Source organism: Dipodomys merriami, unplaced genomic scaffold (assembly GCF_024711535.1).
Source record: "Dipodomys merriami isolate MVZ:Mamm:240054 unplaced genomic scaffold, mDipMer1.0.p SCAF_411, whole genome shotgun sequence".
In the NCBI taxonomy this organism is placed as follows: domain Eukaryota; kingdom Metazoa; phylum Chordata; class Mammalia; order Rodentia; family Heteromyidae; genus Dipodomys; species Dipodomys merriami.
Window position 1 is genome coordinate 758,339 of NW_027205727.1, and position 72,089 is coordinate 830,427.

General features: G+C 40.1%; 1 protein-coding gene across 1 annotated transcript; it reads left to right on the forward strand.

Annotated features, from left to right (window-relative positions):
- The first annotated feature begins 40,867 nt into the window (after positions 1–40,867).
- On the forward strand, positions 40,868–58,905 carry LOC138807127 (zinc finger protein 25-like). Its single transcript, XM_069992691.1, has 6 exons — positions 40,868–40,924; positions 47,262–47,393; positions 55,648–55,774; positions 56,338–56,427; positions 57,542–57,642; positions 57,730–58,905. The coding sequence occupies exons 1-6, from the start codon at positions 40,868–40,870 to the stop codon at positions 58,903–58,905; spliced, it is 1,683 nt and encodes a 560-aa protein (XP_069848792.1).
- The last annotated feature ends 13,184 nt before the right edge of the window (positions 58,906–72,089 follow it).

A 72,089-nucleotide genomic window follows, 5' to 3' on the forward strand; every position in this document is an offset into this window, starting at 1 on the left:
GATAGAATTTCATGGAGTTTTGTGCCCAGGCTGGCTTTGAACTGTGATCCCCAGCAACCTGAGTAGCAGCAGCAAGGATTACAGGTATGAGCCAACAGCACCCAGCTCATATTTGTAAAGAAGGATGAGGTAGTGATTATCTTCTATCGTAAAGCTTGCCTCTGGGCATAAATAGTTTGTGTACTACTTGTTGTTGTTATTGTTGTTGTCAAGTCAGAGGTGGGGATGGAACTCAGGACCTTGTACTTGTCAGGACAGGCTTCTCCAAGAGCTAAATCCCCAGCCCCACCTCATATTTTTTATTGTTTTTTTCCCCTCACAATTGGTGCTCTACCAGATGAGCCCCATCTCTATTTCTGTTTTATGTTTTTGATTTTTTTTCTTGTTAATTGGAGGTAAGAGTGTCAGACTTGCCTGCTCAGGCTGGCTTTGAACTGCAATCCTCTCCTCTCAACCTCAGGAAGTAGAATGGTGGGTTTCCAGAGGCTGGGAAAAGGCATGGATGGGTGCTGCTAATTAATAGGTACCCAATTTCAGTTTGGGATACTGAGAAAGTTCTAGAAGTTGATATCAGTGAGGTTGCTTGAAATGTGATTGTACTTAAAGCCACTGAAGTGTATACGTATACTTGGTTCGTATAGCATGTTTTATGCTATACTTGTTTTCACACAATGAGAGAAGAATTAACATTGCAGCCAGAGAGGGGCTGGACAAGAAAGGTTGGCAGGAGGTGTAAAGTTCACTCATTCGGTTTCTCACCACCAAATATCTGTTGTTGGACCATTTGTGCTGGGCCTGTGCCAAGTTGGAACAAAGGCAGTGGGTGGTTGCTTGGAACTGGTCCTCTATTACCTGAGCCACACTTACACTTCTGGCTTTTTGCAGGTTAATTGGAGATTAATCTCTCAGATTTAGCTGCCATGGCTGGCTTTGAACTTAATATAATATCTTAAACTCATGAGTGGAACCTGCTCTTTTTTGTGTGTGTGTATCAGTTGTGGGGCTTGAACTCTGGGCTTTGGCGCTGTCCCTGCACTCTTCAGCTCAAGGCTGAGTGCTCTACTGCTTGAGACACAGCGGCACTTCCAGTTTTTCTAGTGGTTTATTGGAGATAAGAGTCTCAAGGACTTTTCTACCTGGGCTGGCTTTGAACCACAATCTTCAGATCTCAGCCTCCTGAGTAGCTAGAATCACAGGTGGGATCCACCGGAACCCACCAAGATTTTTATCTCAAACTACTCAAAGACTGGAAGTGGAACTGTGGCTCAAGTGGTAAAGCACTAGCCTTTTTTTGTGGGGGGGAGGGGTCTGGTCCTGGGGCTTGGGCGCTGTCCCTCAGCTCTTCAGCTCAAGGCTAGCACTCTACCACTTGGGTCCCAGCGCCACTTCTGGCTTTTTTCTTCTTTGCTTATGTGGTGCTGAAGAATCGAACCCAGGGCCTCAAGCATGCAAGGCAAGTGCTGTACCACTGAACAACCTTCCCAGCCCCAAAGCACTAGCCTTGATTGAACACAAAGAGGCTCACGGACAGTGCTCAGGCTCTGAGTTCAAGCCTCAAGACTAGCGAAAAAATAAAACAAGAGACAGAAGTAGAAAAGATAGGGTTTTGTGTTAGCAATATAGTTTGTTGTTGCTGCGATAAAAAACTTGACAGAAATAACCTAAGGGAAAAAGAATTTATTTTGCTTCATGTCACAGATTTCAGGCAATCTTGGCAAAGCAGAACAACTCATGGTAGCCAGGGAGTTAGGGGAGGGGGTAAGAGTGGGAAAGAGAATGCCTGCATTGCAGTATTCTTTCCCCCAGCCCACTTTAATTTCATATGGAAAGCCTGCCTATGGAATGGTGCGACCTATATGCAGGAGAGATTCAGTTAATCTGATATCCAGCCCAACCCCCCCCACACCCCCCCCACACAAAGGTGTGTTTTACTCATCAGCCTGATGCATCTAAACCAATCGATCTCAATTAAGTTCATCCTCAAGATTTAACCATCACAGATGTCAGCTTCATTTGCCTCCAGATTTACCTTACTTGTTCTCTCACAACTCACCTATAATTTGTCATTGTTGGGTTTTGTTTTCTTTTGTTGGTTATGGGGCTTGAACTCTTGGCCTGAGCTCTGTCCCTGAGCTCTTCAGCTTAAGGCTAGCACTCTACCACCTGAGCCACAGTGCCACTTCGAGTTTTCTGAGTGGTTTATTGGAGATAGGAGTCTCACAGACTTTCCTGCCTGGGCTGGCTTTGAACTATGATCCTCAGATCTCAGCCTCCTGAGTAGCTAGGATTACAGGCATGAGCCACAAGCACCCAGCTTCATTGTTGGGTTTTTTTAAGCACTCTTAAACTACTGTGTGTGTGTATATGTATGCACCTGCACGCATGTGTACACATGCTGATACTGTGGCTGGAACTCAGCCTCTGTGAGTGAGTTCTTCCTTACCTTTTGTATTCAAGATAAGGCTGATGCTACCACTTGAGCCATGTCTCCATTTTGTTTTTTTTAGGCCAGGTTCAAGTGGCTCACACTCTAATCCTAGCTACTCAAAAGGCTTGATATCTGATGTTGAGGTTCAAAGCCAGCCAGAGCAGGGCTTTTATCTCCAATTAGCAACTGTGATTTAAAGTGGTAGACCACTTGCCCTGAGGAATAGGAGTTCTGGTGGGTACAGCAACCAGGCCCTGAGTTCAAACTCCACACACAACAACAAAAAAAACTGAAAACTCTCATGAACTTTCTTGCCTGACCTGAGCTGACTTTGGAACGTGATCCTTAGATCTCAGGCTCCTGAATAGCTAGGATTACAGGTGTGTGTGAGCCACTGGCACCCAGCTTTTAGATTCTGAGATAATCGATGTTCCTAAAATTGCCAGAACTTTTTGCCTTGAATGGAGCCTGCAAGATGCAGAAGAGGGTCAAAACTGGGTGTAGAGTGGCTCTGCCCAATGGAAAGGGCAGAACTGATCATCTCTGCAAGCTGAGTGGCTTAGACAACAGTTGTTAACCCTCCCTTGGGGTCCACATCGGTCAGACTTTGGGGCCTTCCAGAGCAGCTCTGTAAGTCACGGGGGGGGGGGGGAAGTTGTATATAGAATTATTCAGTCAACTAATCCAGTAAACAGGATCAGCAGGACCTAGCTGGATTTATGGATTGCCAGAGGGCCTTTCACTGAAGGAGATGTGCTTGCTTGTGGCTCTTCTGCTCACCACTGGCCAAGCTTGAACTCAGTATCTGAACACTGTTCCTGGGCTCTTTGGCTCCAGACTGCTACTCTACCACTAGAGCCATAGCTCCATTTCTGGTTTTCTGGTGGTTAATTGAAGATAAGAGTCTTATGGAGGGCTAGGAAGGTGGCTCAGTGGTAGAGCGCTTGCCTTGCATGCTCGAGGCCCTGGGTTCGATTCCTCAGCACCACATAAGCAAAAATGGAAAAGCCGGAAGTGGCGCTGTGGCTCATAGTGGTAGAGCGCTAGCCTTGAGCTGAAGAGCTGAGGGACAGTGCCCAGGCACAGAGTTCAGGCCCCACGACCGGACCCAAAAAAAAAAAAAAAAAAAAAAAAAAAAAGAGTTTTATGGACTTTCCTGCCCAGGTTGTCTTTGAATTGTAATCTTCAGATCTCAGCTTGCTGGGTAGCTAGGATCACAGGTATGAGGTACCAGCTCCCAGCCATTTTTTTTTTTGAGCCCAAGTTTTTCTGTTTGTAGAATAGTGGTGTTCTGAGTACATTTGCAATATGTTTCTGTGTGTCTGTGTCTGTGTCTAATGGTCCTGGGGCTTGAACTCAGGGCCTGAGTACTCTCCCTAAGCTGTTTTTTTTGTTTGTTTGTTTTTGTTTTGTTTTGTTTATTTGCTCAAGTTTAATGCTCTACCACTTGAGTCTAAGCTCCATTGCTGGCCTTTTGGTAATTAGTTGAGTAGCTAAGAAACAGACCTAAGCCACCAATGAGAAAGGTACATTTTACCAAAACAAATATGCCCACATCCAAAACAAGAATACACATGTCATGTCAGGTGCCCATGGCTCATGTCTGTAATCGTAGCTACTGTGTGAGCCCTGTGACAGGCTCTACCTTTTAACAGCAGTCATTTTTCCTCACTTACTTACTGTCTCCAGAATTCTTTCATTAGCTGGGCACCAGTTGCTCATGCCTGTAATCCTCACTACTCAGGAGGTTGAGATCTGAGGATCACAGTTCAAAGCCCGCTTGGGCAGGAAAGTCCCTGTGAGACTCTGAGTTCCAATGACCCACTGTAAAACTGGAAGTGGAGCTTTTTGGCTCAAGTGGTAGAGTGCTAGCCTTGAGAACAAAAACTCATGGATAGCACCCAGATCAAGAGTTTAAGCCCCAGGACCAGAAAAAACATTCTTGCATTGTGCAGAAGTGACAGTACATACCACTAATCAATACTTAGAGGATTGAGTGTGATTAAGATTCCTTCCTAAGCCAGGGACCAGTGGTTCACGTCTATAATCCTAGCTACTCAGGGAGCTGAGATCTGATAATCAAGGTTTAAAGCCAGCCTGGGCAGGGAAGTCTGTGAGGCCCTTATCTCCAATTAACCACCTTTTGAAAAGCCAGAAATGGAGGTGTCACTCAAGTGGTAGATCACTAGCCGTAAACAAAAGATCAAGGAGGGGGCCCAGACCTTGAGTTCAAGCCCCAGAATTGGCACACATGCACAATTTTTTCCTATGGTCTCTCTGTTCTCTTTGGCCTCTGCATGCAGGCCATGAAGGATGGCTGGTGTAGATTCAGAACCACTGCTGCCTTGGTGGGTGCCAATGATGCCCATTGAGCAATGCCCTCTGACCCTTTTACCATTTCCATGGCTCTGCTCCTCAGCACTGAACACCTGTGGCTTTCTTTAGAGGAGAAAGCAAAATAGACGGATGACCAAATGGATTAGGGCAGCAGGAGGAGATTGTTCACTGCAACTCAAGGCTCTCCAAGTTCAGGCTTGCACAGAACCCCATATCACCCCGTTATCCTTTTCTTCTGCTGCTGATCCCCTGGAACATCGTACACCTTATGTATAATCATTTCATGGACTCCCTGGAAACCTTGAGGAAGCATCACTCCTTCATTGCTGTCTATTCTTCTCTGTCCACATACTGTCTTCACTGAGTATAAACCTCTTCCCCAGCATTCCTTTAGTCTCCATGGAAGTGCATTGAAGGGACATAGGCATGTAAATGAGAGTCACTGTCTGACAGATCTATCGAGTGTGTGTGTGTGTTATATGTGTGTGTGTGTGCATGTGTGTGTGTGTGTGTGTGTGTGATTCCTAGGGTTTGAACTCAAATCTGGATGATGCCCTTGAGCTTTTTGGCTCAAAACTCATCCTCTGCCACTTGAGCCACAGCTCCATATCCCGGTTTTTGGTAGTCGATTGTAGATAAGATTCCACTTGGTTTCCTTCCCAGGCTGTCTTTGAACCATGATCCTTAGATCTCAGCCTCCTGATTCAGCTAGGTTTACATGCATGAGCCACCAGTGCCTGTCCCTAAGCCTTTTTAATTTACCTTCCAGGTCACTGAAAGCCCAAAAGTTCTTCAGACAATCTGACAACTCTCCAGGAGTCATAACTGTCCTTGATTCTCTGCCCTGATGAGGGTGCTCTGAGTATTTGGATACAAGGAAATGTGCCATTTGACAATCATCATTGAAACATTATAACACAAAAAATATGTGTTGTATACCTTTTCCCTCTATAAATTCAGGTGAAAAATACTGAGTTACAATATTCGTGTTCTCCATGGTGTTTAAATATGTAAATGAATGTTAGAATACAAATGCTCAGTGGAGTCCTAGGATATCTTTGCATTAGTAGAATAATAGATCATACATCTCTAAGTGTGTTTGAGTAATAGCTAGTTTTAGTGAAGATGTGACTTTTTGATTATTCAATTATTTTTGTAGGAACATCAGTTTTTATGAATTCTGTATGTACATTAACAGAGAAATAAATTGCTTTTGTACTATCTGTTAGGGTATATTAGACTGTGCCAGAGAACCATGCAAACATCCAGGTACAAAGAACAAAGAAAGTTTTATTGACAGCAGTGGAACTGGCAAGACCTCACAAGTGAAGAGTGAGAAGAAGTACCGGCTATTGTTTGCGGTGACCTATATAACGAGGGGCTAGGAGGTGGAGACCCCAGTGTGGACATGGTGGACTAGGATTTATGGCTGCTGTCCAAATAGTAGATAAGGGGCTCTGCATCTGCCCAGACCTTAAGGTCACTCTAGGGAGTTCTTGCTGCCTTATATGGTGGTAACTACCTCAGAAGAGTACCATCTCAAGATAAAGGGGGCTTGGAGGGAGGCTGATTATTAACTGCCTTTCCTTAATGGGCCTAATGTTGACCAGGAAGGGAGCATGCCAATGTGGAAAGGGGAAGGAGCATGCTTAGCTATGGGAAATAATCTTACTGGGCTAAAAATATCTAGCAACTAATGGACTATGGATTTGTCTTTAGTGGAGAGTTTGATACTTTACTTGAGACATAAAAAATTCTTCTCCCATAAGAAGACCTTTCCTCCCATGTATAATATTTTGAGCAGGAAAATTTCAGTAAAATTACACAGGTTCTTTCCTGACTACCTCATTTGCCTTCTCTCCCAGCCATGCTTCTTGAATCTTCTGTTCATTGTCAACAGCAAGAAAGAATGAAAGACTCTCTGGTGAGTTGCATTTTATTTCTCATTTTGTATTACATTCCATCTTATGAACTTAAAGGTGTCCAAGATTTAAAAGCAGAAAAACAGACCCAGCTTCAGGAACATGTTCATAAATCACATAAAGATGGCTATTAGGTTTAGCATATTATAAAATCTGACATTCTATACAGAGGGTTACAGTTACATGAGTGGGATAATGAGTATACTTCCTCTTGAACATTGTTACCCCCTCCATTGTTTTCCCCCTACCATCCCCTCCCTCCCTCCCTACCCCAAGGTTTTTTTTTTTTTTTGATTGTGATTAAGTGATTACTTAATTTCCGGAAATTCACAGTATTGTGGAATAATGATGCTCATTTAAAGTCACAAGTTCATTCTAATTTTCCTGGAGCAAATTGTCTATCACAGTCTGTAATATATAACGGTGCTCACATGTTATATACCATAGATGTGATCAGCAGCATGGGGATATTTAGTAGTGGTTCAACCAGATGAGTGGGAGTTCTTTGTTTCTTAAGTCCTGTTAGTTTTGTCATATCACCTAACATTTTGGATTTAGCATCCACTTATCAGGGAGACCATGTACTGTTTGTCTCTTTGTTCTTGGCTTACCTCGCTCAACATGATTCCTTCTAGCTCCATCCATTTCCCTGCAAATGCCATTATTTTGTCATTTCTAATGGCTGCATAATAATATTCCATTGTGTATAGATACCACAATTTTTGGATCCATTCATCTGTGGTGGGGCATCTAGGTTGTTTCCATATCCTAGCTATTGCGAACAGTGCTGCTATAAACATGGAGGTGCACGTGTCCTTGTATATTGGTTCCTGTTGTTCAGGGTAGATGCCTAGAAGTGGTATGACTGGGTCGTAAGGGAGGTCAATCTTTAGCTTTCTAAGGACCCTCCAGACTGCTTTCCAAAGTGGTTGTATGAGTGTACATTCCCACCAGCAGTGTAATAGCGTTCCTCGTTCTCCACATCCCCTCCAGCATTTGTCGTTGGCTGATTTGTGGATGTGGGACATTCTGACTGGGGTAAGGTGGTATCTCAGGGTTGTCTTTATTTGCATTTCCTTCACCACCAGGGATGATGAACATTTCCTCATGTGTTTCTTTGCCATTTTTATTTCTTCATTTGAGAAGTCCCTCTTTAGTTCCCTTGCCCATTTAGTAATTGGTTTGTTGGGTTTGGGAGGGATTAGTTTCTTGAGTTCCCTGTATATACAGGATGTTAACCCCTTGTCTGATATATTGCTGGTAAATATTTTTTCCCAATTCGTTGGTTGTCTTTCTAGCTTGGTTGCGATAGCTTTATCTGTGCAGAAGCTTTTTATTTTAAGGTAGTCCCATTTGTCGAGTCTCTCTCCAATTTGTTGTGACCCTGGGACTCTGTTCAGGAAGTTCCTTCCTGTGCCTATTAGTTCAAGTGTCTCTCCTACACTGTCCTGCAGTAGTTTCAGAGATTCAGGTTTAATGTTAAGGTCTTTAATCCATTTTGAGTTGATGTTGGTGCGTGGTGATAGGCTGGGGTCCACTTTTAGTTTTCTGCATGTGGCTGCCCAGTTTTCCCAGCACCAGCGGTTGAAGAGGCTGTGTTTCTTCCATTGTATGTCTTTGGCTCCTTTGTCGAATATCAGCTGGCTGTAGGCCTGTGGATTTATTTCTGGATCTTCTATTCTGTTCCATTGGTCTTCGGGTCTGTTTTTGTGCCAGTACCATGCTGTCTTTGTTATTATAGCTCTGTGGTAGAGTTTGAAGTTCGGCATGGCTAGCCCTCCCGTATTGTCTTTATCCCCTAGAATTGTTTTGGCTATTCTAGGTCTTTTGTTGTTCCATATGAATTTTTGGAATTTGTTTTCTGTATTTCAGTGATGTACGTCATTGGGATTTTAATAGGAATTGCGTTGAATTTGTATATTAGTTTTGGAAGTATTACCATCTTTACTATATTAAGTCAGCCTATCCAGGAGCATGGGAGGTCTTTCTATTTCCTAGTGTCTTCTGCAATTTCTTTCTTTAACTTTTTATAGTTCTCATTAAATAGTTCTTTTACATCTTTGGTTAGGTTAATTCCTAAATATTTTATTTTTCGGGAGGTTATTGTGAATGGGGTTGCTCCCTTTATTTCCCTCTCTTCCTGTACATTATCAGTGTATAGGAAGGCAACTGATTTTTGTGGGTTTATTTTGTATCCTGCTATTTTGCCGAAGTGATTTATGATGTCTAAGAGTTTGGGGATGGAGTTTTTGGGATCGTGGAGGTATAGTATCATGTCGTCTGCAAAAAGGGATAGTTTAACTTCTTCTTTCCCTATGCGGATCCCTTTAATGTCTTTTTCTTGCCTTATTGCCCTGGCTAAGGGTTCTAGGACTATATTGAAAAGGAGTGGAGACAGTGGGCATCCTTGCCTTGTTCCTGATTTTAGGAGAATTGGTTGTAGCTTTTCCCCATTAAGTATAATATTGGCTATTGGTCTGTCATAAGTGGCTTTTATTGTTTTTAGAAATGTTCCTTCTATTCCTATTTTCTCCAGAGCTCTTAGCATGAATGAATGTTGAATTTTGTCAAAGGCCTTTTCTGCATCTGTGGCGATAATCATGTGATTCTTGACCTTGGCTCTGTTGATATGTTGGATTACATTTATTGCCTTACGTATGTTAAACCATCCCTGTGTCTCTGGGATGAAGCCTACCTGGTCATAGTGAATTATTTTTTTATGTGTTTCTGGATTCTGTTAGCTAGAATCTTGTTAAGGATCTTTGCATCTGTGTTCATCAAGGAGATTGGCCTGTAATTCTCCTTTTTGGTTGGGTCTTTGCCTGGTTTGGGGATGATGAGTTTGGGATAGCTCCCTCCTTCTCTGTTTCTCTGAAGAGCTTGAGGAGTATGGGTATTAGTTCTTGTTTAAAGGTCTTATAGAATTCTGCTGTGAATCCATCTGGACCTGGGCTTTTTGTTGTTGGAAGACTTTTGATAGCTTCCTGTATCTCATTATAGGATATTGGCTTATTTTATTGGTTAACTTCTTCCTTGCTCAGTTTGGGCAACTTGTATTTCTCTAAAAATGCATCCATTTCTGCCCGATTTTCTTCCTTTAGAGAGTATAGCTTTCGAAAGTAGTCTGTTAGAATTGTTTGGATATCTTGGGTACGTGTTGTGATGTTTCCCATGGCATCCCTAATCCTATTAATATGGGTTTCCTCTCTTCTTTTTTAAATTAATCTAGCCAATGGGCCATCAATTTTGTTTATTTTTTCAAAGAACCAGCTTTTTGTTTGGTTTATTTTGGTTATGGTTTTCTGATTTTCTAATTGGTTAATCTCTGCTTTTAATTTGTTTATCTGGCTTTGTCTAGTAGCTGTAGGTCCCATTTTTTCTTGTTTTTCTAGCTGTTTTAATTGCAACATGAGATTATTTACTTGGTCTGTCTCCATTCTCTTGATGTGGACACTGAGGGCAATAAATTTGCCCCTCAGGACTGCTTTTACTGTGTCCCACAAGTTTCCTTGTGAGGTGTTTTCATTTTCATTGAGTTGTAGGAAATGCTTTATTTCTTCTCTGATCTCTTCTGTTATCCAGGCATTGTTAAGGAGTATGCTGTTCAATTTCCATGTATTAGAGAAATTTCTGCGGTATGCTTTGTTATTGAGAGCTAGCTTGATTCCACTGTGGTCAGATAGGATACAGGGGATTATGTCGATCCCTTTGTATTTGTTTAAGTTCCTTGCATGAACTATGATATGGTCTATTTTGGAGAAAGTTCTGTGAGCTGCTGAGAAGAATGTGTACTGTGTTGTTTTAGGGTGAAATACTCGGGAGATGTCAGTTAATTCCGCTTGGAGTATGGCCTCTTTACTCCTTAAAATAAAGGTAAAGACATTTTCCCCATCTTAACTGTTACAAATTTTGAAATATTAATATAGGAAATGATTTATGAGAAATAAATTTCTTTTACCACAATGTATTGATTAAGAAAGTAATACTCTTCCTTACACCGTTTTTTTGTCATGGGGCATGAACTCCAGGCCTGGTGTTGTCCTTCAGCTCTTCAGCTCAATGCTAGCTCTCTATCATTTGAGCCACAGCACGACTCCCAGTTTTATCTGCTTATATGGTGCTGAAGAATCGAACCCAGAGCCTTATGCATGCAAGGCAAGCACACTACCACTGAGCTACTATAATCAAGAACTCTAATAACAACAGATGCTGGAGGGGATATGTACAGAAGGGAACACTACTGCATTGTTGTTGGGAGTGTAAACTTGTACAACCACTTTGGAAAACAGAATGGAGGCTCCTCAACAGACTTCACATAGAGCTCCCTTATGACTCAGCAATCCCATTTCTGGGCATTTACCCAAATGATCACAAACAAGACCATACTAAGGGTACCAGCACAACTATGTTTATTGCAGCATTGTTTACCATAGGTAAGATAAGGAACAAACACAAATGCCCCTCAGTAGATGAATGGATCAAGAAAATGTGGTATATATACATAATGGAATTCCATGCATTCATCGAAAAGAATGATATGGCTCCATTTGTTAGGAAATGGAAAGACTTGGAAAAATTATATTGAGTGAAGTATGCCAAGCCCAAAGAAACAGGTCCCGTGGTTCTGCTTATTTGCAATAACTAGTATATATCTGAGACAAGCAGAAACGGTCAATAAATTGATGTTAGGCAAAATGAACCCCAAGATAAGGACTCATATGTTTTTATTTATTGCTATTGTATCTAACATATATATATATATATATATATATATATATGATATTTCTTTATTGCTTTATATGTCCCTCCCCTATGGTATAACCCCTGTTTTTACTGTGTTTGATGTAGGTATAATTTGTGGAGGGAAGGTGGACCCATTCCAACAATGAGATGTACAAGATGTTATGTCGAAAAATGAACTTCCCAACTTTGGCTGGGGAGGGGGCCTGGAGGGGAATGATGGGAGGGGATGGTAACGGAAAACAAAGGAGGAGGCTACAATGCTTGGTAAGAAATGTACTCATTACATTGCCCATGTAATTGTAACCCCTCTGTAAACTGTCTTCACAACAACAAAAAAGAGTAACACTGACAGTTTATGATGGAAAATGTTTTTCTATATTTCAGGTTTTTCTTCTTTTTTATGTCAGAGGAATTATTTATACAAATTACTAAACTATTTACTGCTAGCTTTTTAACCTGTATAATTTAATATGTAGCATTCTTCATTTTTTCCCAAAAATTGTTTTGTTTGATCTTAGGGGAATAGATGCTTTGTATTGTTTTACTTTCTTAAAATAATTTATATATTGTGCTACTTTACTTCTCAAACATTAGGAGAACAGTATTTTCTAACTTTGGAGATTGTACCTTTTTTATACAAACCTTTGCTTACACCTGAGAATAAAGTTTTATAACCACATTTCTTCAGTTATAAGTTCTCACTGTGAATCAAGTATCTTTAGAAATTTTAAAATTTGTTTCCCTCCACCTTAGACAGAATCTCATCTGACTTTTAAACCCTCAGACTCATGAACTAAAGCCACATCAGATCACGACCTAGTTAATCATTCTCTCTAGACTGAAAGCTTGGGTTCTGTATACTGGCCTCTACCCTCCTTATCTTTATCAGAGGATAGCAGCCTTGGCATAGTCATTTGCTATACCTGCCTAGTCCTAGTTTCAAAGAAAAGTAAATCTCACTTTTCACATTTCTAATTTTGTTTTCTCAAAATAATTTCCACAAAGAGAAAGAATTGCTAACTTTACCTTTACTGCCCTACATAGTTTAGTGTGCATCTACATGCATTTTTGATTCACAAGTCTAACACAAAGATCACCTAGTTCTCTGCTACACATGGGGCTCAAGGGAATTAGGAATATTATTGGTCAGTACATAGCAAGACGAATTTACCAATTTGGTTCTGGATCCATGATCACTATGCAAGATGCTTTAACTCACCTGAGAAATTCTTGTCTGAGGCTTCTCTCATATATGGCTCTTCATCTTGCTCCAGCTTGACAATCAATTGAGGTTTAGGACCAGTGTGCCCTGTTAATAAGAGTGAAGACTTATTGCTCATGCTGTGTCACAATTGTTCTAAGATTTCAGATATCCTGTTAACAAGGTTGCTCCCCAATCTTCTTTCATTTCTCACTGTCTCCATGGTTGAATCTCCCCGAGGTTTGAATTAATTTTGCAGGTTGTGTGACTTGAATGCAATTCTTTTTCTCAAGGTTAGCATTCTATTAGTTTGAGTCCTAGCTCCACTTCCAGTGTAAGAGTGGTTATCTTGAGATAAGAGTCGCATGGAGACTTCACTGGCAGTTTTTGCTTCAAACTGAAAGCCTCACATTTCAGACTCCTAAGAATTACAGGCATGAACCACTGCATCTAGTACTAGGTTTGGATTATAAATACTCCCTCTAATCTAGTGATTTCCAGTTCTTACTTCCAATAATGATAAATAGGTATGTATGTATGTATGTATGTGTTTTCTAGATTGTATATCTACCCACAATAATCACTTCAAGTTTGGGAATACAGTCTTCTCTTTAGGGAAGACAGTTTGGAACTTTTGTCAAACTGCTGATTTGGATCCTTGAACAATGAAAATAAAATTGCCTCAGAATTTATATAATCTACCTGTATATAATCTACCTTCATTTGAAACAAATGACACTTCCCACAGACTGGAAACTTACATCCAAATAGCATTGAAAGTTCTATAAATATTCACATATCTACTAAAAACAAATCATTTTCCGCCCACCAGTGGTTCACACCTGTAATCCTAGTTACTCAGTAGGCTGAGATCTGAGGATTGCCATACAAAGCCAGCCCTAATAGGAAAGCTGTGAGATACTTATCTCCAATTTAACCACCAGAAAGCTTGAAGAGGCGCTGTTGCTCAAGTGATAGAGTGCTCACCTTGAACCGAAGAGCTGAGGCACTGTACCAATGCCCAGAGGTCAAGCCCCACTTAACTTTTCAAGTTAATGTGATATTTTTGGCTCACCTAAGGACACCAGCATGCTATAGGTTTCCAGCATCACCTCTCTATACAGGGTCCTCTGAGAAATATCCAATGCCTGCCACTCCTCCCAGCTGAATTCCACAGCCACATCATCAAATGACACCAGCTTCTGTAAGGGCACAGTCCATCAATCCCTGAGTCCTGAGAACACCAAAACTAGAATTTCATTCTTCTACATGTATGCTTTTGTATTACAGAATGTGGTTGGAACTTTCTGTGTTATTTATAAAATGAGAGAATATATAATCAAAGTAGAAATATTTGCCTCCATAGTAACTTGGTAATTACACATACAAAGTTTTTCTAATACATTAGAACCCATTTCTGGTTGCAGCAATGAAGACAAGAAAACAGTTCTAAGAAGCTAATAACCTAGCAAGACAACAATAAGTATAAGTAGGAGTCTGAAAGTGTGTGTTTAGCTTATTTTGGTAATATTTACTATATATCTGGGTAACAATGAAGTAAATAAATGTGTTTTCGGCATTTTCATATTCTGCCTCACTGACAATACTATTTAGAGTTTCTATTAAATAGTGCTCTCATAAACAGTCACAACATGGCCATTACATCATATGCAATACATAACACATTAGTAGATCTATGAAAAGCACAGCATCCAGGTAAATGTTAAAAGGAGTAAATTACTCAAAAAATAGTAAACGAATGATTTGGCTCTCATAAGATTTGACTTAGTTCTCACAATAAAACATCCGATGTTAACTATTTTTGTTATTAAATTTCTAGATATAAAAGTATGGTCATAGATAGCCATTTGTTTCTTCATATGTAAAAATGAACTGCCAGCATGAACGTTTGTGAACACTGACTACTTCCTACCACACCAAATACTTACTTATTACCATAAAATGTTTCTTAATCAGCTTTGCATTTTAATAGGCCTTAATTGAAGGATGGATGTAAATGGATAGAGGCTTAAGGAATGCTCAAGATGATCCCCAAAAATGTGAACTATGACCACCACAAGAAGGATAGAGAATAAAACTATGAATTGGGACATGATGTAAAAAATATAGTAGTTTTAAGAATTAGAATAAAATACAGCACTAATTTGTTGTACAGTGTCTAAAAGGAATACAGTCATTCTTGACAATATCAGAGGTGAATGATGACTAACACACAAAAAGAAATATATCTATAAAGTGTTTAAAGAAAATAGACTTCAATACACAATCCATGGGGCAAAGCGCCTCTTCTTACAATTAAGATTGAAGGTATTCCTAGGGAAAGATAATGCATTATTAACACATCTTCATTTTAAGTGCTATAAAAATTATTCTTCGGGGCTGGGAAGGTGACTGGCTCAGCGGTAGAGCGCTTGCCTTGCATGCCTGAGGCCCAGGGTTCGATTCCTCAGCACCACATGAGCAAAAAAGAAAAAAGCCAGAAGTGGCGCTGTGGCTCAAGTGGTAGAGCCCTAGCCTTGAGCTGAAGAGCTGATGGATAGGGCCCAGGGCCAGAGATCAGGCCCGTAAACGGGACCGAAAAAAAATTATTGTGCATGAAGAGAAAAATAAAAATTGCTAACATAGATCTACACAGAGGAGAAGATTATTAAAAAGGTAAATGTGTAGTTAAAGGAATGGTACATGTGTAGGTAAAAGAATGTATAGAAAACATTGTATGTAATTTCTCTTGTGAAAAGAAAACTTATAGTACCATATTCATAATTCATAAGGAATGCAAATTCAATATACAAACACATAGGTGTTTTAAAAACAAAGTTTGTGAATCCTGCATATGGATCAATTAATTTTGTACTTGCCTCGCAAATATGGGGGTCTGAGTTCAAAGAATTATTTCTACAAAAATTTAAAAGGAAAATAGAAAGGTTATACATAGGTTATAAATTCCATTCAATTCCATTGAAAAGTAACTATATTATGCTATATGCTACTACTATGATAATATTGTAAAGATTAATGTTCATAGTAAAAATGCAATCAGCAAGTTAATTTCCTTTGTGTTCCTAACAAAGAATCCCACAGGGTAGAAAGTTCTTTTTCTTGCAGTTCTACAGTATAACAATTTTCCTGCACATTTTACTTCTGCTGAAGCTCTATGCTTCAGCCTGAGAATGGCCTTTGTTCTTTACATGAAATGTCTGCTTATTTCTGTATGAAGAATATTAATAAGACTGTTTTTAAAAAATCTTGCAGTCCTTGCATATTTTGAGTTGCACAAATTCAATGGAACATAGAAACAAACTTTTGAAAAAGTAGGGCACCTGTATTAAGCATGCAGTCTTATTTTTATCCTATGAACAATGGAGTATAACAACTATTTACATCAGATTTAATTTGTAATTGGTATCAGAGGTAATTCACAGTGTTCAGGAGAATGCCTGCAGCTTATATGAGAGGTGATTTACAGTGAAGTTGAGGTGTGTGCAGGTTACATAGAAGCAAAATAAGAAATAAATATCAGATGAGACAAACAGATATTAAATAGCAAGATATCCATCAAAATAAGACCATATTTATATTGTAAAATATAGTAAATATATAAGGCACTGTCTGACATGAACAGAAGAAAGAAAACTTAATGAGCAATCCAAAGTCATGGACTAGAGAGAAAAAAAATAAAAAAAAATATACAAAGATACCATGAGCAAAAGTTAATGATGAAAAATACAAATAGTGATAATATGTAGGAAATAAGCATCAGCCCAAAATATATGACCACAGATATAGATCATTGATAATGACAGACAGATTATACATTATGATAGTAAAAATGTATGCTGAAAAGCAAAGGTACAAAGACATGTTTAAAAGACCATGCAGTTTTAATACTTTAATCTACCATTACTATTGTAGAACTAATACTCCTCTTACTAACTGATATAACAACCAGACAAAAAATCAGCACGAACACACACATGGATGCCATTATCTTAAACTTAAAAAAAAATACTATGGTGTTGCATTTATCAAGACACATATTCCAAGATTAATAGCAAATCGGAAGACAAATGGTGTAGAAAACAATATGAAAAATTAAAGTTATGTTATAAATACATGAAAATTAAAAGATATATTTATAGTATTCTATGAATGAAATAAACACAGGGAAATTACAATGGATCTCAAAGAAATGTATTCCATCATTGTGATTTATAGAATATTAAATATAGCCTCTTTCTTACTTCACCTTTGAAATAAAAACACATAGATTGGGGCTGGGAATATAGCTAAGTGTTAGAGTACTTGCCTGCCATGCATGAAGCTCTAGGTTCCATTCCTCAGCACTACATCAATAGAAAAATTAGGAAATGGCACTGTGGCTCAGGTGGTAAAGTTGTAGACTTGAGCAAATCAAGATCAGGAATGGTGCCCAGGACAGGCTCCAAATTCAAGCCCCAGGTTTGGCAAAAAAAAGTTTAAATAGATATGGTGTATTCACATGGATCTCTTCTGGAGAGTGGGGGAATCCAGAGAACTAGAAGGAAATGGGGTAAAAAGCGCATCTGTGGAGGTAATTAGGCACTGATGAAAGTAAGCTATACAAATCATGAGTCAAGATGGCAGGGAAACATTGGGAGAGAGTGACGGTATGGAAGACACAGCATGAAAGGAAATGTATTCAATACCTGGCCCAAGAAATGGTAGTCACTCTATACATCACCACTATAACAATAGATCAATTAAATTTGAAACAATTTCTTCATGGAGTTGTGTGAGCATAAAGTTAGTGAAGAAAATGTAGCACAGTTAGAAAAACAGCTACAATTATTAGAAATAAAGTACATCACTTAATTGAAACATGAAATACTGGAGCTTAGGTTGAACATTAATTTTAAATATGCTGTTAACAATAATCTAACTTTATTGTAGTATCCAATTAATTATTAATGATAAATATTCAAGTAAGTAAAAACAACACAAGTGCTTCTGGTTCAAGATGCTTATCCTACCCTAGCTATTAAGGAGGCTGGAAGCCAGAAAACTGGGTAGACAACTCAAATTAAGCAGCTAATCAACTAATTGGAGGAGGTGTGGCTCAAGAGATAGTGCCAAAAAAGAAATTAACGCACAACTTAGGAACTGGAAAAACCTACCATGCTCCCGGAATGGGAAGATCAACATTGTGAAAATGACAATACTTCCAAAGGCTATCTACAAATTCAATGCAATACTTATCAATAGTCCGAGTTCTTCAATGAAATATTAAAAACAAGCCAGAAATGTATATGGAACAATAAAAGACCCCAGATAGCAAAAACGATCCATACCAGAAAAAACAATGCTGGTAGAATATCACTACCAAATTTCAAACTGTACTACAAAGCCATAGTAATCAAAACAGATTGGTAATTGCACAAGAACAAACTTGAGGACCAATGGAATAGGACTGAAGTCCCAGAAATGTACACACAGACCTATATCCACCTAAACTTTGAGAAGGGAGCTCAAAATTAGAATCGAGGAAAGACAACTTCGTCAGTAAATGGTGGTGGCAAAGTTGGTTCATTACCTGTAGAAAACTAAAGCTAGATCTGTATATATAACCCTGCACCAGAATCAATTCCAAAATGATCAAAAACCTCACATTCAAAGCAAACACCCTAAACAACATTACAGAAAAGAATAGGAGAAACTCTAGTGGTACTTGGCACCAACCAAAATTTTCTTAATAGAGACCCAGAAACACAACCAATCAAAGAAAGGTTGGACAAATGGGATTGCATGAAACCGCAGAGCTTCTGCATGGCAAAGGACATTGCTAACAAGATCAATACAAAACCCACAGATTGGCAGAAGATCTTCACTAGGCATAAAATGAACATGGGTCTCATATCTAAAATATACTTAGAACTCAAGAAATTAAATCCCCAACAACAAATCCTCAGAGAAACAACTGCCCAATAAATAAGTGGGCTAAAGACTTAACAAGAATCTAATCTGAAGAGGAAATAAGAATGGCCAAAAGACATATTTAAAAAAAGGCTCAACTTATAAATATGTTAGAAACAATTACAAGAAAGAAAATACATTTGAATCCTTAATGGGGTTCATTTTTGCCTAAAATCAACTTATCTGACCGTTTCTGCTTGTTTCAGACATATACCAGTTATTGCAAATAAGGGAAACCATGGACCTGCAATTACAAGAAAGAAAATACATTTGAATCCTTAATGGGTTCATTTTTGCCTAAAATCAACTTATCTGACCGTTTCTGCTTGTTTCAGACATATACAAGTTATTGCAAATAAGGGAAACCATGGGACCTATGTTTCTTTGGGCCTTTCTTACTTCTCTTAGTATAATTTTTTCCAAGACTTTCCATTTCCTAACAAATGGAGCAATTTCATTCTAAAAAAAACACAAAAATCAAAAAAAGTCTCAACTTCTCTAGCCAAAAAGAAATGCAGATTAAGACAACCTTGAAATTCCACCTCACCCCAGATAGAATGGCTATAATCAAGAACACGAATAACAACAGATGCTGGAGGGGATGCAAACAGAAAAGGGAACCCTACTGCATTGTTGGTGGGAGTGTAAACTTGTTCAATCACTTTGGAAAGTAGTATGGAGGTTCCTCAAAAGACTCCACATAGTGCTCCCCTTTGACCCAGCAATCACACTTTAGGGTATTTACCCAAAGATCACAAACAAGGGTATACTAAAGCTACCAGCACACCTATGTTTATTGCAGCTTTATTTACCATAGCTAAGATATGGAACCAACCTTGATGCCCCTCAGTAGATGAGTGAATCAAGAAAATATGATATACATATCCATATATACATAATATGTATTTATACATATATGTGTATAGACACACACACACACACACACACACAATGCTTTTCTATGCCTCCATCAGAAATAATGACATCACCCCATTTATAAGGAAATGTTAAGACTTGGAGAAATGTGTAATAAGTGAAGTAAGCCAGGCCCAAAGAAACATAGGTCCCATGATCTCCCTTATTTGAAATAACTAGTACATGTCTAGGACAAGCAGAAATGGTCAAAAGCTATGTACATATGACCATATCAGATGATATGAAGTGAAATGAGCCCTAAACAGGAACTCAAGTGTTTTTTCTCTTTCTTGCTATTGTTTTTAATGTACTATGTGACTTTGTGTTCCTTTGGTATGTTCTTCCCCCACGGTATAACCCCTGTTTTCACTGTATGTTTTTGCGGTGCCTTGCATCTTGTATATACACTTTTCTAATTTGGGGATAGGACGGAAAAAAACAAAATGCTTAAATAGGGATACAGGCTGACTCATTGTAACAATGAGATGTACAAGACACTAGGTTGGGGGCTGGGAAGGTGGATCAGTGGTAGAGCGCTTGCTTTGCATGCATGAGGCCCAGGGTTCGATTCCTCAGCACCACATAAGCAAAAAGAAAAAAAGATGGAAGTGGCGCTGTGGCTCAAGTGGGAAGAGCTGAGGGACAACGCCCAGGTCCAGAATTCAGGCCCCACAGCTGGACCCCAAAACAAAAAAAAGACACTAGGTTGAAAACGAACTTTACCATTTGAGTGAGGGAGGGTGGGAGGGGTTGCAGAGGTTAGGAGGAAAGAAATGGTAGAGGAAAAACAAAGGAGCAGGTAACAATGCTCCATAGGAAATATAATCATGTAACTGTAACGCCTCTGTAAATTATTTTACAATGCAAAAAATTTTTTTTAAAAGACCAAGTAGTGCCAACAGTGAAGGAGGAAGCAGACAGGATGTGAAGCCTGTGAGTTCCTGTTCCAACACTAGCACAAGAAAGACAGTGGAGAATGAGGTAGGTGTGTCCCATTAGTGTTGAATTTAAACACCAAGCATGCAACACAGCAAACGTTCATCTCAGACATAAAGAGAAAAGGGGTAAGAAAAATTTCAATTCAAAGAACTATGTCAGCAAAGGAAAATTGATCAGTAAAACAAACAAGTTCCCAGATACAGCATTTGAAAAATGGTGAGAGACAGACGGAGAGAAGGGGGACTGAAAGAGATGAAGACACAGGGAGGAAAATATATAAAAAGTGAGAGAAAGAGAGAAATGATGAAAGCTTATGAGTAGGAAACAGAATGAAGAGAGTAAATAGAGAAAAAAAATATTGTGCCGGGCGCCGGTGGCTCATGCCTGTAATCCTAGCTACTCAGGAGGCTGAGATTTGAGAATCGCGGTTCAAAGCCAGCCCGGGCAGGAAAGACCGTGAGACTCCTATCTCCAATAAACCACCAGAAAACCGGAAGTGGTGCTGTAGCTCAAGTGGTAGAGTGCTCGCCTTGAGCTGAAAAGCTGAGGGACAGTGCCCAAGTCCAGAGTTCAAGCCCCATGACCCACAAAAAAAAAAGAAAAAAAAATCTTGTGACGACACGTTAGGAAAAATACAAAGGGCTTTCTAGGAAGACCACACACTATATCATCAAATATTATCAAGTTTTATGTAGTCAAAGACCAGGAAGCAGTCCAAGAAGTATGTATGGAGAGTAATTTAATTACATGTATCTTACTAAGTAATCTCTCACATTTGAAGGTGTGTGTGTGTGACCACACTATTTCAGAAACTCCAGTAAAACCTGTTTAACATAATTCAACATTAATCATAAGGAGGTGATCTCTGACAAGTTGTCAGCAAATGTCCACTTTACATGACAAGTGACTCCCTCAATGGCATTGAATCACCAAACAAGTGTGACTACTTTATCTCACCTCAGAAAACTCCAAGCAAGTCTGCCCTCAACTAAGACATTTTATAATCTACTCATTCTAAAAACCATCTTACTCTTGTTTAGGAACATGTTCTTGAAACTGAATATTTTTTTTCTGTTTTAAATCTTGGATAGACTTAGCTTCCTAAAATGGAATGTGAAAAAGGAGAAATAAAAAACAACTCACCAGAGATCCTCTCATTCTTTCTTCCTGTTGCCAATGAAGAGAAGATTCTGGACGCATGGCTTAGAGAAAAGGCAATTGACATAGTCAGGAAAGAACCTGTGTGATTATGCCTCAGATTTTCCTGCTCAAAACATTATACATGGAGTGAAAAAGCACAAAGCCTTCTTATGGGAGAAGAATCTTTGATGTCTCAAGTAGAGTATTAAATGCTCCACTGAAGATGACTCCACAGTCCATTAGTTGGTAGACAAACAGTATTCTAGGTTAATATACATACAGAATTCATAAAAACTAAGGTTCCTAAAAATGATTGAATAATTAAAACAAAAATCCACACCTTCAATACCACCAATTATTAATGAAATACATTGAGGGTTGTATGAATTATTTTTCTATTCATTAAAATGGATCCTAGGACTCCATTGAGCTTTTGCACTCTATCTTATTCATTTATACATTTAAACTCCATGGAGAGAATATAGGTTATAACTCAATACTTTTCCCCAAAATTATACAAGAAAATATATACAATACATATTACTTGTATTATAATATTTCAGTAATGGTTTTCAAATGGCACATTTCCCTGCATCCAAGTACTTGGAGAACCCTTGAGCAATAACTTGAAATTTGTCATTTAGCCTACTTTACTTAATCAGTAAAGATTATGTAAATACAGTTTTGAGAAGTCCCTAATGCTCACTTTCCTAAACAATCATATGAGAGATAAAGGGCTTACTAAAGATGTAACATGAAATGTTAAGCATAGGAGTGACAGAACATCACAGCTAAAGAACCAGAAGATTAAAATCTTATGTTGCACAAATAATACTAACACAAAGTTCTAAGCTGAGGACACCCCAAAATGCAGACTTATAAAAATAAAAAATAAATATCTATATGCTTTTTCTTATATTTAGTGCTTGGCTTTTACACAGGAAATGCTACTGTCCAGAGTTTTTATTTTTTTTTACACAACTACGTTGATTAGAAACTCAATATAAAATAACATAAATTTTACAGTGATATGTATGAAATATGAAAACCTACTCTGTAAACTTCAGTTGGGTCGTTTGTGCTAAGGAACAATATGAATCACTTAAAAGCAACATTTGCACATTCATTTTGGATTGTTCCACCTGACAAGAATGGTTTCTTACTTTTAAAAAGTAACAAAGAAATTTCTGTAGGCTAATTATCCATATTCAAATACTCAAAACCACAATTGTTATAGATTTCAGGGTGGGATATTTTCTTCTTGTTTTGGGATTTAGACTATCATCCTTTAAATTTCAAGTTTCTATTTCATATTATTTTATTACAAACATAATCTATATTTAAGAGTTTATTTTGTAACTGGGCTCTGGTGGCTCATAGTTGTAATCTTAGCTACTCAGAAGTCTGAGATCTGAGCACCACAGATTGAAGCCAGCTGGGGCAGGAAAGTCTAAGAGACACAGATCTCCAATAAACTACTAAAATACCTAGAAGTGGAGATATGGCTTAAGTGGTAGAACATTAGGCTGGAACAAAACAAGCTCAGGGTCAATGTCCAGTGCTTGAGCCCAAGAACCAGGTCTAGCACACAAAAAAGAGCATTTTATTGTATTGTATTTAAATTCTATTGAACAATTGTTTTGGAATACATATTTAGGCAGTCTCTCATTTTAAATGATGTAAAATAGGCTCAATAATCTAGTGGAGAAATTGTAAATTGTCAAGAACAGATAAAGTGGAAAACCTCCATGTTAGTAAAATTTTAAGCTAGGAAAATGCATAGGAACTGCAAAGGATAAAAAGGGATCAACGTGTTTCACTAACATATTTTAAATGAATGTTCAAGCTTCATTGACTTCAATTCCCATGAAGATTTTCTTAAGTGAAATAATACTTCTTTGAGCAGGTTGAGACAAAATGGAGAACACTACCTAAAACTTCATTATACGTTACATCTAAAAACCATACCACTTTGAGTAAGACACAGTACTTTAATTTCCTTTTGTAACACTCCATGACAAACACTTTCTTAACTGCAGGTAAAAACCAACGCTATAAGGCTACTATCAGTATATCCACAGGTGAGACATTTGAGAGATCCTGTACAAGAATTGATACTGTGAAGAGGCTGAATAAATGAGTAAGAACAGAGATAGATACTTTCAGTTGTGACAATAATTCCTAATCCACAAACCACAGCCCCATGTCCTTTCTGAGAACTAGGCTCTGACTGATTCCTCAGGCAAGTTCATTTCCCCTCCTACTAGTTACTGTTAACCTTCCAACAGCACCTAGTGATTGGGAGTGTTAGAGGAAAGAGTACCACCTGAGTCTTGTGCTCTAGTGAGTAGAACCAATCTTTGCTTAAGGCAAGGAAGCTGAAAACATTTTGCCCTTCCTTTACCTTTCTGCCTCTGCTCTGTAGGGCTTGTCAGAGTTGACAAGGTATCCTCCTTCAAACATTGCTAGGCTTCATTGTTTAACAGAAAGTAAAAAAAAAAAAAACAAAAAAAACCAAAAACAAAACAGGACCATCACACACTACTGTAATATCTCATGTAGACCTGTTCCTAGTAAAAAGGTCTTGTACAAACACGTGTGAACTAAAACCAGGAGTACTAAGAAAGCTAACAAGGAAGGAGAAGAGCAGAGACACCTGTAGGAGAAACAACACAGGAACCCAAAAAACAACTGCAATATAAATGGAGTCAAATCAGGCACACACCTCACAATTTTGCTACAATTGTTATCATGCTCATCTTACACCTGGGCAAATATAGTAAGGTCACATGTGTTAACAGCAGAATTTCACCATCATGGAAATATAAATGCACACTTTCTCCTATTCTGGAGAACCACCCAACTTGCTGTCAGAATGTTGCAAGCCAGTTTCTGGCACCTGGAGACACAAGAGCTGTGGCAGCACAAACTCTGGAGCCCTGAACAAATCATCAGCCTCATGCTGGAGGAACATGTGGAGGATCAATTTTGCCTTGTGTTTTGCATCCAGCTCACAGTTCCTACCTGTTATTGGTTCTGCAGCCTGAGATCCCTTCAAGTTACACCTCCCAAGCTCCACTGAAGAGAAAACTTCCAGCAGCAAGGCAACGGGAAAGAAACCAGAATTTGCAGGCTGGAACCACCCACAGTGGGTGGGGAGGCACATGCGCAGAAGGATCTTTGCCCTGCTTTTAAAAAAAGAATAAAAAACCTGCACTTTCAAAGTATCTGTGCTGCAACATAGACTACAATTCCCACAATGCATCGTGCCACTCTGAGACGAAGTAGGTTTCCACCAGTGCTATGTCCTTTGTCTTAGGACTGCAGGGATGCATGGGGATGTTTTCTCCTGCTTGCATGAGCATAGTTGAGTTTTTTTTTTTTTAATGAAAATGACAGTGTGTCTCCTGAAACATTGTTAGACTATCTGAGAAAAGGACAAGTATTGGAAGCATGAAATAAGTTGGCTTTTTAATTCTTAGATCTACTAATGTAATTGAGCTTATGAGACTTTTGTTTCTGTTCGTGTGTAACAGATAAGTTCTGTTGAATGTATATTATATCTGATTTCTTTATATTTTGGAATAGCTCCCTGTTCAATATAAAAAGGTATTCGCAGGCACTAAACTGATTCTTGGATCATTTTTCATGCTTTAATGTATACACTGCAATAAAGTAGCAGAATTGCTAGATATACAGCATAATCCTTGCACCAATTAAATTTTTTTAAAAAAATCTAACAATTTCCCAGAAATGTCCAAATTCCATGTTTGGAATCTTAAGTAGTTTTTGGCTGTTTCCAAATTTTTCCTTTCCTTTAAGGTTCTTTACTTTACTTTTCATTTCTTTTCTTTGATGTTCATTGTTACTCTTTTGGCTTGAACTCATGGTGTTCCCATGATCTTTTCTTTAACAATTTGTTCAGCTAAATAGTGAAAAGCATCCTGTGGGTGGGAGGAGTGGTCTTAGAACAGGCACCTCACCACCATTACTGTTCAAACTAATGGTGGTTTGGGGAGATCGGGGGGAATGTGGGTGAGGTGCAAGTGAAGTGAAGGATAGGTCTCTGTGAAGCTTGATGGCTTGGCCCAAACCAGTGTGTTTTTGTCTTTCCATTTGCACGCCCTATTTCAGTGTGAATTTCTCCCTCTTCTATGATCCTAAAAGTTCCTCTCAGTCACTCTAAGCTACCTCATATTGTCTTCCCAGGTGTTACCCATTAGACTTTGGAATAAATCTTTGTTATCCCAGGTCCTAAGTGTGGGAAGAGTCAGGGCCACTTCTAGAAACCAGGCTTGTGTCCTGACCTCTGGCATTTGCCACAGTCAGGAATAGTCAGGCATCATTTGGGACAACACAGTTCCTTTACTGATAATGCAGCATCACCAGAGATTTCTTAGCTCCCTAGGAACTCTTCTCAAAATAACTGTGTAGGCCTAATCTTTCCAGGCCCAGTGATACAACTATAGTCAAGCAACTTCTAAGCCTGAGTAGGGAGGATCATTCAAGCTCAGGAGTAACATAGAAAGATTGATTTTCAACGAAACACAAGTGTAGCAGTTCTTTACCAGATACCATCGGGGAGGGACATACACAGCAAAAAAGAAATCATCCTACAAATATGTTAGAAACAATAGCAATAAAGAAATATTTGAGACCCATATCTGATAAACCGATTAGAAAACAGGAAGTGGTACTATGGCTCGAGTGGTAGAGCACTAGCTTTGAGCTGAAGAGCTGAGAAACAGTGCCCAGGCCCAGAGTTCAAGCTTCACAACTGATAAACCTATCAGTTTGGGTCTGGCCCTTAACTTCTTGGTGTTCTATTATGAGATTCTGAACTCCCCAGAGAAAGCTTGCTTTCTTGCAAAGACAGGTTTTGATGAAGTCATTGCTGAACTTGATACATTAAGTGAAGAGGGGTTCAAAGACTGCACGCTAATATAGTAGTTACTGATAGAAAAGTTGACATTGTAGATATGATTACCAAGGAGATGAAGTGAAAGCAGGAGAAGGAGGTGAAAATTAAATGGCCTTCCAACTTTTGTCTGCCTCATTCTAAAATTTATACAGCAGACTAATTGACATCCATGCTGTCCCACAAATAGTTTGTTTATGATTTATGATGGGTTTATGTTGCTTCTATTTGAATTTCTATATTTCTCAGGGTTTTTTGTTGTTGTTTTGTAATATTAGGGGAATAGATATTGCCTGTTAACATTTAGTGATTTATCTGTTTTCATCTTCAATTGGCCAATATGAAGATGTAGAATTTTTTTTTTTGGGGTCCAGTCATGGCGCCTGAACTCTGGGCCTGGGCACTGTCCCTCAGCTCTTCAGCTCGAGGCTAGCGCTCTACCACTTGAGCCACAGCGCCACTTCTGGCTTTTTTCTTTTTTGCTTATGTGGTGCTGAGGAATCGAACCCAGGGCCTCAGGCATGCAAGGCAAGCGCTCTACCACTGAGCCACCTTCCCAGCCCGAAGATGTAGAATTTTTTACAAGTTGTAAATGTTTGGCATGTACTTTGGTACATGGTGACTTCACAAGGACCAGTGTGTGTTAAAACTGCTTCCATGTTGAAGTGAAGAAATCTTCCTACATATTGGTTTGTACTCGTGGGTAATAAAAGGGAAAATTGGTTCCAGGCACAGGTGTAGTTATTCTGGATATTCGAAAATTTTGGAGCACTAGCAGGGCTGTGGTACAGATATTCCATGGCTGTTGCCTTCTGGAATCATCTATTTCTGTGGAAGAGTCTATTTCAGTGTGCACACCTTAGACTACAGTACCAGAAGTATTATTTGAGACAAAGTTGTGTCCCAATTAACTCTGGATAAGGGCAGAAATGGTTCACATTCCATTATTTGTAATGTTACCTGCTGCTTGCTCTCATTATTTTTGCTACAGATTTTATTTGTATTTAACTGTTTTAGACAACCTACAAACAAAAATGTAAAAGTAAAGATGCAGTGAAAACGAACTGTTTGGTAATCATTATTACCGTTTTCTCTACAACTTTTCATGTAAATTATTCTTTTGGTTTTGATATGCCTCAAAAGAAATTGTACATTATTATAACTTTGTTCCTTACTCCCTTTTGGCAGCTAATGGGCTTTTACCAAGTTTAAAGGGCAAAATTTATCACAATAACAAAAATACTAATCTATCTACCAACTACCTCCTACAAACCCAAGTTTTTCCTTGGGGAGGGGAACATTGATTTGAAAAATAATGTTCCAGTTAAAATTTTGTATATAGCATTTTCTAAATTAGGAAGCCACAGCGTTTTTCACCCACTATGACAATGGTTAGTATTAACTGAAAATTCTGTGCATCTAAGTCAGTTTTGGTTTTTGAGAATTTTTTGATTCAGCTTGCCTTCGATTTTGGTAATTTTATTTGGCAGGCATGCAGGATTACCGTTGTTTTGTTTTTTTTTTGTTTTTTTTTTTTTTTAGCCTTCTGTCTTGTCACTAACCATTCCTCCTTGGTGGCCATGTACTTCGGGAAAGTTCACATGACTTTTCTGGTCTACTCACTCTCTAAGATCCCTTGCTTTCTTGCTTGCATCCCACAAACTATTAACCATCCTCTACTGCAGCACATCTCACCTTACTTAATGAGATTGTGTATCTCCTACAAACTCTATCCTGAATGCTCTGCCATTGTTTGTCTTTAAATCTTCTCTAAGTAATGATGGGTCTGAGTTCTATCAAATCTCACCCTACAGAATATTTCCTCAGAAAGTTACAGAAGACACCAAATAAAAGTGCCATTTTAAAAGACAAGTGGGGCTGAGAAGGTGGCTCAGTGATAGAGTGCTTGCCTTGCATGCACGAGGCCCTAGTTTCTATTCCTCAGCACCACATACACAGAAAAAGTCAGAAATGGTGCTGTGTTCAAGTGGTAGAGTGCTCGCCTCAAGCTGAAGAGCTGAGGGACAGCTCCCAGGCCCAGAGTTCAGGCCCCACGACCGAGAAAAAAAAAAGATATATTTTTTCTTTCAGAATGTAAGATCCTCCAGGCAGGGGCAATATTTTCTGTATGTTCTACTGTGTTCAGTACACTGTAAATGCTCAATAAATATTGATGATTGGAGGCAAAAAATATCTGCTTTCTTCATTGGAAATATCAACTATACCAATTACTATTCTTGTGTTTGATAATAGTTCTAAAATAAAAACTGCCATTCTTTCAAAGACAAACATATAGACACATATATGTATATAAGTACACATATAATGCTTTGGAGTAATCAGTAAGATTGTATTTCATTAATATGAAATATTAAATTAGTGTTATATATAAATCAATACAAACCCATCCAGTCATTGAATCCGTCCAGACTCCTTCATAAACCTGTAAACTTATCATATCTTTTGCACAAGCATTAGTCCTCCTGAGTAAGCTCAGGTCAGGAGAAGCCACAACAGGACACAAGATCCATATCAGGGCCTTAAAAATAGGCACACAAAAGAGGTGTGATCAGTTTTGAAAGAAGAGATATCAGTAAGATTATTAAATTATTTGGGATTGAAAGCCAAAGAAATGAAGATCTCTACAAAGAAGGGGACTAAATAGAAAAAGAAATATCTCTGAGTTCCATTCAGTCCAGTGTTCATGTACAAGTCTTCCAGGGGTGATGGGCCACAGTGTGATGCCCAGTAGCCCACGTGCTTAACTGCTCAAGGCAGGATGAGATGATGTCTAGGGGCTTGCATACAGGATGGCTACAGGTCACAGTAATAGGAGACAGAACCTTTATAAGAGGGGCCCTTTGTGTGTAATCCTAGTTACTTTGGAGGCTGAGATCTGAGGATCAGGGTTCAAAGCCAGCCCAGGCAAAAAGAAAAATCTATAACTTTTTTTTTTACTAGTCTTATGGCTTGAACTGAGCATCTGGGACCTATCCATGAGCTCTTTTGCTCAAAGGTAGCACTCTTTTGCCACAGCACCACTTCTAGATTTTTCTGTAAATAATTGGAGATAGGAAACTAACAGATTCTCCTGCCCAGGCTGGCTTTGAATTGACATCCTCAGATATCAGCCTCCTGAGTAGCTAGGATTAAAGGCCTGAGCAATTGACACCTAGCTCATACGAAACTCTTATCTCCAAGTAATCAGCAAAAAGCCAGAAGTGGAGGTGTGGTTCAATTGGTAGAGTGCTAGCCTTGAGCAGAAATATTAAGGGATAGCACCCTGGCTTGAGATCAAGCCCCAGGATCAACAGAAGGAATAGAAAAGAAATAATCTGAAAATCACAAGCCAGGAAGATGCAGGATATGGAGCAGAAGGAGTCTACTGTGTTTATGTAGCAGACAGACAAAGTGAGACCCAATGAGGCCAGAGGTCTGTGAAGCAGGTAAGACACTTGCCAAAGTGTCTCCTAGGATGGCAACATGCAGCATTTTGCATTTGTACCAGCAGGTGGCACTAAAACAACAAGGCTAAGCAGGCCTAGTTGGTTGGCTCTAAGTAATGAGCAGGTGATTTTGTATATTTGCTGGGTGTTGGGGGTGGAATGGGGTGAATTGAGGCCCTTCAGGATTCTCTTCCTTCATTCTTCCATTATCTTGTTCATCATTCCATTTTACAGATGAGGAAAGCTCTGAGCTGATTTTTTTAAATTAGTTATTTGCCTGATTTTTGCTAGCATTGGGGCTTTAACTCAGAGTCTGTCACTCTTACTTGGCTTTTCTTCTCAAGGCTGGCACTCTTCCCACTGGAGCCATATGTTCACTTCTGGGATTTTGCTGGTTCATGGGAGAAAAGAATCTCTCAAATATATCTGCTGGGGCTGGCTTTGAACTGAGATCTTCAGATCTCTGCCTCCCAAATAGCTAGAATTACAGTCGTAAGCCATCAGTGAGTTGTTTTAGAGATGATTTTTTAAAATAATATTTTTTCTTTTATTGTGAAAATACTCTACAGAGGGGTTACAATTACATGGGCAAGATAATGAGTACATTTCTTATAAAATAATATTTCTATGTTCATCCAATGTGTGTGTGTGTGTGTACACCCTCATGCACCCATACACACACACACAAACACACACACACACACACACACACACACACACACACACACACACACACACACACACACAGAAGCAGCGACATTGTCCAAGCCCAGTCAAAGGGCAGAACAATGTTCACACCAACCATTTATTGTCCAGTGGTCTTAGATTTTGGGTGAGGGGAAGGGAGTGTTCTGTTACTCCCTGCCTTTTGGGCTAGGCCTATTCCTTCCTGGTGACTACTTTGTTTCTCATCACAGACTCCCAAAACTCTCCTAGAGAGTTCAGGGCTGCCACCCTGAAGATCTCATGTCTTTCTGTCCAGCTGTAGGCTTTCTCATTATGGGAAGAACATGGGCTCCTTGGGCAGAGATCATAACTTAGTCACCTTTAGTGCCTTAACCTGAAACCTGCCACATCCCTAGATGGAGGCTGGACACACAGACTTCATTCCTTCATTCTGCAAGCCATTCCTTTGCCACACTGCACATGGCAGCATGCGTGATCTGGGAAGGGTCTCAGATCAGCTTCTCTGGACAAAAGCAGATAAATAGAAACAAACAGATATGGAAAAATAACACAGAAAGAAGGACTCTGGAGGCGGAGAACTAAGGATCTTGGTTCAAAGACAACTTGGGTAGGAAAAGTCCCTAGACTTACCTTCAAAGAACCAGCAAATATTCCAAAGTGGGGCTGTGGTTCAAGTGGCAGAATTCCAGCCTTGATCAAAAAAGCTAAGGGACAGTGACTAGGTTCTGAATTGAAGCCTCATTACCAGCGATAGATAGATAGATAGATATATAGATAGATAGATAGATAGATAGATAGATAGATAGATAGATAGATAGATAGATAGATAAACAGGATTTCTGCGTACTGGTATTTCATACCTGTAATCTTAGCTACTCAGGAGACTAGGAGTAAGGCAAGAATCATGGTGTGCAGCCAGACAAGGCAGGAAAGTCCATAAGACATTTATCTCCAATTAGATATCAAAAAGCTGAAAGCAGAGCTGTGCCTCAAGAGATACAGAGATAACCTTGAGTAGAAAAGCTGAGGGACAATGTGCAGGTCCTAAGTTCAATTCCCAGGATGAACATGCACACATGCACCTGTGCATACACATACACACAAGCACACACACACATACACACACACACACACACACACACACACACACACACAGGAAGATACGGTAGTATGACCATGGGCTGTGGGGTATAGAGGGGGTGGCTGACTGGGAGCCATGTTTTGGGTGTGGTGCTGTGGACAGAACTGGAGGAAGGGTCTCCTACAGGCCTAGGAATGGGGACTTCAGTAACAGGAAGAGCCAGCATCCAAATCTAAGGGAGAACAGCAAACGGGGAGGAGACAGAACTCTCTACACAGTTCTAGATTGTTCTGCAAGGTCCTAATGTGGTAGGCAGGTGAATGAATGTTCTCTTCATGGCCTTCATCACTCTGGCTGTTAGTGGACCCCCTGGGTGTGTATGCATACATACAGGTCCTGGGGCTTGAATTCAGAGCCTGGACATTGACCTTGAGCTGTTTATGCTCAAGGCTCGCATGCTACCTTTTGAGGAACATGTACTTCCAGCTTTTTAGTAATTAAAGGGAAATGAGTGTCTCATAGCTCATGCCTGTAATCCTAGCTACTTAGGGAGCTAAGATATGAGGATTGTGGTTCAAAGCTAGCCCAAACAGGAAATTCCATGAGACTCTTATCTATAATTAACCACCTGAAAACCAGAAGTGTTGCTGTGGCTCCCCTGGTAGAGTGCTAGCCTTGAGCAAAAGAGTTCAGGAACACCTAGGTCCTGAGTTCAAGCCTCAGTACTGACTCCCTCCTACCCCTGTAATAACTCAAAAAAAGAAGTCTCACAAACTTTCATGCTCAGGTTGGCTTTGAACAATGATCTTCAGATTTTAGCCTCCTGAGTAGCTAAGATTAGAGGTGTGAACCACCAGCCTCTACCTCACTTGACTTTTCACTCAAGACAGCTCTCTACCTCTTGAGACACAGCTCCACTTCCAGTTTTTGTTTTTTGTTTTTTTTTTTTTGAGTAACTGGACATAAGAGTCTGTTGGATTTTTCTTCCCAGGCTGACTTTAAACCATCATTCTCTGATCTCAGCCTCCTGAGTAGTGAGAATAACAGGTGTGAGCAATGAGCACCTGGCTACAGCTCTCTTCTTGGCCCTTTTTCAGTTCCACCAACCTCCCTAGCTTCCTGCCCTGGCTTTTCACTCCCTTGCTATCATTGGTGGTGATTGTCACTCCCTCCTATTTTGACTGAGTCACTCAGTCTCTGGTCCCAGGAATCTACTGCAATGCTATTATGATGACTAGGGCAAACATAAGGGAATAAGCCAGGGACAGACAGTATGGAATCTGAGCCTGCTGCCTCTTACATCTGCCAGCGTGTGAGTGATCTTGGGGCTTCTGATAAATGCCACTGCCCCCTTGGAGACCTCCAAGGAGTTAGATGAATGCCCACTCACTGCAGGCATGCCAAGTCCTGGGGTACAGGGCACTAAGGCTCTTCCTGTTCTCCACTGCCACCAGTGGGACTGTGAGAGGTCATGTCCCTCTTCTGAGCCTTCATTTCCTCCAAGTTCACAGACATTGTCCTTAAACCCTTGCATTCCAATCCCTTCTCCTTTCTCCTGGCTCTTTGCCAGAAGTCTCATACTTATGATTTTTGGGCTTTGCTTTTGGCTAAGCTGATCTGTCTGTTCCCAGCCTGGAAATCACACCATTATAATCATTCTTACTTGGTAGAGAAGAGAATGGCGACTAAAGGTTTGTGATGATGAGATGGGAAAATGGAGACCCAGTCTTTCCACCCCCCATTTTTATTTTTATTGTGAAAATACTGTACAGATGGGTTACAATTACATGGGTAAGATAATGAGTACATTTCTTATCAAGCATTGTAGCCTCCTCCTTTGTTTTCCCTTCCCATCCTCCCCCTACCACCCAATCCTCGCCCCCCCCCCCCCCGCCTGCACCAAAATTGTAATGTTCATTTTCAACATAACGACTTGTACATTTCACTGGAAACCCAGTCTTTGAATGAGGAGTTTGTTAAAGAATATTAAAAACAACCCAGGCAACGGTGGTTCCTGCCTGCCATTCAAGCAACTTAAGAGGCTAAGATCTAAAGACCATGGTTTGAAGTCAGCCTGGGCAAAAAAGCTTGTGAGAGTCTTACCGACAATTAACCAGTTTTAAAAAGTCAGAAGTGGAAGTGTGGCTTAAGTGGTAAACACCAGACTTGAGCAGAAAAGCTAAGCAAGAGAGCAAGCCCTACTATCATAGCACTTGTGCACGCATGTACACGTCATGCACACACACACAATCAATAAAATGTGTTTTTAAATAAACCAGCACTTCTAGACTGGTGAATCTATTCTTCTTTCAAAACCCTTGGCTTTGGCTTTGGCTTCATCAGTATGAGGTCCCAGAATGAATAGCACCAACATTGAAGCTCCCTAACAAAGCCAAATAAGGACACCTAGTAGGAAAAGTTTTTGTATCCCACCAGGAAGGTTGAAGACACAGAGGATGAATAAGCAGTTTGTTAAAATACATACATAAATAAAAAGGGACCTAGATATTGGTGGCTCATGCTCGTAATCCTAGCTACTTGTGGGGCAGAGATCTGAGGATCACTATTCCAAGCAAGTCTGGACAGGAATGTCTATGAGTTTGCTTGCTTGCTTTCCTTTTTATTTTTTGCCAGTCTTGGGCCTTAAATTCTAGGCCTGGGCACTGTCCCTAAACTTTTGCTCAAGGATTGCACTCAATCACTTGAGCCACAGTGCGACATCTGGCTCTTTCTGTGATTAACTGGAGATAAGAATCTCCCGAACTTTCCTGCCTTTACTGGCTTTAAACTCAGATTCTCAGATCTCTGCCTCCTGAGTAGCTAGGATTACAGGTGGGAGCCATCAGCATAGGCTGACTGTGAAACTCTTATCTCCAGTTAACCACCAAGAAAACTGAATGGGGGGGCTGTGGTTCAAGGGGTTGAGTGCTAGCATTAAGCAATAAAACTTCAAGGACAGGACCCAGACCTTGAGTTCAAGGCACAGGACCACACAAAAAATAATAAAGAGGGAAGTAGCAAGGGGTAGTGGGAGGAGAGACTTACCATTCATCAAATACAATAGTCTAGAAGCTGACAAGGAGCTGACCCAAGTCACAACCAATCATCTATTTGAGGAAGCACAGTGACAACCAAGTAAACAAACAAATATGTGAAGCAACCATAGCAAGATCAACAGTGCAGGTGAGAGGGCTTTAAAGGGGTCATTATGAGTCAAGTGCTGGTGGCTCACACCTGTTATCCCAACTACTCAGGAGGCTGAGATTTCAGGATCCTGTTTCAAAGCCAGCCCAGGCACTAAAGTCCATGAGACTTTTTTTTTTTTGGGGGGTCCGGTCGTGGGGCCTGAACTCTGGGCCTGGGTGCTGTCCCTCAGCTCTTCAGCTCAAGGCTAGCGCTCTACCACTTGAGCCACAGCGCCACTTCTGGCTTTTTTCTTTTTGCTTATGTGGTGCTGAGGAATCGAACCCAGGGCCTCAGGCAGGCAAGGCAAGTGCCCTACCACTGAGTCACTTTCTCAGCCCTCCATGAGACTTTTATCTTCAATAAACTACTCAAAAAAGCTGTGGCTCAAGTAGTAGAGCATTAGCCTTAAACTCCAGGACAGGGCTCAGGCCCTGAGTCAAGCCCCAGTCCTCAGACTTCAGCTTCCTGAGTAGATAGTAATACATATGTGAGCCACCACAGCAAGGCGACCTTTTGTTATATATTATCTCATTTAATGTCCATGACTACCCCAATAAGAGGGCTCAGTCTAAAAGTATCAGTTCTCATTTACTTTCAGTCAATGATCAGGTCTGTTTTTCCACTGAAAATAGTCTTGTCTCTGGGAGGAGGATAAAATCCCAAAAGCCCTTTCCCTTGTTTGGTGCATCCTATATTACAAAAGTGATGAAAGGGGCTGGGAAGGTGGCTCAGTGGTAGAGTGCTTGACTTGCATGCATAAGGCCCTGGGTTCGATTCCTCAGCACCACATAAGCAAAAAGAAAAAAGCCGGAAGTGGCGCTGTAGCTCAAGTGGTAGAGCGCTAGCCTTGAGCTGAAGAGCTGAGGGACAGCGCCCAGGCCCCACAACCAGACCCCCCCCCAAAAAAGTGATGAAAGGGCATGAGGTTAAAGCTGGGTTCTTAAAGTATTGTGGGAAGCCTGGCCTGGTTTGCAACTTTTATTAAAAAATGACTCCGGGAAGATAAAAACAAAACACACCTCAACTCCAATTTCCTTCAGAGTCCTCTAGGGAGCTAGTTGAAGAGAGGTGAAGGGGAGAGAGACTAATTAATTTCCTTCCTTTTATGACTTTGACTGCTACGCTCAAGCAGTAATTACTGAATACAATAGCTACAATGTACCTAGCTGGGGAAGGTCGTCAGTTTACTTTCCCAAGGTGGAGAAGTATATGAGCTAAAATTTCAGGTCTCAGCTTTACTTAGGCTGCTTGGCTCAGGGAAGAGGGGGACCTTTTCTGCAAATTCTTCTGTCCAGAAAGAGCTCTAGTTTATTCTCAATGAACAGTAGCAGGTGCTGCTAGAGATAAGAATGGAATAGAATAGATTGTGACCTAGGTGCTGACATCCTCCAGAGGGAAGCCCAAACTGAGACCTGCTCTGTAGAGAAATCAAAGAACTAGTGAAGAATGAATATTTTAGGTCAGCAGGCAAGGGAAGGGGTTGCTGAGGTAGAATTTCTGCTCCTGTTCCTGAGAAAATGGAGAGAACTACACAAAGGTTTATTTTTATGTGTGTGTGTGTGTGTGTGTGTGTGTGTGTGTGTGTGTGTGTGTATGCATGCCAGGGGGCTTGAACTCCAGGTCTCATGCCCTTGCTTAGCTTTTCCTGCAAGGCAGATCCTCTCCCACTTGAGCCAAACCTCCACTTTGAGGTTTTTTGCTAGTTTATTGGAGATAGGAGTCTGTCAGCTTTGTCTGCCCAGTCTGGCTTTTAACAAGTATCCTCAGATCTCAGCCTCCTGAGTAGCTAGGGTTATAAGCAGAAGCCTTCAAGTGTCCAGGTAACACAAAAGTTTAGAGAAGTTTCTAGAGGAGACCAGAGCAAATTTGCAAAGGCCCTACCTGATTTGTTAACTTCTTGGGTATTTATTTAATTAGGAAAAGAGCAAGATCAGCCTAACTAGGAGAAAAGCAAAAGGTGTAAATCGGTCATATCATATGGGCCTCGCAGGCTGTAAGGATTCTTGTGGATTGTTAATGTGAAGGAAAAGTACTGGTGAGTCCCTACAGTTCACCTGGGGTTCTAGCCGCTCCTCTGGCTACTCTGTTACAGCAGTGTGCCCAATACAAAAGAAGTATAATATTAGTCATCGCATCATTCACAGTAGTGGAAAAGTAGGAGCAACTCAAATGTCCATGGATGAATAAACAAAATGTGATCTATGCATCCAATGAAATACTATTCAGTCTTAAAAAGGAATGGCATTCGGACCCATGCTACATGAATGAATCTTTAAAATATTGTAAGTGAAATAAACCAGATATAAAAAATGACAATTTATGTTTCCACATCCATAGTTAAACAATAGTAAAAATAAATAAATAAAAGTCAAATTTGCTGGGTACCCATGGCTCACATTTATAATACTAGCTTCTCAGTGGGCTGAGAACTGAGGATGGAGGCTTGAAGCCAGGGTAGGCAGAAAAATCTCTGGGGCTCTTAACCCAATTATACCAAAAAGTCAGAAGTAGAGCTAGGACTCAACAGTAGAATATCAGCCTTGCGTAAAAAAAATTTAACTTCGAGTGGAGAATGAGTCGGTCAGTGCGGGTGAGAAAGAGCAAGCTTTCTGGGTGCAACAGCACTGTGGCAGAGTGAGCACACAAAGCCAGCCCTAGGCTGACAAGGAAGGGCAGAAAAGACAGGAGAGGTTTGATTACTTTTATTGGCCAGCCCTGTGGGTTGATCCCAGGCCCTGGTTCCTGTTCCTGACCCTCAGTGTGCTGAAGGCTAGTGCTCTACCACTTGAGCCACAGCCCTGCCCTGCTGTTGGCTTTTTCTGAGTCTTTATTGGAAATAACACTTTCATGGACTTCCTGCCAGGCTGGCTTCAGAGATTGATCCTCAGATCGTGGCCTCCCGAGTAGCTAGGCATACAGGCATGAGCTACTACTTCCCCCCATTTCATTAACTCTTGTGTGTCATCCCCAGGAATGTGCACTGGAGCCAAGGTGACCCAAGCCTTCAGGGGAGCCCCAGACCCCGGGGGCTGAGCAAAGGCGGGGCTCCGCCACTATCTGCAAAGCCCAAAGACCTCGACTCCAGTGACCACAGAAGCATAGGAGGCAGGGATCAGATCCTGGAGTGCACTCCAACTGCACCAAAATGCACCATAAGCACCAGTGCCCAATGAGCAGGCAGCAGTGGAAAGTGCTATAGAGTCGGAGTGGGACAGCGCCATTGCTGTCTTGGGTTTGGTTAGTTGTTGCTGCTGCCACCAAGTGGACATGCGGATGTACTAAGGAGGTCAGGTCTGACTGTCCATATCGGCCACATGGTGATTGTAGAGTCTGGCATCTAGTCTTCATGCTGGGGGAGGAAAACCATCCTCCCAGATGAGAGGCGTGCCCGGATCCCTGGAGGCAGGGGTGGGCACTTGGCTGATAGGTTATTGAACCTGTCAGTCCAATGCCTGGGACTGGGAATTTCCTGTGGCTCTGCCCCGTGAACTGATCTCTTTAGGCCAGATGATGGGCGTGTCCAGATCCCTGGGGTGAGCACTTGGCTGATAGGTTATTGAACCTGTCAGTCCAGTGCCTGGGACTGGGAATTTCCGGTGGGTCTGCCCGTGCTCCGATCTTTTTAGGCCCGGATCAGCTTAAGTCTTGCCACGTGTGTCTCCCTAGTTGAGTGCTGGGTCCTGTCTCATCTTTGGTCATCATGCCATCGTAATTCAGATCTCCATGGAAGCTGAATTGCCTTGTTGGTATTGGCTTTATTTCTTTCCTCTTTAGCATGTTTGCTAGCTGTGTTATGTGTATTTGGGGGGCTGTGGGCCTTTGTAGCAACGGGCCGCCTGCAGCCTGTTAACTGTGTAATAAAGACTCCAATATTTTATATTCCCAAGTGTAGCTTCAGGGATAGCTCACAACCCAGCTAGTGCGGTGAAGGGCTGCTGGGCTCTGAAGGGGATTTTTCAGGCGGTGGTACTGGTGGCCCTGGTCTTCCTGCCCAATGTGGGGCTGTGGGCTTTGTACCAGGAGAGGCAGCTTGGTGGCACCTGTGGGGGGTTCAGAAAAAGTGCTGGTTCTAGCGGCTGGGCAGGTGAGTGCCTCGGTCCAGTGCAGCATGGAATAATGCTTTCCCTCTTCTCCAAATACTTTTCTGCTGCCCCTTCTTGCTCCTTCTCCTCCTGTCGAAGTCCTCAGAGGCGGCAGGGGGGAACATTTGCACTTTTCCCCGCTTTTTTTCCCCAGATGGGGCAAATTGAGGATGAAAATGTGTCCACTCAATTGAGTCAGAAATAAAACCCAGGGCCTTTGGTGCGCCAGTCTGGGACTCTTATTTCAAATTTCCATGCTTTACAGTCAGTCCTCCTTTCTGTTGCCCTCTCTCCTCCCCTGACCTCCCAATGTTCTCTTTCTGGGGAGAACCCTGTGTCCCAGGGTGTGATGCCTTCTGTAGGACTGGTTCTCTCCTCATCTCTGCTCTCCTCCCTCATCCCCCTCCCCCCCACCTCACCTGATCCTGTTGTTTCTGCTCAGGTCAGTCCCTTTTGCATTTTACCATTTGCACAGGGGCCCCTAGGCCCCCCTGCTCCCCTCTCCCTATTTGGCTTTCCCCATTCCTATTTTTTTTCTCAGCTCCTGTGGATTCCTTGGGGAGTGAGTGCAGAGATCCTCTTGGAGCTTCAGGTGCCTTGGATAGGGTGAAAGGTGAGTTTCTGGTTCTTGAGGAACTTGCCACCTTTACCTCTCCAGGATATGGAGGTGTCCTGGTGGAAGGATCCCCCGAAATGTCCCAAAGCACAATTCCTTGAGGGTAGAATGCCACATGCCTTCCTCCTCTCCTCTGAATTGACGGGACTTGGTATTTTTTCCATTCCAAATTGTGATCATTTTTGTTATTGCCTTTTTGAAACTTAATCATGTACCTGTACCTGTGTACATGCATTAGGCTAAATTTGCATTTCTCTGTGTGTGTGTGTGTGTGTGTGTGTGTGTTCGTGTGTGTTCATGTGTTCAGATCCTGGGACTTGAATTCAGGGCCTGGGTGCTGTCCTTTAGTGTTTTTCACTCATGGCCCGTGTTCTGCCGCCTGATCCACAGCTCCACTTCTGGCTTTTTGGTGGTTCATTGGAGATAAGTGGTACAGATTTCACTGGCTTAGAACAAGGATTCTCATATTTCAGCCTCCTGAGTAGCTAGGATGGCATGTGTGAACCATTGGCACCTGGCTTTGACTGCTCCCTCACATCATTCCAACTCCCTTATCTCCTAGCAAGTCTATGGATACTTAAATTGCTTCCTATAGTAGGGCATTTCAGATTTGCTTATGTGATTTTTCCTGGTCCCATAAGAAGTGGGTAATTTGTATATCAGGATCTGACTTGACTGACTGTTGGCTGGCCTCAAAGGAAGAGGCTGAATTTTTTTTGTTGGGGGGGGGGGGTCCTGTCATGGGGCCTGAACTCTGGGCCTGGGTGCTGTCCCTCAGCTCTTCAGCTCAAGGCTAGCACTCTACTACATGATCCATAGCACCACTTCCAGCTTTGTTCTTTTTGCTTATGTGGTGCTGAGGAATGGAACCCAGGGTCTCATGCATGCAAGACAAGTGCTCTACCACTGAGCCACCTTTCCAGCCCAAGAGGCTGAATTTTTGAGGTTGATGCTTTTCCTTTCTCCTCAGTCTCTGGCTGGTCTCTGGCCATTCTGGTGTCTTGAGTACAGAGGGCTCTTTGTTCTAGGGCTAATCAAATGGAGATTAGCAAATGCTCTAGTTAATACCTTGACGTTAACTTGGCAGCTAAAAGTACATCCTGTAGCAGTTAATTGCCCTTGTCAGTGTTTGAATTGTGTGAGTGGGTTATGTGTCTTCTGTATTTTGCATATGCCAGACCCTCTGCATTTCATACATGTTGTCAGAGTCAGAAAGACAAAGACTTAAATGAAACTGTTGCTTCCTAACAACCACAATGGAACTGGGAATGGAGGGAGCCTCTGTAGCATGTGCAGTGGAGTGGGGAAAGGAGGTGAGCCACAGATAACCTAGCCCGAATCTCTCTTTGAGACCTCTCCTCTTTCCCAACTTCATATGGGAACTGAAGGAAAGCTGGTAACCAGGGCTGCTAACACTAGCCCAGGGCCTGCAGGCAGGGTTAAACTCTCCTCAGCAGGGATGATTAACAGGTCTGGCCTTATCCTGGAGTAATGGAGCTGGCAGAGGGGAGGTTCAGGAGCCTCTAGAGAAGCTCACCCCCACTTCAGGGTGATGGGTCCTAGGTATGAGCCTAGCTCCAGGGTCTCTCAGTGGGCCCTGGCCTTATGGATTACCAGAGTGCTAGTTAATAAAGGAATATAATTAGTTAGCTGGGCACCAGTAGCTCATGCCTGTAATCCTAGCTACTCAGGAGGCTGAGAGCTGAGCTCATGATACAAAAACAGCCTTGGCAGAAAAGTCTGAAACTTTGCTCTCCAATTAACTACCAAAAAGCCACAAAGTGGATCTATGGCTCAAGTCTCAGGAGCACAGAAGCTCAGGGACAGGATCCAGGCCCTGAGTTTAAGCCCTAGGATCAGTCCACAAAATAAAACCAAACTGAAACACAAAGTTACTCTTGTTGACTTTAAGAGTACTGTGCTATGGCTGGCAATTCTAGGTGCTTGTAGGACTCTCATTCCAGAAACCTGTAAGGAAACTAGGGTTCTGTGGGGTTTGAACTTGTCTAAGAGCTAGATTACCATTGGTCTTCCTGGAATTGTGCCCAAGGCTATCTAATTATTGGGCATGTACAGCCTTTTAATTTAACTTTCATTCTCTTGGAAGTGAGCTGTGGCTAAAGTGGTAGAGCATCAGCCTAGAGAGAAAAGGTTATGAGATAGCACACAGACCCAGACTTCAAGCACCAGCACTGGCACAAATAAATGCTCTCTCTTTTCCACCTATATGAGCCATGGAGAGACTGGTGTTGGAGTGAATGCAGTTGTGCTCTTTTGCTTACTAACTGGTGGGTCTTTCTGTACTTTATAGTGCCGGCTGTGGCTTGAAATCATGGCCTGGGTACTATAAACTGAGCTTTTTTGCTCAGTTTTACCACTTGAGCTACAGCTCTAATTCTAGGTTTTTAGGTGGCTCATTGGAGATAAGAGTCTCATGAACTTTCCTGCCCAGACTGGTTTGAACCATGATTTTCAGATCTTGGCCTCTCCTGAATAGCTAGGATAACAGATGTGGGCCACCAGCACCTGGCTTAGCTGGCTAAGATGCAAACCACCTGGAGGCAGCCCCAGAGACTTGGATTTAGTTAGTCAGGTTGGGGCTGGCACTGTACTCTGTGTCTGTGTGTCTGTATGTACTTGTGCAGTTGCCTAAACACAGGACCTCGTATTCTATTTTGTTTTTGTTGATGCTGGGGCTTGATCTCAAGGCTAGGGACATTTCCATGAGAGTCTTTTTCTCAAGGCTACCACTGAGCCACAGCTCTATTTCCAGCTTTTTCTGAGTAATTTACTGAAGATAGAATTTCATGGAGTTTTGTGCCCAGGCTGGCTTTGAACTGTGATCCCCAGCATCCTGAGTAGCAGCAGCAAGGATTACAGATATGAGCCAACAGCACCCAGCTCATATTTATAAAGAAGGATGAGGTAGTGATTATCTTTTATCGTAAACTTGCCTCTGGGCATAAATAGTTTGTGTACTACTTGTTGTTGTTATTGTTGTTGTCAAGTCAGAGGTGGGGATGGAACTCAGGACCTTGTACTTGTCAGGACAGGCTTCTCCAAGAGCTAAATCCCCAGCCCCACCTCATATTTTTTATTGCTTTTTTCCCCTCACAATTGGTGCTCTACCAGATGAGCACCATCTCTATTTCTGTTTTATGTTTTTGATTTTTTTCTTGTTAATTGGAGATAAGGGTGTCAGACTTGCCTGCCCAGGCTGGCTTTGAACTGCAATCCTCTCCTCTCAACCTCAGGAAGTAGAATGGTGGGTTTCCAGAGCCTGGGAAAAGGCATGGATGGGTACTGCTAATTAATAGGTACCCAATTTCAGTTTGGGATACTGAGAAAGTTCTAGAAGTTGATATCAGTGAGGTTGCTTGAAATGTGATTTTACTTAAAGCCACTGAAGTGTATACGTATACTTGGTTTGTATAGCATGTTTTATGCTATACTTATTTTCACACAATGAGAGAATAATTAACATTGCAGCCAGAGAGGGGCTGGACAAGAAATGTTGGCAGGAGGTGTAAAGTTCACTCATTCAGTTTCTCATCACCAAATATCTGTTGTTGGACCCTTTGTGCTTGGCCTGTGTCAAGTTGGAACAAAGGCAGTGGGTAGGTTGCTTAGATCTGGCCCTCTATTACTTGAGCCACAATTATACTTCTGGCTTTTTACAGGTTAATTGGAGATTAATCTCTCAGATTTAGCTGCCATGGCTGGCTTTGATCTCAATATACTATCTTAAACTCATGAGTGGAACCTGCTCTTTTTTTTTTTTTTTTGTCAGTCATGGGGCTTGAACCCTGGGCTTGGGCGCTATCCTTGTGATCTTCAGCTTAAGGCGAGTGCTCTACCCGCTTGAGCCACAGCACCACTTCTGGTTTTCTAGTGGTTTATTGGAGATAAGAGTCTCATGAACTTTCCTTCCCTGAGCTGGCTTTGAACCATGATCCTCAGATCTCAGCCTCCTGAGTAGCTAGGATTACAGGCGTGAGCCACCAGCTCCCGGCCTGCTCATTTTTTTTTGTTGTTTTTGGTTATCAGGCTTAAACTCAGTGGATGGGCACTGACCCTGAGCTCTTCTGCTTAAGGCTAGTTCTCTACCACTTCGAACCACTGTACTACTTTTGGTTTTCTGGTGATTAATTAGAGATGAGAGTCTCACAGACTTTGCTGCTCTTTGGCCTTGAACTTCAATCCTCTGATCTCAGCCTCCTGAGTAGTTAGGATTACAGGCAGGAGCCCCTGCACCTTGCTGGAGACCTGCTCTTCTATGAGGGAAGGGGCTCTGATTATCTCCATTTCACCGATGTAGAAACAGAGGCAAAAAAATTAAAATGACTTGTCTATGATGTCACAAGTTATTAAATGCCAGAGCTGGGGCTGTTATCTTTTAGCAAAGCTCACCCTCAAATAATACTCCATTTGTGTGGCCTTTGTCATCCCATCATATTCCTGTACCAAGGAATCAACAACACCCACAGGTGTGATTAAGAACATGGCTCTGTCTGGTGAGGAGAGTGCCTGGATTTGAGTCTCATATTCACTACTGAATTTGGATTGAGACGTTTGTATGGCCAAGATTCAAGTTTTGTGATCTTGTCTCTGGCCAATCATTTGTTCTGTGTTCCAGCGGCCAGGTCTGTACGACTAGGATAATTTATTACCAAGTTCACCTATTAAAGTCAGCTTTATAGTTCATTTGAGTGAAGATGGCAACCTTGGGCTGAGTGTCTCATTCAGTGGTATTCTGTACATTTTTAGCCAGAACTTTTTGCCTTGAATGGAGCCTGCAAGATGCAGAAGAGGGTCAAAACTGGGTGTAGAGTGGCTCTGCCCAATGGAAAGGGCAGAACTGATCATCTCTGCAAGCTGAGTGGCTTAGACAACAGTTGTTAACCCTCCCCTGGGGTCCACATCAGTCAGACTTTGGGGCCTTCCAGAGCAGCTCTGTAAGTCACAGGGGGGGGGGGGATGTTGTTTATAGAGTTATTCAGTCAACTAATCCAGTAAACAGGATCAGCAGGACCTAGCTGGATTTATGGATTGCCAGAGGGCCTTTCACTGAAGGAGATGTGCTTGCTTGTGGCTCTGCTGCTCACCACTGGCCAAGCTTGAACTCAGTATCTGAACACTGTTCCTGGGCTCTTTGGCTCCAGACTGCTACTCTACCACTAGAGCCATAGCTCCATTTCTGGTTTTCTGGTGGTTAATTGAAGATAAGAGTCTTATGGACTTTCCTGCCCAGGTTGTCTTTGAATTGTAATCTTCAGATCTCAGCTTGCTGGGTAGCTAGGATCACAGGTATAAGGTACCAGCTCCCAGCCATTTTTTTTTTTGGGCCCAAGTTTTTCTGTTTGTAGAATAGTGGTGTTCTGAGTACATTTGCAATATGTTTCTGTGTGTCTGTGTCTGTGTCTAATGGTCCTGGGGCTTGAACTCAGGGCCTGAGTACTCTCCATAAGCTGTTTTTTTTTTTTGTTTGTTTTTGTTTTGTTTTGTTTATTTGCTCAAGGTTAATGCTCTACCACTTGAGTCTAAGCTCCATTGCTGGCCTTTTGGTAATTAGTTGAGTAGCTAAGAAACAGACCTAAGCCACCAATGAGAAAGGTACATTTTACTAAAACAAATATGCCTACATCCAAAACAAGAATACACATGTCATGTCAGGTGCCCATGGCTCATGTCTGTAATCGTAGCTACTGTGTGAGCACTGTGACAGGCTCTACCTTTTAACAGCAGTTATTTTTCCTCACTTACTTACTGTCTCCAGAATTCTTTCATTAGTTGGGCACCAGTTGCTCATGCATGTAATCCTCACTACTCAGGAGGCTGAGATCTGAGGATCACAGTTCAAAGCCCGCTTGGGCAGGAAAGTCCCTGTGAGACTCTGAGTTCCAATGACCCACTGTAAAACTGGAAGTGGAGCTTTTTGGCTCAAGTGGTAGAGTGCTAGCCTTGAGAACAAAAACTCATGGATAGCACCCAGATCAAGAGTTTAAGCCCCAGGACCAGAAAAAACATTCTTGCATTGTGCAGAAGTGACAGTACATACCACTAATCAATACTTAGAAGATTGAGTGTGATTAAGATTCCTTCCTAAGCCAGGGACCAGTGGTTCACATCTATAATCCCAGCTACTCAGGGAGCTGAGATCTGATAATCAAGGTTTAAAGCCAGCCTGGGCAGGGAAGTCTGTGAGGCCCTTATCTCAAATTAACCACCTTTTGAAAAGCCAGAAATGGAGGTGTCACTCAAGTGGTAGATCACTAGCCTTAAACAAAAGATCAAGGAGGGGGCTCAGACCTTGAGTTCAAGCCCCAGAATTGGCACACATGCACAATTTTTTCCTATGGTCTCTCTGTTCTCTTTGGCCTCTGCATGCAGGCCATGAAGGATGGCTGGTGTAGATTCAGAACCCCTGCTGCTTTGGTGGGTGCCAATGATGCCCATTGAGCAACGTTCTCTGACCCTTTTACCATTTCCATGGCTCTGCTCCTCAGCACTGAACACCTGTGGCTTTCTTTAGAGGAGAAAGCAAAATAGAGGGATGACCAAATGGATTAGGGCAGCAGGAGGAGATTGTTCACTGCAACTCAAGGCTCTCCAAGTTCAGGCTTGCACAGAACCCCATATCACCCTGTTATCCTTTTCTTCTGCTGCTGATCCCCTGGAACATCGTACACCTTATGTATAATCATTTCATGGACTTCCTGGAAACCTTGAGGAAGCATCACTCCTTCATTGCTGTCTATTCTTCTCTGTCCACATACTGTCTTCACTGGGTATATCCCTCTTCCCCAGCATTCCTTCAGTCTCCATGGAAGTGCATTGAAGGGACATAGGCATGTAAATGAGAGTCACTGTCTGACAGATCTATCGAGTGTGTGTGTGTGTTATGTGTGTGTGTGTGTGTGTGTGTGTGTGTGTGTGTGTGATTCCTAGGGTTTGAACTCAAATCTGGATGATGCCCTTGAGCTTTTTGGCTCAAAACTCATCCTCTGCCACTTGAGCCACAGCTCCATATCCAGGTTTTTGGTAGTCAATTGTAGATAAGATTCCACTTGGTTTCCTTCCCAGGCTGTCTTTGAACCATGATCCTTAGATCTCAGCCTCCTGATTCAGCGAGGTTTACATGCATGAGCCACCAGTGCCTGTCCCTAAGCCTTTTTAATTTACCTTCCAGGTCACTGAAAGCCCAAAAGTTCTTCAGACAATCTGACAACTCTCCAGGAGTCATAACTGTCCTTGATTCTCTGCCCTGATGAGGGTGCTCTGAGTATTTGGATACAAGGAAATGTGCCATTTGACAATCATCATTGAAACATTATAACACAAAAAATATGTGTTGTATACATTTTCCCTCTATAAATTTAGGTGAAAAATACTGAGTCACAATATTCGTGTTCTCCATGGTGTTTAAATATGTAAATGAATGTTAGAATACAAATGCTCAGTGGAGTCCTAGGATATCTTTGCATTAGTAGAATAATAGATCATACATCTCTAAGTGTGTTTGAGTAATAGCTAGTTTTAGTGAAGATGTGACTTTTTGATTATTCAATTATTTTTGTAGGAACATCAGTTTTTTATGAATTCTGTATGTACATTAACAGAGAAATGAATTGCTTTTGTATTATCTGTTAGGGTATATTAGACTTTGCCAGAAAACCATGCAAACATCCAGGTACAAAGAACAAAGAAAGTTTTATTGACAGCAGTGGAACTGGCAAGACCTCACAAGTGAAGAGTGAGAAGAAGTACCGGCTATTGTTTGAGGTGACCTATATAACGAGGGGCTAGGAGGTGGAGATCCCAGTGTGGACATGTGGACCAAGGGATCCATCATGGTGGACTAGGATTTATGGCTGCTGTCCAAATAGTAGATAAGGGGCTCTGCATCTGCCCAGACCTTAAGGTCACTCTAGGGAGTTCTTGCTGCCTTATATGGTGGTAACTACCTCAGAAGAGTACCATCTCAAGGTAAAGGGGGCTTGGAGGGAGGCTGATTATTAACTGCCTTTCCTTAATGGGCCTAGTGTTGACCAGGAAGGGAGCATGCCAATGTGGAAAGGGGAAGGAGCATGCTTAGCTATGGGAAATAATCTTACTGGGCTAACAATATCTAGCAACTAATGGACTGTGGATTTGTCTTTAGTGGAGAGTTTGATGCTTTACTTGATACATAAAAAATTCTTCTCCCATAAGAAGGCCTTTCCTCCCATGTATAATATTTTGAGGAGGAAAATTTCAGGAAAATCACACAGGTTCTTTCCTGACTACCTCATTTGCCTTCTCTCCCAGCCATGCTTCCTGAATCTTCTGTTCATTATCAACAGCAAGAAAGAATGAAAGATTCTCTGGTGAGTTGCATTTTATTTCTCATTTTGTATTACATTCCATCTTATGAACTTAAAGGTGTCCAAGATTTAAAAACAGAAAAACAGATTCAGCTTCAGGAACATGTTCATAAATCCCATAAAGATGGCTATTAAGTTTAGCATATTTTAATAAAATCTGACATTCTGTCTATGTTAAGTGCAGATTTCCTTCAGCTTGTTTCTAGTTTTTCTTATGTGAGAAAATGTAGTCACTCTGTGATGTGATTCAATAACCTAGAGGAGGTGACATCTCATGGAAGATAAAGGTTCCCTAGCAACTTGTCAGAGATCCCGTCCTCATGAATAACATTGAACTGTCTTAATGAAGTCTTTGAATGTTTTAGAGGACTGAGTAAGCAATATGTACTTAAATTACTCTTCATACCTTATTGGACTGCTTCATGGTCATTTTCTTACTTGAAACTTAGGCTATAGGCAATGATATGGTCTATGATTTTTCTAGAAATCCCTCTATTTTTTTCTAAGGTGTCCTCACAGGATTCCCCACCCCCCTACTATTTTCTGTTTCAATCTTTGTTTTCTGCTCTCTAGCTTTGCTTATTTGTATCTTTCTTTATGTATCTATTTTTCTTTCTGTATTTTTTTTTCTCCCAGCCTGTCTTCCCTCCATCTGTCTCTCACTTTTTACTTTTCTTCGAATGCTGTGTCTGGGAACTAGTTTTTCTTACAAATTTTCCTTTGCTGCAGTGGCTCTTAGAATTGACATTTTTCTTATGGTTTGATTTTTTCTGTATTCCCTTTGAAGACAGGTCTTGCTATGTAGTCTAGCTTGCTCTTGAAATTTTATGTAGCCTAGGCTGGCTGGTAATCCCAAATTCAGGGAGTATAGGTATATTCCATCCTTTTTGGCTACATTAAACCATTACATATGGCCACATTGTTTTATGGTCATGCCTTCCATCCTTCTACAGCATTTTTTACCTTCCATAAATGAAGCTGTAAAAATCATTAAATACACAGCTCCTACCAGTCTTTGGAACCATTATATTACTGGGTCTATGTGTTTGTTGATCCATGGAAGAGCAGTAAGGGAAATCATACCATGGCTGATACTTGATGCCTGGTGTATTTTATTTAGCTTATTGTATTCAAGATTTATCCCTGCTGTAAAATGTATTAAAGTTTTCTTCCTGTTAAACACATTTATCTATTCTTTCCAGGCTTCTGTCTTTTGGTTATTGTGAGTAGTTGTTGTGTAGTGATTCTCCAAATAATTGTTCTAGTCCCTGCTTTCACTTCCATTGGTATAAATCTAGAAATAGAAGTGCTAGGCCATATTCCTTTCTTTCTTTCTTTCTTTTTTCTTTCTTTTTTTTGCTTATGTGGTGCTGAGGAATCGAACCCAGGGCCTCAGGCATGCAAGCAAGTGCTCTACCACTGAGCCACCTTCCCAGCCCCTAGACCATATTCCTATGTAATTCTATATTTAGTTCTTTTAGAAGTCTCCATACCATCGTTGATTGTTTTACATTCCTGCCAGAAATGCATCAAAATTCACTTTGTTTTCACATCTTTCTCAACAGTTGTTAGACTTTGGAAACTTTTTTGTTTTTGTTTAATAAAAGTGTGTATGAAGAAGTAGATATTTCATTTTGATTTGAATTTTTCTAATAACTATTGACATTGAACTTTTTTATATTTAATGAGCTACCTGTATACTTTTTAGAAAAGTCTCTTCAGTTTTTTCCATTTTTAAATTAGATTTTGTGTTGTGGGGGGATGATTAATTATAGGATTTTGTTTTATGTGAACTCTGGGCCTGGGTGCTGCCCCTCAGCTCTTCAGCTCAAGGCTAGCACTCTACCACTTGATCCACAGCACCACCTCCGGCTTTTTCTGCTTATATGGTGCTCAGGAATCAAACCCAGGGCCTCAGGCATGCAAGGCAAGCACTCTACCACTGAGCCACCTTCCCAGCCCCGTTGTTTTATGTTTTTAATTCACTTTGGTTAGTAATCTATTTAGAGAAAGACTAATACTATGCTTTCTCTTCCTTGTTCATCACACCTTCTGATATACAATGTTTTAATTATATGCACTAAATTTGATTTTGTTTAGTATCAAACACTTTTGGTGTCCTATCAAAGGAGTCACTGTCAAGTCTAATGTCATGAAACTTTCCTCCCTTCTTCTCTTCTTTTCCTTTCCCTTCCCTTCTTTTTCCCTTTTTTCCACTACTGTCTTGTCAGCTCTTCTTTTCTCTGCCCCTTTTCTCTCCTCTCCCCACTCCACTCATTTTCATTTCTCTTTATGTCTGAGGACTTACTGTGTTGTCACAATTAGTGTCAAAGCCCCAACCATGCTTTCTTGTGCTAGTACTAGATCTTGAACTCAGTCAGTCAGCTTCCTCAATCACTGTTGACACGCTCATTTAAGCCATGCCTCCAACCTGTTATTAGCTATTTAATTTGAGTTGTCCACCAAGGCTGCTTCCAGACCTCAGCCTCCTTAATAAGTAGGATACATTCTCGTTCCTGAAGCTCTTGTTTTTGTTTTTCTTACCAGCACATACTGTTACTGGCTTATGTGGAATTAATATTCAACCTCAACTCCAAAATTTCAAATGAATTTGAGTTGTCTACAATGCTGGCTTCCAGATCTCAGCCTCCTTGAGTAGCTAGGGTCTGATAACAGTCTTGAGCTAGAGCACTTGTTTTGATTTGCTTTTTTCTTACCTGAACATTTAATACTAACAGTTAATTTGATACTAAAACAAGGTTATTGTTACTGGTTTATATAGAATTAATATTCACCCTCAATTCCAATATTTCACATTTCAAATTAAGCCTTGTATTTTATTTCTAATAGTTGTAACTATTCTAACTGGTATATTTTCTTCACTAAGCAAACAGTGTAGGCTAGCACAACTACATGGAAGGATTGTTTTATAATTAATTTAATTTATTGTTATAGAGATACAGAGAGATTACAATTACATATCAGGTAATGAGTATATTCCCTTTCACAGAGGGTCTTCCTTTCCTTATTTTCACAATTCCTCCCTCCCTTCTCTAATCATGAGTTGTATAGTTTATTTTCATTAGTGTCTAATGAATTCCACTGCTGTACTTTTTCCCTGTTTCCCTGGAGTTCTATGACTTTCCCCCACCCTCCAGAAAATATACCTGTGAATAGATCATACATAGTTAAAAGCATTTGCTTTTAGTTCAAAGGTGAAGTAACAAAGTGACTGCTTTTAATAGCCTATAAAACATAGTGATAATGTACATTTCTCCCATATCCATACTAATTTCCCTGTGTTTATTTCACTCATCGATTTTTAGAAATATATTACTTAACTGTAATGTGTTTATAACCTAGCTTTATATCTCATTTTTTTCTAGGAAGTTTGTCTTGAGAATTACTCTCATTGTTTTGGTCTTCGTAAAATTAATACTTCAGTACTTTATAAACAGCATTTAGTTTGAAATAATGCCAGTGATATGTATGTACTGCTGATGTTTTGTCCTGATGTTTATAAATTAGAGGAGTATTACTTTTCCAATAGTAATGGAAGATTAAAAAATTACAATTCTGTGGCCTTTTTTGCACAGTTCCTTGATCTCAGTAACTGGGCATTCATTCTCTCTAAGCTTCTTTCCCTGAAGTCTAGCACTCACTGCTTGAGCCACAGCACCACATTCAGCTTTTTTTGTTCATGTGGTACTGAGGAATCAAAACCATTACTTCATGCATGCTAAGCAAGCACTCTTTATAAGCCATGTTCCCAGCCCTAAATTTATTGTCTTTTTATTTTCTTTTGGTAGAATTCTTTGGTCTCAGGCCTTCATATTTACCAAGCAAGTAAAGTATTAATTGATACATATGCCTAGTGCAAATACTTTGTGTATAATACACTTGTGCATTTGTATATTGAATCTTAATAAATTAGTTTTTCTTCCATGAATCATTTCAGAAAGATTACCTAAAACCTAACATATGTTCTACAGATTTCCTTTTAATGACCTTGTCCTATGTGTACATGCATGTTGGCATCTTATTCTTTTGAAGCAGGATAATTTTTTGTAACAGTCTTAAAAGGCAGATGTGTTATTAATGAATTATCTTTCCATTTAAATATCTCCTATCTACATTTTCTGAAGAGTTCCTCTACCCAATGGATTATCTATTGAAGATTATTTTCTTTCAATACTTTACACATATATTTCCTTTTTGTGTGCTAGTCAGCATTCACCACTGGTATTGTCACACATGGCTGGATTGGTAGGATGATTGTTGGCCATTCTTCCTTTGTAATGGGGTTCAAAATGGGAATCAAAAGACTTTCCTTTTAGCCTCTGCAAAACAAATTAGTACTATATTTCATTTCACCTTTTAAAATTTTCTTCTGTAGGTTTTAGGTAGCATCACTTTTTATCCTTTTTATACTCTGTTGTGCTTGTGGTCATATTTCACATTTTTTTGGTCATTTTTTAATGTTCCATAAGCCTTTTGCCCTTTGCCTCCATCCTTCAGTAAAGGACTGATAAAATGCAATTGTAGTCAAGGAACATTTTATTCCTCTGCCACCTAAATTTCTTACTGTAGGAGGTATGCAATGTTCACAAAAGTTCATGTAGCAGTTCTTACAGAGGAAGGAAGTATCAGGGTATCTATGACCACATTTCAATCATTAGAATTTCTTCAGGCTGGGGAAGCATCAGCTGCTGCATGGGGAGAAGGCTGAGGCCACTGCTCCACGGGCCCCTGGCCCTCTGTGCCTGTGTCTGGGAAAGCCAGTGTAAGAAGAAGATAGTCTTTCCCCAGCCACCTGGATAATCAAGAGTTTGGGACAGATCCTTTGATAGTGAGGAGCCAGGAGAAAAGCACAGAGTATGGTGTTGAAATGGATTAATAAGGAATAATGTTCTCTTATATTCTGTTATGTAATGACAGCCCATATCATGGAGGTGTATTTTTTTAACAATTCATTTTCCTACAGCCTACCCAACAAACCACCTGAGGTTGCGTTTACAACAAGAATTTAGCATCCAAATATTAACAATATTGACAGTATTTGTCTTGATATTCTAAGGTCACAGTGGTCTCCTGCTTTAACTATTTCTAAAGTTTGTTTATCCATTTATTCACTGCTATGTGATCCGATCCTAGATGACCTCCTAGTGCCAGAGATTGCACGGACAATAAAACAGACAGAGACAAATACAACAGAGTATCTCGGGAATAGAATCAAAAGTATGTCATGTGATGCTACCTAAAAGTCAGAATAACCTGCATTATAGCTGGAATGAACTTGAAACTACTGTTCCTTTTTTGATTTCTTATCTGGCTGCTCCCCTATCAGACATCATCTTTTCTTTTAAATTTTATTTTTCACTTAGCTCCCTCCCTCCATTCATTTACATTCTCATCTGAGTAGACTTAAGTTCTTCCAGCTTTGGACAATAACTGCTTTTAGAAACTGTAGTTACAAGAAAGCAGTTGCCCAAGACTCAAATTTTTTTTTAAAGTTCAGCATTTGTATTATACAGCCAGTATGTTCACTTTTTTTTTTTTTTCTCAGTCATGGGGCTTGAACTCTGGGCCAAGTGCTGTCCCTCAACTCTCCAGCTTAAGGCTAGCCCTCTACCTCTACTTCCTATATTCACTCCTTTTTTTTCTTTTTTTTGTGCTTTTCTTTTTTTCATTGTGAAAATACTGTACAGAGGGGTTACAATTACATGGGCAAGATAATGAATACATTTCTTATCAAGCATTGTAGCCTCCTCCTTTGTTTCCCCTTCCCATCCTTTCCCATCCTTCCCCCAACCCCCACCCAACCTATATTCACTCTTAACCTGATTATGAAACCAAACCATTCCTCACTACTCTAACATGATAAAGAAGCCACCTGAGGGGGCGGGAGCTGGATTCTCAGTTGTCACATCAAAGGAACCAACATTCTAGCAGCATCCATTCTTGTTGAAGCCTTCCACTGTTAGAGATTTGAGGTTACATGTACTTTATGCTCCTAACTGATGTGGCTGGAGAATTGATATTGAATTTATAGTATCAGCAGAACAGAAAATGTGGTGTATTTTATACAGGTCAATAAAGAATTGAGCTGTTCTTCTCCAGAGAATGGAAATTAGAAGTCAAACACCCTTTGTATTTCAAAATAGGGTGTCAAACATTTTGTAATTTTCATTTAAATTCTTAGGAGGCTATTAGTTAAACTGTCTTCCAATACACTGCTTAATATAGCACTGAATAAATGATGCAAGGTATTACTGGAGAAGTGATTGATAGCTCTGCTAGTAATTGATTTATTTTTCTTCAATAAAGTTTCATAAACCAATTAGCTGCCTGAATTAATCAGTATGGGGAATATATTTTGTAAATGGAAAGCTGTTTTTATTATTTTCCATGTACATTTCCTAACTAAACCTCTTTATCATGTGCATTTGAAGCTGGGGGGGGGAGGGGAAAAGGGAGTAATAGTGGGTTACAGTTTACAAAATAAAGTACTGTTGTGGGAGTCGTAATGAGGCTGTGTTGAATATAACCATGAGATATTGGGCATCCCTGGGTTTATTCAGCCATTTACAGTAATGAGCATTAAATGCAGCAGATATCATTTCAGGTGACTTAACATGAATAAATAAACTCAATGCTACTGTAAAAAATTTTAATAACAGAAACAGTTAACAAAAATATTTTTATGTGCTAAGTCAAATCTTAAAATGTCCAAATCAGTCATTAGCTACTCTCTTGAGTATTGTTAACTCTCTTTTACATTCACATGAACACTGCTTTTTGTAGGTTGATGAATATGGTATATATTCGATATAATATCCTGAATGTGTTGTGCTTGCTTATGTGAGAGCACTTTTTTTTTTTTTTTTGCCAGTCATGGTGCCTGAACTCTGGGCCTGGGCACTGTCCCTCAGCTCTTCAGCTCAAGGCTAGTGCTCTACCACTTGAGCCACAGCACTACTTCCAGCTTTCTCTGCTTATGTGGTGCTGAGGAATCGAACCCAGGGCCTCATGCATGCAAGGCAAGCACTCTACCACTGAGCCACCTTCCCAGCCCCCATGTGAGAGCACTTTTTAAGTGAGGCAGAATATGAAAATGCAAGAAAAGTTTCTTGTTTACTTCATTGTCACCCTGATACATAGGAAATTTTATCAAAGTAAGCTAAACATACTCTTTTACTACCTAGACTTAATGTGGTCATGCCAGATTATTATCTCCTTAGAAATGTATTCTGATGTATTAGGGAAACTATTTTTTTTTATTTTTGTTGTCTGTGTGGTTTGAACTCAGCATGGGTGCTGTCCCTGAGCTCTTCAGCTCAAGACTAGCACACTACCACTTAAGCCACAGAGCCACTTCTGGGTTTTTCTGCTTATGTGGTGCTGAGAAATCAAACCCAGAGTCTCATACATGCAAGGCAAGCACTCTAATACTGAGCCACCTTCCCAGCAGGAAACCTTGTATTTTAATTACTAAGTTAATACAGTGGCAAACATTTCTACTTTGATCATTCTTTCTCCCACTGTATAGATAACACAGCAAGCTCCAAACATTTTTATATAAGATAAAATGCATACCTGTAGATGAATGAAATTCCAGCCTTGGTTTTCTCATGACTCAGGGCTAATTACTTGACAGAAATGTGTCCTTACAGAAGCTAGTGTCATTTGATGATGTGGCTGTGGACTTCAGCTGGGAGGAGTGGCAGTACCTGGACGTTGCTCAGAGGACTCTGTATAGAGATGTAATGCTGGAGATCTACCGTAACATTGTGTCCTTGGGTGAGCAAAAGTCACATTAACTTGTAAGGTCACGTGCTTTGTTTTTAGTAGATATATGAATATTTATGTTATTTAGATGTAGCATTCTCTTCCCAACCTTGAGCATATTATTGTAAATGGTTATACAATCTAGAATATAATGTATATTACTGTTGGAAAGATGATCTGGAAACCACAGATTTAAAATGGGTATTTATAATTCAAAACTGGCAATTAGGTACAATGGAGCTGGTCTGTTATCCTAGCTACTCAGGAAGCTGAACTGAGGATTTTGATTTGAAGCCAGAAATGGCAGAAAAGACCCCATGACACTCATTTTCAATTAACCACTCAAAAAGTGAAAGAGGGGCTGGTACTCTTAATTGGTAGAATGCTAGCCTTGAGCAAAATAGCTGATTTCAAACCACACAAAAAGAAAAATAAATCCAAAGCTGGGGGAAAGTCAACCATGGAGTCATTGAGAAATAACAAGATTTAGGAGCAACCTTGTGAATAGATGGTCAAATCTTACAGCAAAGATGACCCAGCATGATCAATAATTCTTCACTATTTCTTATTAACAGGGCACTGTGTTCCTAAACCTAACTTGATCGTCAAACTGGTGCAAGCAGTAGAACCAAGGATAAGAGAAGCCTCAAGCAAAAATTTCACAAGTGAGTTAAAGCATCTTGTGTAGTGATGTTTTTGCCAGAGCTCTGTTGGTAGATTCGTCTTGCACTGTTCTGAGCAATAATGTTCCCAATTCTAAGTCCTGTGTGGCAAACAAATAGATGATCCTTTCTCTTAAAGACTAGTAAATCAAGAATTCATGTGGACACTAACTGAATTTGTTGTGGCTATAGAGATAAAGTTTGCAATTCTCTTTGTCTTTGTGGAAATCATTCTGAAACAGAAAAACTAAACAAGAAATGTAGAAAATAAGATTTTATTTTCTTTGAAACTAGGACTATGTACGTATGAAGAAATAAGGAGTACTCCAGGCCTGTTCTCCTGATGAGTATAATAGATCATCAGTGCTGGAAGACATACACTGGGATTCAGAACTGCAGATTTTAGTCTAGAGAGGATGATTATTTGGCTGATGAGCTGAAGAATCTTTGTTCTTCCATGCTTCTGATAGGCAGGAATATCAGAAAAGGAATTTTAAAAAGACTTTGATCCACAGTGAAGACAAAGAAAGTTTAAAATTCCCATAGGTACCTCATAATTCTTAGTAAGAAGTTAGAACTTAAGAGATGTAGGTGTAAAACCTTACTTCTAGGAACAATTCCTGCTTACTTGATAGGCAAAGTGATATATAAACAATATTATGGTTTCTGAGAATGGAAAATATTTTTGTTCCTCACCTAATGGTTGAGAAACAATAAAACAAAATATATAAATTATTTCAAGGAAATAAAAAATAACTATTCCCTTGTGCCAAACAAAATAAAAATTGAGAAAAACAACCCCAAGAATACTAAAGGGTATAGTTCGTACACAGCTTACTACTCTGACAGTACATGGGTAAGTAATTTGAGGAAGTATTTCCTCTGTTATAAAACGAAGAAAATTGAAACACAAAAATTCTTTTCCATTGTAAAACATCAGTATTACTTTCTTAATTTAGACATTATGGAGAAAAGCATATATTTATCACCAATCAATTCCTACTCTGATATGTTAAAATATGTAATAATTAGAATGAGTAAAAATGTCTTTACCTTTACAGTAAGGAATCTTTGGATCTCATTTGTGTTTTGTCTTTTTTTCTGTGACTTATTTTAGATATCCAAGAAATGGAGGACGTGAATAAAATGTGCCAGCAAAATCCAGATGAAAGTCCATGTGAAGTCTTAGTCACAAATAGTAATACAGTGGAGGAAGGAGTGAGTTTAGTAACTTTTCATAAGGCAGAATGAATATAACCATAGTGAATATAGAGAATGCTATTATAACTCTGCTCTCTTTTTCAGAAAATACTTCAGGGAGGAAGAAAAACTCCTGGATGTAGTCTATGTGGAAAACTGTTCAACTTAAGACCTACAGTCCCTACTCATGAGAAAAGATACACAAGAGAGAAACATTGCATATGTGGTGCATGTGACAAATCTTTCAGTCAGGAAATAGACCTTATGAAGCCTCAGAGCAAATATCCAGAGAATTCCAATGAGTATATCCAGTGTGCAAAATTTACCTCTCAGATGTCAGACCTGAATTTACATTCTCAAACACCAACAGAAGAAAAACTCTATGAATATGAGGAATATAGACAATTTTCCACCCATAGAAATCACCCCAAAGAGAAACGTAATGAATGTAACAAATGTGAAAAGTCATTCAAAAAGAAGTCACAACTCCTTTTGCATCAGAGAATACACACCGGAGAGAAACCTTATGAATGTATCAAATGTGGAAAGTTGTTCAGACAGAAGACACACCTCACTTTGCATCAGAGAACTCACACAGGAGAGAAACCTTATGAGTGTAAGGAATGTGGAAAGTCTTTCAGACAGAAAAATAGCCTTGTTTTACATCAGAGAAGACACACAGAGGAGAAACTTTTTGAATGTGATAAATGTGGAAAGACTTTCGTGCGGAAGTCACCCTTCATTTTGCATCAGAGAATACACACAGGAGAGAAATGTAATGAATGTAACAAATGTGGGAAGTCATTCAGACACCAGTCAAGACTTCTTTTGCATCAGAGAACACACACAGGAGAGAAACCTTATGAGTGTATCAAATGTGGAAGGTCATTCAGACAGAAGATACACCTTACTTTGCATCAGAGAACTCACACAGGAGAGAAACCTTATGAGTGTAAGGAATGTGGACAGTGTTTCACCTGGAAGTCACAACTTGCTGTTCATCACACTGTACACACAGGAGAGAAACCTTACAAATGTAACACATGTGGAAAATCTTTCGGACAGAAAGAAAACCTTGCTTTACATCAGAGAAGACACACTGGGGAGAAACCTTATGAATGTGATAAATGTGGAAAGGCTTTTGTACGGAAGTCACCCCTCATTTTGCATCAGAGAATACACACAGGAGAGAAACCTTATGAATGTAACAAATGTGGGAAGTTGTTCAGACAGAAGATACACCTCACTTCACATCAGAATATACACCAAAGAGCAACATGAATGCAACAGGTGTGGAAAGTCTTTCATGCAGCAGTCACATGTCACTTCACATCATAGTTTACACAGGAGAGAAACCTTATGAATGCAACAGGTAGAAAGTCACCTACAAGGCAGACCTTACTAAACATCAGAGAAGTCACACGGGAGAGAAACCCTGTGAATGTAAGAATTGTGAAAAGTCCTTTACCCAGAAGTCAAAATTTAATACTCATGTGAAGACACACTCATGAGAAACCCTATGAAAGTAAAAAACTGGACAGACTTTCAGACAGAAGTCATAACTCACTTTGTATCAGAGAACACACACAGTAGAGAAACCTTATGAAAGCAACATATGTAAAGACCTTCAAACAGAGTTCACACCTCAGCAGGCATAACAATTTACATAGGTTAGAAACCTTAGGAATGTAGTATATGTGCAAATCCTTCACCTAGCATTCACACTTTAGCAACTCATGTGAAACCTTTGGACTGTAAGATATGTGGAAAATTTCTCACCTGAAACAAAACTCAGTTTGCATCAAAGAACTCACACAGGAGAGAAGCCTTAAGAATGTAGCCCAGTGTGCAGTCTTTCACCCAGAAGACACTGCTCAGGCTTTATCATTGGACACCCACAAGAGAACTGTTACAAAAGAAACAAATGTGGAAAGTTCCAAACAAGAGTTTCACAAAACTAAGTTCATATCAGAAAACACAGCAGAGATCATATGAATGTAACAGATGTGGAAAATCCTTCATCAAGAAAGCAGGCTGTCATTTTGAAGAGAAACATGAGCACACATGTAGAAAGTCACCTGGATGGCATTCCTATTCATTAGAGAACTGACTCACAGTAGAAAATAGAACTTAACAAATGTGTAATTACTAAATCAGAAGTCAGTCTTCACTGCATCTGAGAACACATACAGCAGAGAAACAATTGAGTATAACAAATATAGAAAAATATTTTAGCCAGAAGTCATATGTCTACATGTACCAAGGTTCTTTGGTATGCAGAAAAGCTTGTTTTATGCAATCCCATTTTTCTGGTTTTCCTTTGATTTGTTTCAATTCTGGATCTTTAGGAAGTTTTGACCTGTGCCACAGAGACTTAGTGTTTTCCCTATCCCTTCCTGTAATATATTCAGGGTATCTGGTCATCCATTTGATCTAATTGTTACTAATCTGTTGCAGGGTTATATAGAAGGATTTAATTGTTTTCTGCATGTATAGCTAATTGTGCCAGCATCATTGGTTTCTTGTATTTTGAGATTTTTGTCTCCCTTATCAAATATTTGGAGGCTACCCACAAGTCTGTGGGTTCTATTACTAGTAGTAGTAGTAGCAGTAGTAGTAGTAGTATGGCTTTGTTAGAGAGTTTGAGGCTTGGTATTGATATTCTTCCAGCACTGTTTTTTCCCCACTATGGACTGCTTTTGCTATTCAACATCTCCAGTAATTCCATAAGCATTTGGGATCATTTCTTCTATGTAATTAAAAAATATTGTTGAGATTTTGAAGGGTATTGTGTTGAATTTGTAAATAGCTTTGTGTAGTATTGCCATTTTCATGATGATGATCCTCCCAATGCAGGGGCATAAGTTTTTTCATTTCTTTCAGTGTGCTTTAATTTCCCTTGAGGTTTTAAAAGTTTTCATCATAGAGGCCCTTCACATCTAATTAAGTTCTTAGCTTTTGTTTTTATGAGGCAGTTACAAATGGGGTTGCTTTACTGATTTCAGCCTCACTCTAATCATTGTTGGCACTCAGGAAAGTTACTGAATGTTTTGTGTTAATATTATAGCCTGCTGCTTTGCCAGTTTCCAATCAGCTCAAGTAAGTTGGGAGAGGAATCTGAGTTTCTTTCAATGCAATATCATGTCATCTGTTCCTGAGAAGAATGTATAGTCTTATGCTGCTGGGTGAGATATTCTGTAGATGTCTGTGAAGTCTAGTTGGTCAATGCAGTTCTTTAATACTAAGTTTTCTCTGATTAATTTTTGCTGAGTTGATGTATCTATAGGTGACTTTGGTCTGTTAAAGTCACCAAAAATCAATGTGTTTGGATCTGTGTATATTACGGGGTAAGTAGTATCTGTTTGATGAAGGGGGTATTCATTTGGGGTATAGGTATTTAAGATTGTTATATCATCCCATAGGAAAGGTCCATTTATTAGTATGTCATGGCCTTCTTAGTCTCTTCTTACTAATTATAATTTGAAGTATATTCTATCTGATATTAGTATTGCTATTCTGGCCTGCTTAGGGGGACTATTTCCTTGATAGAATTTATTCTACCCATTCACAGTCAGGATACTTGTTTCTGTGGGCAAGGTGTGCCTCTTGAAGACAGATAGATGGGTCTTGTTTTTTGATTCAACTAATCAATCTGTTTCATTTAATTGGGAGTTAAGTCCTTAAGTATTGACAGGAGTGAAAAGTTTTGGCAATTCCTGCCATGTTACCCACCTTTCTATGGCCTGTGCAGGAAAGCAAAACATAATACAGTGACAACAGGGGATATACTATAGGGGGAAGAACATGCAAAAAAAATCACAGTATAACAAAGAAAAACTTTGTTAAAAAAAGAAAAGCTGTATCCATGTCTTGGGGCTCATTTCACTTAGCATATTCTTATCTGTTCATATATATATATATATATATATATATATATATATATAGCTTTTGAGTGTTTCTGCTCTGATGGAGGCATAGAATTCCATTGTGTATGTATGTATGTATGTATATATATATATATATATATATATAAATATATATATACATACAAACACACCATGTTTTCTTCATCCATTCATCTACTGAGGGGCGTCTGGGTTTGTTCTATATCTTAGCTATGGTGGATAATGCCGCAATAAACATAGTTGTGCTGGTAGCTTTAGTATAGCCTTGTTTGTGATTCTTTGAGAAAATGCCCAAAAGTGGGATTGCTGGGTTATAGCAGAGCTCTATGTGTAGTCTTCGGAACTCTATTTGTAGTCTTCAGGTGATCTTTTTGAATCCTTTTCAGGCTCAGGGCAGTGGAGCATTTGTGGACAGGTCTGGAGGGATTAAGGTGTGCAAGGGAAGTCTTTGGTGCATCCTTTTTCACATTTTAAAAAGAAGCTGGGCTGTGTGGGTCACCCCTTTAATCCTATCACTTTTGGTTAAATCCACTGTTTGAATTAATCTGGAGTGCAACTTCCAACCAAGGTGTAATTGCTGTGGCTCAGAAATCCTATCAGAAGCTACTCTCTGATTGGTTCATATGCGATGCTCTGTGTGAGGTTGGGTTATAAAGATGCCAGTGAGCCATCCTGCTCTCCATGAGCCAGTGCTCCCAGCTCATTCATTTCCTATGGAACCAACATCTCCATGTCTTCCCTGCAGAACCTTTTGAGCCACACTGGCAGGCTAGGCCATTTGAGATGAGGGCTCTATCCTGCCTCTCTGGAGAGCTACCAATGTTCAGTGTGGGTGGAAGAGCCAGGATGTCTGAGCTTTTCAATTAATTGGTCGCTCTAGAACCCCATCATGGCACATTTGCGGTACATGTGTCCTATGCACACTCCATCAGGAATCTGGAGTAAATTCAGCCTAAAAAAAACGAACAAGATCTTGTTTTTACAACTAAATGGTGGGAGCATACCTCTATGTCTTGGGGCAGTCCTTGACTGTAAATTACTGTGCAAGCAATAAGTTGGTTTACAAAAGAAAGAAATTAAGTAGATGTCATTTCTCAGGTCCAAAAATAACAGAAAGCAAAAAAATAGAGTATTACTTGTGCCTAGAATCCAAGCTACTCAACAAGCTAGAGATCAAAGGATCACAGATCAAAATGAGCTTGAACAGGAAACTCATCCCCAGTGAACCAGAAGAAATCCAGAAGTGGAACTGTGGCTCAAAATGGTAAACCGCTTGAGTAAGACAGCTTAGGGACAACACCCCAGCTCCAAGTTCAAGCCCAGAATTGATCAAGAAAAGAATAAATCATCCCTCAGGTTGGTGACTCACACCTGTTGATGACATCTAAGGATCACAGTTCAAAGCCAGTCAACCCAAGAATGACAGATAGTTACCTCCAATTACCCAATGAAAAGTTGGAAGTAGAGTCTGTGGGTCACCTGGTAGAGTGCCAGCCTTGAATGGAAAAAGCTGAGGGTGGACAGTGACCAAGCCATGCATTCAAGTCCCATTCCTGGCACACAACACAGACATACACACAGAAGAAGCAAAAGAGAAACAGAAAGAAAAATGTTTCTCACTTTCTAAGAGACTGAGAATGTTTATTGACTGAATAAATAAGCAATGTATACATGGGTTCTGCTATGTGCACATGATTTACAACGAGCTAAACTTAAATACCTTCTTGAGATTGGAACATCAGTAAAATACTATTTCTCATTTTTAAAATCAGATGATGAGCAAATGTCAGCTGTATGCAGTGTAATGAACACCATGGGAACTCTCATAGTCCATGTGAAGGGCAATCCACACCCATCCTAAGTACCAGAAATAACCTAACACATGTAAGTAAAAATATCTAAAGCTGCTGATCACAGGAGACTCATGACTATAAACATGATGTCTGCTGATTGAGCCTTGAAACCAGCCTCAGAATAAAATTCCATAAGATTCTTATCCCCAAATAATCACCACAAATGTGGGAAGTAGAATTAGAGATGTGGCTCAACTGGTAGAGCAGTAGCCTTGGGAAAAGAAGCTCAGGAACAGCCCTAAGGCAATGAGTTCAAGCCTTAAAATTGGATATTTGTGATGTATAGAAATTAATAGTGTGTAATGTAGATGTGATTTGTCATCCAGTATTAAGTTATTAGTCATTGATTTTTGTGTTAAATAATAGGAAAGAGGGAAACTGCAGCTTTCATTACAGACTCCTTGACTCCTTGTGGAGTTACAGTAAAACCCCATCTTGCCTCTGGGTAGTGGGTTTCCAGCATTTCTCTTGGGCTTTAATTTGCTAAAGCTGTGCACATATGTAAAAAAAATGAAAAAAAATAGATTATTTTAGGGGAGATGTAGGTGTAGAATTATTGCTTATGTCATTTCTTAAGCAGTTAATGCTCTTAATGCTTAAAAGAAGGCTAGCATTGTTTGCACAAAAAGTCGGTGATTCCCTCCCCCAAATAGTAATGAAATTACATCTGTTGAATAAACTTTTTACGTCATCTAATAATAAAAGCTGAAAAAAACCTTTGTTTCTATTTATAAAAAAATGCTTTTCTATATGTATCCTTGATAACAGATTTTGAAGAAATCATGTAAGATGATAAAGCATTTGAATGGTACAGTGGATGTAAAAGAAATTCAGTTTAAAGAACATTTGTTTTTACATTAAATATTTATTTGAAATCAAATGATTTTGTACATAAAGCTCAATAATATAAAAAAAGAAATTAATATAATGTGTATAATTAATATAGTGTGTATACATGTGCAAAATGCACATATGTGTCAGTTGTGGGGCTTGAACTCTGGACCTGAGTCCTGTCCTGCAGCTCTTAAGCTCAAAGCTATTACTCTACCACTTGAGCCACAATGTCACTTCTGATTTTCTGGTGGTTTATAGGAAAGAGGATGTCTCACAGAGTTTTCTGTGTTGGCTGGCTTTGAACCATGATCCTCAGCTCTCAGCCTCCTGAGTAGGATTATAGGTGTGTGCCACCAGCACCTGGCAAAATTCACTTTTAAGAATTGCTCTTAGGGGCTGGGAAGGTGGCTCGGTGGTAGAGCGCTTGCCTTGCATGCATGAGGCCCTGGGTTCCATTCCTCAGCACCACATAAGCAAAAAGAAAAAAGCCAGAAGTGGTGCTGTGGCTCAAGTGGTAGAGCGCTAGCCTTGAGCTGAAGAGCTGACGGACAGCGCCCAGGCCCAGCGTTCAGGCCCCACAACCAGGCCCCCCCCCCAAAAAAAAGAATTGCTCTTAGAGGTAATAGGGTTGTGGGGGTATTTCATTAAGTCACTATTCATTTGAGGATGGCAGTGAACTCATTTCAAATAACAGTAAACCAATTGTGATTGGGTAGGCTTATAATTTTAATTTAAGAGGTGAAGTCAGGAAGTTCACTAGTTTGAGAGCAACCCAACCTACATACTAAGATCCTCCAAACTAAGTTTCTGTTTGTGTGCATATATGGTTGTTTATATATATCCACACATTCAAACATGCATGCATACATGTGCACATAGATAAAATACTGCTAGGTTATTGTAAAGAATGCTCATAGCAATGGTGAGCCAGGGAATGTGCTTAGTATCCTCTTTATATATACATACTGGTCCACGTAGAAGTAGACTATTTTTGTAAAGCTGAGCACTTGAAATTTCATCTTGTTTTATGCTGCAACAGACATAAAAGTAAAGAAACAGCCAAAGGTGGTGTTTGCCTCTAAGTCTAGATATTCATGAACTGAGACGTGAAGATCAAGGAATAGAGCCACCAGAGACAGAAAAGCCTACAAGGCTAGCTCCAATTAGCCACCAAAAAAGCTGAGTTGTGGGCATGGGATAAGAGGTAGAGAGCTCTGAGCAAGGAAATTCAACAAGCACAAAATCTGAGTTTATATAACAAGGTAGAAGCTGAGTTGTGGCACAAGGGCTAGAGCACTAGCCTTGAGGAAAAAAAGCTCAGAAAGCCCTCAAGCCCTGAATTCACCTGCAGGCCACACAAATGCACACAAAATTGTTCAACCATATTAAAAACGTTACTGTCAACTACTCGAGAGATGGAGGATGGTGGCTCAGGAGTAAAGCATGTGTTCTGCATGGGTGAGACCCAAGGTTTGAACCTTAACTACTACAAACATTAAGAAACGCCTTGGGGCTGGGTTGGTGGCTCAGTGGTAGAGCACTTGCCTTGCATGCCTGAGGCCCTGGGTCCGATTCCTTAGCACCACATAAGCAAAAAGACAAAAGCCGGAAGTGGCACTGTGGCTCAAGTGGTAGAGCGCTAGCCTTGAGCTGAAGAGCTGAGGGACAGCACCCAGGCCCAGAGTTCAGGCGCCATGACTGGACCCCCCCCAATAAAAGAAACTACCTTGTGAATATATAAACATAATAGTGATACATGCTTAACAATATGAACTTGAAATTTTCAAAGGTATATATTGATGTTATAGCTCATGATTAAAATGAACTGGTTACTGATTTAAAGTGAACTGATTACTGATATATTTGGTTTAGTAGAAATAATACACAAAACTGACTTTTACCCAGGTATCAGTGGCTCATGCCTGTAATCCTAGTTGCTCAGAAGGCTGAGATGTCAGAATTGTGGCTTAAAGTTAGCCTGGCCAGTCAGTGAGACTAATCACCAATTAACTAGCAGAAAACTGGAAGTGGCTCTGTGGCTCAAAGTGGCAGAGTGCCATCCTTCAATCAAAAAGCTCAGGGAGGGTTGGGAAGGTGACTTAGTAGTAAAGTGCTTGCCTTGCATGCATGAGGCCCTGGGTTCAATTCCTCAGCACCATGTAAGCAGAGAAAAAAAGCTGGAAGTGGCGCTGTGGCTCAAGTAGAGCGCTAGCCCTGAGCTGAAAAGTTGAAGGACAGCGCCCAGGCCCAGATTTCAGGCCCCACGACTGACAAAAAACAATCTCAGAATACCTAGGCTATTAAATCCTGGCCATGACTGCAGTGAACTTACATTCCTAAAGCTGGCTAGGTTGCTGGCTTAGCCCCTCCCCTCACACTGTTCACTCCTTTGCCTGTCTACAGAGGACTAGAAAAGAATAAGGTGATTGAAAAGCACCCATAAAATTGGCTTTTCTACTTTTATAGCACATAGACATACAGATAAGACAGAGACAGACAGACACACAAACCAGTTGGAAGTGGCATATTCTCCCATCTTTTATGAACTGGATGATTTCTGAGAAGGGATGGTTCACAGACTTCAGTTCTCCTACCTAGTCCTGTCACATACCTGAGTTCAAACAGGTCCTGAGTTCAAACCCTACAACCAAAACTTAAAAAAAACTGATTTCTTCCTCTTTGTCTTTGTTCCTCTGTTTCTTTCATTCAATACCTTTTTTCCTTATCTACCTATAACTGAATACTTCATGTCATTCCATTTTCTACTTCTTCCTTTTCACTTTTGGGTATTGAACTATGGAATGTAGATACTATAGACCAGACTATTCTTTCTTCTTTTAACATAAAAAGTCTGCATATTTAAGTTACTCAATGTTTTCCCTACAATTCAAAATCTTACAAGTGACTTTAGTTCACTTTCAATAGCACTGTGCAGGGGACACTCACTTCCTCTGCTGTCCCTTATAAATTTTCTGCTGTACATTTCACCTGTCCATAAACTAGCACTAAGAAACATTTCTGCCTTTATTTTGAACACAATGGGATTTGTTAGGCTAGGTAATGATAAGTGAAGGAAACCTTTTCTTTTCACTTACTTATTGTGATTGTACCCATGACATGCTATATATTTAAGTTTCTCACTGTTGTAGTATCAGTTCTCTCTGAACTACTTTTCAGTTTGTTTTCTTTATAGCACCGAGGTGACACTATTGATGATGAATTTGTAGCTTTGCACTTGATACAAAGATGCCTTAAATTGGAGCATTACCCATAGCCCCCAAATATTTTTATTTACTTAGACCTTTTTGCAAACTAAGTAAAATTAGATAAATCTCAAGGGATGTTTCAGAGATTACACTCCTTTTTCTTCGGCCTGTGTAACTAGAAATACACACACACACACACACACACACACACACACACACACACACACACACACACACACACACACACACACACACACACACACACACACACGATATCTCCCTAATTCAAGGTAAACCAGATTTGCAAAATATTTAATTTTTGCTTCCTGGGCATCCCTCCCCCTCCCGCCCTCCCTCAGGTAGTGGGTGAAGAATCTTGCAATTTTTCTTGAGGTTTTTCAGTCAGTGATGGTATTCTACTTTTGAAGGCCCAGCTCCAGTTTTGCCTGTTTAGTAATTAAAGGTGAAGTCTGAAGTATTGCCTGACTTTACTGCAATGTTGATTTTGAACTGTGATCCTCAGCTCAGACTGCACAATATTTTTCAACATTTTAGAAATTTTCCATTGCCCCTTTACTTTAAAGGATAATGTAAAAAGCTACAAATCTAATGATTGGAAAGGTTTTGGTCAACATTAAGATATTTAGTTCTGAGTTGTACCCAAAGTCAGAGGACTAGCCTTAGTAAAGATGGTGGGGGACAGTCCCAGACCCTGAGAAAAAAGGAATGAAGGAAGAGAGGGATGGAGGGATAAACAGTATTCAAAAGAAGAATGTCTGATACCTGGTGAAACAATTATTCTTTTAGAAGTAGGACTCAAGAAAAATGGCTTTTATAAAAAGCAAACTCTTGAATCATTTAGAAAATGATGTAAACAAAGGCTCTGATATTTTTGTAGACTGTTGGAATAAATCCACTAATATACTGTCTTCATTTACATAGACACACAAAAGTTGACCTAAGTTTAGAATTCCTAGAGCCATGTTACATGCCAGTATATAGTAAAATCAAATAAGTCCTGTAGGCATTTGGAAATATGTCTGTATTTCCCCAGGAAGTGCTTAATTAGTAAACCAAGACCAGGACTCCAAATCCTAGAGAACCCAGTCATTCTTCATAAGGTCTGAACTGTTTGCTTAAATTAAAAGCACTTACATAAAGAAAATTTTGTGTGCTTTTCTGAGGTTTTGTACTCTGGACATGAGTGCCATCCTTGACCTTTTATTTTCTTTTTAACCAATGCTATCCGTCTACCATTTGAGCCCCAGCAACAATTCATGGTTAATTGCAGATATTTCTACTGACTTTCCTGCCAGGGCTGGCTTCAAAGGAGATTCTCTGATCTTGGTTTCCAGAAAAGCTAGGAATAAAAACATGAGCCCTTTGTGCTGTCCTGAAGAAATCTTTTCTCTCTGGGAAATAGAGGCTTCATCCAGAGTCTCATTTCAGGTTTCCTAGTCCTTCCACAATTCTAGTATTTATTTTTTTCAAACAGGGCCATTTAGTCCTGACCATGAGTATATTTACAAGATGAAGACAGTGAAATTACACTTCAAGTGTTGTCTGCTCACACTGTTCATCCCTTTGCTTGACTGCAGAGGCTTAGAAAAAAATATCGAAAATATAAGAAAATAGAAAAATTGGGACGCACCTGTTTTTCTATCTTTTATGCCACATAGACACACACTCAGACACACACACACACATACACATGCACATACACACATATATACACAAGCTAGTTGGAAGTGGCTCATTGGCCCACCTTTTATAAACTGGATGCTTTCTGAGAAGGGATGGTTTTCAGACTATAGTTCTTCTAACTAGGCCTCTCATATTGCTAGAATTAACACACATGAACCACAAAATCCAATTCATTCAAGATAGGTCTGTTGGTAATGTATTCTATGCAAGGTAATTAAGATGAATTTGGATTGGTGTGTTTGAGGGAGGTGGGGATAATAATAAAGGGTGACAGTGACCCGGATGCACTATACTCACAAAGCTGTGGAATGGAAACCCTTTATACAAACTCTTAAAGATAATAGGAGGAATGGGAAGGGGAAACAAAGGAGGAGGCAACAATGCTTGATAAGAAATGTACTCATTACCTTGGCCATGTAATTGTAACCCCTCTGTTCGGTATTTTCACAATAAAAAAAGATAATAGGAGAAAATGTTTTTGAATAAAACAATTATGTAGGGTAAGCACTATTGCAAAGGATTTTTTTTCCTAAACAAAAGAAGGATGGCTGAGCACTGATGGCTCATACCTTTAATTCTATCTGCTGAGGAGGCTGAGATCTGAGGATGTTGGTTTAAAGCCAGCCTGGGCAGTATGGCCTTGAGCTACTTATGCCCAAATAACTACCAAAAAAATCCAGAAGTGAACTGTAGACCCAGTGATACAGGGCTAGCAGTGAACAAAAAGCTCAAGACAGTGTCCCGGCCATGAAATCAGGCAGCACAACTTTCACAGAAAAAGTAGGATAGAACAAAATGCTACAATATAACTTACTGAGTCTTAAAACAAATATATGGAGCTTATACCATTTTTGTGTTGTTAAAGCACAATTCAAAAGTTATCTAAATGATTTTCTATATAATATCTCATTCTCTTTTTCTATAGTAACAAGGCTATCTTAAGAATATTGCTCTGCTGTTAATAAATATTTTTCTTTTTTTTCTTTCTTTCTTTCTTTTTTTTTTTTTTTTTTTTTGTCGGTCGTGGGCCTGAACTCTGGGCCTGGGCGTTGTCCCTCAGCTCTTCAGCTCAAGGCTAGCACTCTACCACTTGAGCCACAGCACCACATCCGGCTTTTTCTGCTTAATGTGGTGCTGAGGAATCAAACCCAGGGCCTCATGCATGCAAGGCAAGCACTCTACCACTGAGCCACCTTCCCAGCCAGCCCCAATAAATATTTTCTTAAACAAATGATTTAAGGAAGAGTTTTTTTTTTTCCTTTTAAGCCAAATATCTGCTATATTTTATAGCAGAGTAAACAAACTATTATTTTAAGTGATTCTAACATACTCTGCTCTGTATTTGTAAAGTGATATGCTAAGTATTGATGGCTCACTTGTATGTTAAATATATTTGTTTCCCAAGTTAATATAAGGCTTCTATGATGGAATAAAGAAAATGCTTTAAAAAGCTAGCATCCTCGAAGTTATTCAGGTTAATAAGCCTAGCTACTTAAAAGCTTCTGTCCATGTGTTCATGATTTTAAATTAACTGATATACATAAGCAGCGGGTGAGGGGGGGGGGGGAAGGAGTAATCATGGATACTTCCTATGTAGGTAAAAAATGTGTTCCAGTTAACCTTCCTCTTACCCAACCCAACAACAGGAGGATAAAAAACAACCTTAACTGACTTCAAGACCAGTTTCAGAAACATTCCTCCTAAGCTAATTTCTCCCAATTTGATCATACAAGGTCTTTTTAGCACTGAATCCCTCCTAAACTGTCATTTCATGCCAACTTGGGATAACAACGACTAGGACATCTCTTCCAGGCAACAAAAAAGGTTTCTACAGACAAACTTTATTCCAGCGATGAGGGACTATTCAGATTCTAATACTAGAGAAGTAAATTGTTAAGATAAGTGGGCATGTTGGCAGAGTCTAAATGGAGTTATTTGTGTCATCCATTTAAAAATTAATTAAGCCAAGAGATTCTAAATAAATGGTTCATAAGAATGGCTTTCTGGCTGGGCGCTGGTGGCTCACGCCTGTAATCCTAGCTACTCAGGAGGCTGAGATCTGAGGATCACGGTTCAAAGCCAGCCCAGGCAGGAGAGACCGTGAGACTCCTATCTCCAATAAAACCACCAGAAAACTGGAAGTGGCGCTGTAGCTCAAGTGGTAGAGCGCTTGCCTTGAGCTGAAGAGCTAAGGGACAGTGCCCAGGCCCAGAGTTCAAGCCCCATGACCGACAAAAAAAAAGCTGAAGCTAAAGCTTGCCTACTTTTCAAGGAGATAAGAATCAGAACTTTAACTTTTCTATCATCCAGTCTTTCCATGAGTTTAAGAAATCCAGGGGCTGGGAAGGTGGCTCAGTGGTAGAGTGTTTTCCTTGCATGCTCGAGGCCCTAGGTTCGATTCCTCAGCACCACATAAGCAAAAAGAAAAAAAAGCCGAAAGTGGTGCTGTGGCTCAAGTGGTAGAGCGCTAGCTTTGAGCTGAAAAGCTTAGGGACAGTGCCCAGGCCCAGAGTTCAGGCCCCACGACCAGACCCTCCCCAGCCCCCCAAAAAAAAGAAATCCAGATACCCTACCTAGTTATAGATACACTTCATTTCTGAATGACAGGACAGTCCTATGAATACCTCTGTTAATATGCTTCAGGATTGCATAAGGCATAGGGACAGAAATGGAAAATACAATTTCTTCCCCTTTGATTTATAAAAGCCTGTCACTTCAAGCACTTGCCAGGCAAGTTTTACCTTCAAGAAATAGGAAGTATTTACATAAGAAAGTCATTTGCTTTTAAAAAACAAAAAAGAAGTCAGACCAAAAAAACCCCAGTTTTCACCGTTTTCTTCAAGCACATTTAACTTCCATAGCCAATATGTCACACTGGTATACTTTTAACTTTTTGGCAGTGAAAGTAATAAGCCTTCCATCGTTTCAGAGAGGATGAGGATGGATGCAGCCCACAATTTCAT

What these genes read in the sequence shown, in the direction of transcription:
- LOC138807127 (XM_069992691.1), top strand. Translation starts at nt 40,868, where the DNA reads ATGGAACTGGGAATGGAGGGAGCCTCTGTAGCATGTGCAGTGGAGTGG. An exon ending in CAGTGGAGTGGGGAAAGGAG is followed by an intron (nt 40,925 to 47,261) that starts GTGAGCCACAGA and finishes ATTATCTGTTAG; the next exon opens with GGTATATTAGACTTTGCCAG. An exon ending in AGTACCGGCTATTGTTTGAG is followed by an intron (nt 47,394 to 55,647) that starts GTGACCTATATA and finishes GTGTCCTTACAG; the next exon opens with AAGCTAGTGTCATTTGATGA.